The sequence below is a fragment of the Dioscorea cayenensis genome, chromosome 16, assembly GCF_009730915.1.
Source record: "Dioscorea cayenensis subsp. rotundata cultivar TDr96_F1 chromosome 16, TDr96_F1_v2_PseudoChromosome.rev07_lg8_w22 25.fasta, whole genome shotgun sequence".
NCBI classification, from domain to species: domain Eukaryota; kingdom Viridiplantae; phylum Streptophyta; class Magnoliopsida; order Dioscoreales; family Dioscoreaceae; genus Dioscorea; species Dioscorea cayenensis.
In genome coordinates, this window is record NC_052486.1 from 17,462,569 (window position 1) to 17,534,657 (window position 72,089).

General features: G+C 34.8%; 2 protein-coding genes across 2 annotated transcripts; one reads left to right on the top strand and one right to left on the bottom strand.

The window, feature by feature from the left end:
- Window positions 1-19,980: 19,980 nt before the first annotated feature.
- On the top strand, window positions 19,981-20,877 carry LOC120278572. The gene has a single exon (XM_039285322.1). It carries the CDS (start codon window positions 19,981-19,983, stop codon window positions 20,875-20,877), a length of 897 nt encoding a protein of 298 aa, XP_039141256.1.
- Window positions 20,878-45,222: 24,345 nt separating this feature from the next.
- On the bottom strand, window positions 45,223-47,976 carry LOC120279341 (auxin efflux carrier component 2-like). The gene is made up of 6 exons (XM_039286268.1): window positions 46,690-47,976; window positions 46,297-46,606; window positions 46,014-46,099; window positions 45,775-45,932; window positions 45,612-45,688; window positions 45,223-45,506 (listed from the first exon to the last, which is right to left on the bottom strand). Exons 1-6 carry the CDS (start codon window positions 47,831-47,833, stop codon window positions 45,440-45,442), a joined length of 1,842 nt encoding a protein of 613 aa, XP_039142202.1. The 5' UTR covers window positions 47,834-47,976; the 3' UTR covers window positions 45,223-45,439.
- Between the last annotated feature and the right edge of the window lie 24,113 nt (window positions 47,977-72,089).

Genomic DNA, 72,089 nt, shown 5'->3' on the forward strand with positions numbered 1-72,089 from the left:
GAATTGATGCGTCTCACATTTAAATCTTGATATTATATTTGATGGTACCAATCGGCATCAATTTGCGTTCATGTTAAATGATGATATTCTTTATGATTGAGTGACTTTGCAAGTCTGAACGCATTGCAAATTCTGCAAGTGTTACTTTTGGTTAGATAGCATTTGCTTTGTGCATGTTAGTAAGATTTTTAAAGGAAAATGTTAGTCAACCAAACTTAGTTTGATTGTCATATTTTTCTTGTACACTCATCATTTGATAGTTATATTAAAAGGAAAGAGAAAAAGCTAATGAACTGAGCCTGTGTAAGTCTTATATATGTCTTTAAAGAGAGTGTAAAACTTGGATGTAAGAAAATGTTGAACTCACACATTACTTGATTTGATTAAATCTATGTGGATCGCAAATTCATCAATCTTGTTTTGATGTCTTACTATTGTGGCAAGAACGATCTTTTACCCACTAATTATTAGCAACATTAAAATATTATAGCAAGATAGCTTATTTTTCTACAAATCTTAGTTGCTTGTAGCAATATCAATTTTATAGTTTAGACACTAGCAATAGTAATAAAATTGTGGCTAATATTAATATACAGCTACAAAAATTATATACAAAGAGAAAAGAATAATTTTAAAAATTTATTTTATTACAAATATAGTTTTTGTACCTATAATTGATAATATATCCGCTAGTTAAATGTATATAAATTACAAAGCTACAAGAAAAAGGTGAAATTGTGGGAAAATAATGAAATTGTCATAGCTATAACTTTTATTTTTAGTTTCTATTTTTTTTCATTAGATATGATGTATTTCAACAAAAAGAAAATTACAAATTTTCAACAATTAATTAGTATAAATAATTTTAAAGAACTAGCAAATAATAACAATAATTGAATAAATTAAATACACATGACAAATCAAATATAATAAGTACAGTAGTGCCAGAAGTTATATATTTACAATAAAAATTAAAAATTATAAAAAAATTAAATATTGATTATAAAAATTAATTTTTATATTATATTAAATTAATATAAAAAACACTAACATTGGGGAAGATTCTTTTAAAAATATAAGTCACATGGTATACTATATATAGTTTATATACACTATAATATATATAGTATAATATACATTATATATCGTATAATATAGATACCATATAAGCATACTATATATATTGTATACCATATATATATATATATAAAGCAAGTTATATGGTTCAATTTTACGTGCCAAATTGATTTAAAAAAAAGGTTAAAAAAACATTGAAATTAGAAGGTCAAATTTTAGTTTTTGCCTTAATTTTTAAATGCCTTGCATCGTTTCGGAGGGAAAATAAAATAAATTTCATTCCCACCATAATTTTCAAATGGCGCTAAAATAATTTTAATTTTCTTCTAATTTAACTCTAATTTATGTTTTTGTTATGTCATCTTTTTCCATGTTTGAGAATCCCTATCCATATTACTCATCATGATAATTTAATCATTCTCTCATTATGTCTCAAAATCCCTATCCACTTTGCTATGTTTGGATTGAGTGTCGATGAGTAAAAGTAAAAGAAAAGAAAGGTTTCGGAGGGTTATAGTGAGGCATCCTCTTGTTTGGATATATATTTTTAATTTAACTAAGGAAAAGAAAAGTTAACTCTGACCCTTCAAGCCCATCAGAAACCTCACTTTTTCTGACCCTCGATTTGTGGTGTTGGGGGAGAGAGAGCCTCCTAAAAATTTTATAATTATTAAAAAGGCCTTAATACTATCAAATTTCTTAATTAATTACATAATATAATTTCATAAATTTGTTCTTTTACTTTTTTAATCTAATTTTATTGTAATCAAGGGTTCACACGTCAGCAATCATTTTTTTTTCAACTCTTGATTCGGTCCTTGTTAATTCCATATATATTGCACCGATTTAATCTTATGTTTTTAATTATGTGTTTAAATGGATATAAGTAATTTTTTTTTATTCAATAATAAGGGTATAATTGGTAAATATTATTATTATATATCCTTTCTTTTCCCTTCCCTTCCTTAATCAAACAAAGTTTATCAAAAAACCCTCATTTCCTTTCTCTCCATAAATTTGACTATCCAAACAAGGGTTAAATCTTTTTTTCCTTTCCTTTCCCTCCTTAACCAAACATGGTTTATCACAAAACCTTCCTTTTTTTTCTCCCATAAAATTTGACTATCCAAACAAAGGTTCAACCCATCCTTTATTTTCCCTTCTTTCCTTAACCAAACAAAATTTATCAAAAAACTAAGAGTGAGCAAAAAAAACTTGATCCGATGATCCAATGATTCGATGATCCAATCCGGTATCCCTTTTTTTACCCGAATTTTTTGGGTATCAGATCCAAAAAAAAAAAATCGGATGCCCGATTCAAATTTTTAAGATGAAAACCAGATCAGATCCAGGTCAAGAGATCATAAAAACTGGGTATCCGAATCCGACCAATTTTCAATATATTCTTATATATATATATATATAAATTTAAATTTCACATTGTCTAAAAGTAAAAAAATTATAAATTCATAATCTACTCACTTTAAGAGTTATATGTATACATTAATAAATTAAATTTTATAAGGGCTAAACTAAAAATAAATCTAAATCCCTAATCTAATTAATTTAAGAATTATATATATATAATAAATTTAAATTTTATAGGGACTAAATATAAAAAAAAAATCCAATTCCTAATCCAATTCATTTAAACTATATTCTTTTTTCTTTTAAATCCTCTCTTCTTCTGCTCTCCATTGTTCCACGTGTTCTCTCTAGCTTCTTTATTGATGAGACATTTGATGCTTCTGAAAATATTTTTTTTTATTTTTTTTATTAGTTAGGATTGATAAAAAAAATTTATTATTTTTGTTGTGAAGAGAATAATATAAAATTTTAATCTTTTTGTAAATTATAAGTTTGTTATATTTATTTATTTTTTTATGTAATGTTATTATGTAAACAAAATTTCATAAACCAATAAAACTTAAATTGGATCGGATATCAGATATCTGATACGGTTTGAATCGAGTACCCGATTTTCGGTATCAAGTTTAAACATGGTTAGATATGGATCAAGTTTTTGCCAATCTGAAAAATCGGGTACTTGATCCTGTTTTGAAAACCGGATGAGATACCCAATTTTGCTAATCCCTAAAAAAAACTCTCTTTTCCTTTCTCTCTATAAAATTTAACTATTCAAACAAGGGTTCAATTATTCTTTTCCTTTCCCTTACTTTCCCTTTTTTTACTTTCCATTGTACTTTTGAATCCAAACACTATGTTAGGCTTTCAATAAAAATAATCACTTTTAGTTTAATCAAATAATTTCTTTTTAATAGGTTTGAGCAGTTCTGATTCCAAAAACTCAGTAAGTTTTACTTTTTTGTATAATAGTTTAAATTCTTTTTAGAAATTATGTTCTTGATATTATTCCAGTACTACATATTTTTATCTTTATACTAGTAGACACATGGATGGGAATAAAGTGGTTTAAGGTGTTGCAGATGCCTCCACATATGAAATCAAGTTTTCTTTGATTAAAATATACTGCACCCATGAATCACTTTAGAATTTTTTATTCCCAATTTTCTTTCAAGTTTAATTATTTCATGGTATATTAAAGTTTCGCTTTAATAATTATTCTTTTTAATATTCAATTTCGGATTTTGTTTACTCTGTGGCCTTCATATTTATGTTTTTTTATTCTTATTTTCCTAATTTTGCTTGCACATAATTTCATATAAATCAATTAGAGGGCATGCCTAAGCATGGAGAATTTTAATATATCGTTGGAATTATTTTAATTATAAAATACTTTTATAAAAAAAAAAGTCACTTTCTCATATTCAAATTTGAATTGCATCTCCAATCAGAAATACTTTTTCGTGATGAGCAAATATTTCAAAAAATACTTTGACCTAAAAAGAATAGTTATATACAAGCATATGCCCAGGTAAAAGTATATAACAAAATATTTTGTTTTAAAACCATCCAACAGTGAAATTATGAAATAAGTAGAAGTAGCTAAAAAAAGAAGTAAGCAAGTGGAAATTGCCAAAAGAAAAAAAAAAAAACTAGTAAAGGCAAAGGAAAAGCAAGTGAATGAAAAATAGCAAAGATGGATAGAGATTAGGAAAGTTATTTCATTTCCATTCTCCTCAAACCTAAGAGTAGGCATTTAGTTTGTACAACTTTATTTTTTTGGTTTTAATATTATCTGTATTAGTGATGGAGACCTTTTTTACAATATTTTGATCTATGTCTTATTTCATTAATATATGACTTTAAATTTTTTGTTATATTTTTATTTAAATTTTTTTATTTCATTATTTGTAGTTGATTATGTGATAACTAACCATTGATAGACTTTTCTTTATATTTAAAGCTTTAAAAAATAAATTTTATTATATTTTTTTTTTTTGAAAAAATGGATAAACCACATACAGTAATAAAAAGCAGGGAAACATAAGGGGCTAGATTCAACAAAATATCCACCATGAGTGGGGAAACAGAACCAATTGCCTAATATCAAAAGAAAGAAAAAAAGGACAAGCTAAAGGATCAAGAGATCCTTTAGGGAACAAAGGAAAAAGAGATCACTACTCCTCGCCCCGGGGAAGGAGGACGTGACAGAGGGGTACCCAGCGCCGAATCTCTGGTGACAAGGAAGTCCAAACTCCTCTTAATCTTAGCCATAGGATCATCAAGCTTCGTCTTCTTTGCCTCTAGAGCTGCATTGTACCAAGATATTATCATACGGTCAATCTTAATGATAATAGAGTCATTCGAAAGACAATTGGAATTGAATGCGTGCATTTCTTTCGAGCCAGATATTCCAATTAATTGCTCTCACGAGCATATCCCAAAAGGGGATAGAGGTTTAAGATAACTTATGCCTCCAGTCACCCCAAAGGTCCCTGAGAGACCTTGGGGGGACCATCCCCCAAAAAGCTGACCAAAGTGATGCTAGATGTGTGCAGCAAAGGGGCAAAGTAGAAGTAGGTGATCAGCAGTCTCAGTCTCCGCATGACACATAACACAAGTGGTGGTCTGAAGAAGGTTGCATCGATACAAAGCTTTCAAAATGATGGGTGCTCCTCTTCAGCGCAAATCCCCATCATTTAAGAAGTTGTAGAAGGTTCGCACTGAGAAAATACCATTGGCTGCAAGGACTCAGCGTTTGTCGTCCCTAACAAAGTGTGGACAAGAAATGATGGCATTGCGGAAGTTGTCCCAATATGGTAAATTAATCAGGGGATAATAGGCGTTCTACTTGCATAATCCCGAATTGAGTCTTCTTTATGTTGGGCAAGTAGAAAGTAATGAGGCTAGATGTTAGCCGGGGCCCATTCCTCAAGCCAATTATCCAACCAAAATAGAGTATTAGAACCTCTAAAAAGGTGAGAGGAAGTATTTTTCCTGAACGCGGGGAGTGATAGCAGGATGCCATTCCAGAAGAAGGATCGTCTTTTGTTTTGTCTTTGGAAAAGGTTCCACATAGGAATGTTCGTAAAATAGTTTTCCCGAATAATATTCTCACCGCACTAGTGAATACCGGAAGTGATTTTCCACCACTATTTTCCTAGCAGAGCACTGTTAAAGGTATGCAAATTGAGGATACACCATCCACCTTGTTCTCGAGAACGACACAATCTTACCCAATTAACTAATCTGATTTTACTATGATGGGTGTCCGAGCCCGACTAGAGAAAGACTCTACGGATCTTATCGATGATTTTGGCTACCCAAGCCGGCAGCTTGAAGATCGACATCCAGTATGTAGAGATGGCTGTCAGAACAAAATTCAGCAATGTGAGCCGTCCACCAAGCGAGAGTAACTTGGATTTCCAGGAAGCAAGTCTAGAACGAACTTTGCTCAGAAGAATGTCCCAGTCTTGCTTTCTAGGTCTCCCACCTGAGATAGGGATGCCAAGGTAGTTGATCGGGAGGAACCCGTATTGTAGTGAATCGTTCTAGTCAGCATGAGGTGTGGAGTGAGATTTCTTTGAGAGGCATACAAGTAGGTCTTATCTGAGTTAACCTTGAGGCCCGAGATACCCACGAACAAATAAAGGATTAACTTGATGATACGAAGATCCTCCCTACCTCCATTCGTGAGAATAAGGAGATCATCTGCGTATTGGAGGTGACACATCTTAACCCCCATGTTTCCAAGCATCACTCCTTGAAGGACCCCCGAGTTTAAGGCATAATTGAGCATCGTGCTAAGAACATCAACCACGAGGACGAAGAGAAGAGGGGAAAGCGGATCCCCTTGCCTTAATCCTTTGCGGTACCTGACATAGCCACATTGGCGACCGTTTATAAGGAATTTCGCTTTAGAAGATGAGAGGATAGCATTAATCCACCCAACCCACTTGTCACTAAAACCCCTAGCTCGTAAAAGCTCAAGGAGGAAGCTCCAATCCACCGTATCGTAAGCTTTTTCAAAATCTACTTTGAGAATCAGGCCAGGATAACGGTGCTTTTGCATGAAGAAGATAAGCTCATTAGCGGTGACAATGCTATCAGTAATGCATCTCCCTTTAATAAACGCCGACTGCGTTTCATCAACTAAGGAATCAATCCTAGTTCTCAATCTATTAGCCCAAACCTTAGTAATTATCTTGATCGATGAATTAATTAGGCTAATAGGATAGTACTGCGAGGGGTTTTCAGGGCATTGGGTTTTAGTGATAAGCGTAATATTTGCCCAGTTCATTCTTTCTAAGTTGGCTCTACCCCAATAGATGTCGTCACAAAAGTTGAAGACATCATCTTTAACAATATCCTAATATTTTTGAAAACAGAAGATCGGGAAGCCATCCGATCCCGTGGCTTTTTCAGCAGCCAAGTCAAAAACCACCCTTCTAATTTCCTCAGGAGAAAAGGGGGTATCGAGAGATGGAAGATCCTGGAGGTACTTAGGACTAAGGAGAAAGGACTAGTTGATCTTGAAGCGGAAATCTTGAGTGGACCCATAGAGATTTTGAAAAAAGGATGCAAAAGAGTCCCAAATGCTTTCAGTGTCAATAACTCTAGTGTTGTTGTGGGAGATCCAAGGAATAAAATTCCTATTCCATCTCCCATTAGCAACTGAGTGGAAAAATTTGGTATTTTCATCACCCTCCTGGAGCCAGGTCACTCGTGCTCTTTGTTTCTAGTAAATCTCTTCGTGTTTGAGGATCAGAGATAAATCTAATCTCAAGGAGGAGTCTTTAGCGGATTCCTCATCGGTGAGGGCGTGAGATTCTCTATAATTATCAAGGAGATCGATCTCATGCATTAAAGCCAGCTTTTTGAGTTTGATCGAGCCAAAGTCCCTCTTTGTCCATTGTCGGATATGGTTTCTAGTGTTGGTTATTTTTTTAGCAATGATGTAGGCCCCACCATCCATGGTAATGAGAGGAATTCCACCAATCCCTGATTAAGTCTGGAAATTGTTCCACCGAGCACCAAGACCGTTCAAAATGAAAAGGGCGCTAGATAAGGGGGTGGTTACCAGACTCTAATCTAATAGGGGCATGGTCCAAACCAAGCCTAGGAATGCAGTTTTGGATGGATTTAGGGAAGAGAGTGGTCCAATCAAGATTGACTAAGAAACGATTTAATTTAACCCAGATCGGATCACCTTGACCATTAGTCCACGTGAACTTTTTTCTAAAATAGGGGGGTTCAAATAAGTGCAGGTCCCTTATTAATAATTGTGCCTGCCTGATGTCATCAATGTTAGGGCAACCATTGGATTTGTCCATATGAGAGAAGATAGAGTTGAAATCTCCACAGATGACCCACGGCATACCCACCCCTGGGTGACAGGTTATAATTTTGTTCCAAAAGTCAGATTTTAAGTGTCTAGCATTTGGTCCATAGACCGAGGTGCAAACCCAGCTAACATCATTAGCTTTGAAATGAAATTTGATCGATAGGCAGTAGCTACCCTGAAAGAGTAAATGACCCTCTAACAAAATACTACTCCATCCAATGGTCATACCGCCTGCAGAACCTAGAGCAGGGGTGAAAAGAAACTGATCAAGTCTGGATCCGCCAACAGCTCTCCAGATTATTGGTTCAATCGAGCTAAGTTTGTTTCTTGAATGCAGCAGATATCTGCGTGGTGTAACTGAAGGAAGTTTTTAACTAGGAAGCATTTGGGGGGCCTTTCCAAACCCCTGACATTCCAACTAACAATGTTCATTGGGAAACTATCTAGTGCCTGAAGCGGAACCAATCTTCGAGGTTCCCACTTTTGAGTTTGAGGATCTAGTTGATTCAAGCATGTGTAATTGATCTAAACAATTTTGTCTATGATGCAGTGAATTGAAAGAAATAACACAAGCATTGCAATAATTAATAAGTTGCAAATCATTCCAATCATTAAAAAGAAGGGGGTTAGGGGTTGTACCTTCTGGAGTTGTACTGGTGTTCCCCTTCTTTTTGGAAGATCTGGGTGGCTGTAGCAAAAAGCTTGCTTCCTTATTCCATCTTGAAGATGGTTTCTTTCACCACTCACTTCTTCTAGTCCCCTGGGCGGGGTCCTCTGTTTGTCCAGTGTGCAGTAATCGCTTCACTTTTTCCACAAAGTTGGATTCCGAGTCCTCCATCTCCAAACTATCAAAGCTATCCCCATCCTGACCAGACCACTCAGACATCTGAGTGACAGTGTCCTGTAGAGAGACATATGTAAGGTTCCCATCATTCCAAATATCCAGGTTCTCCTGCTTAGGAGAGTCCTCCCTTTCCATGGAGCGGTTAGTGATTTCCTTAGAGAATTTAATGGGGACTAGTATCCAAAAACCATGGATAAAAGCCCAGCTGAAATTTGGCAAGAGGGACAGGTTCAAGGGAGGGTGAACAGGATTGCAGTAAGGATCAGTGTCTTGATCAATGTCTTCATGCATGGGTTGGCCTAGAACCTAACAATCTAAGCTAGTACGATCAATTTCCGTTTGGGCCTCCGAATTAAGTCCAAGAATTTTGGTTACAAAGACAAAGCCACCAGGTTTCTCCACATTCGAAGTTGGGCCAAGAGAGGAAGGCCCTGACTCCCCAAATTGGATACAAGTTGGGCCACCAGATGGGCCCTGAGCAATGGCCAGTGGGGAGAGATCATGGTGCGCCAGATTAGCCAAATCCGACTTGATTTAAAGCAGTCCACCTGGATCATCTCGCTGAGGAGAAGCCAAGGGAGATAGCACCTGATCCCCACGTGCTTCGCCACCTATTGCAATCTCGGTCATTCCCGTCAATATCTGGTACGATCGACCAACTGGGGTAATGGAAACCTCGACCAATGCATGGTCAACAACACTACCCCGTTCTTGGTTATCGTGTGAGGGATCATGCAACGTGTGGTGACTGGAAAACAAGGACTGGCGGGTAATATCGTGGTTCGAATGCTCCGGTCCAACAGTCTGAAGAGAAGCCAGATTGGGAGCATTCGATCAGGTCTGCCGGTCCCTGTCGACCTCAGGAACTGTGCTTACCGAACAGGTCTCGGATGAGACAGACTGAGCTTCAGGAGTCAAGCTCACCGGACGGGCGTACTTGGGGAATGCATAGAGACCCCGGGAGCGGAGCTCACCGGACGGGTTGAATTCAAATGAGGATGCGGTCTCCACGTCTGAGGGTGATGTAGGGAACCCCGACCATGCTCAGAGGCCTTCTTTCTCTCCTGGTCATTGTCTTCAGCCAGCACAACATCCTTACCTTTGGTTTCCCGATGTATAGCAGTGGTCGAAAAAAGTGGGACGACCGGGGAGTCCTCTAACCGAGAAAAATGAACAATGTACTTATCAAGATCTCGTCAGAAAGTCGGGAAAGAAAGATGTTTGTCGGTGATCAACACAATGAATTTGCGCATTCCAAAGCTCAGAATAAGTTCATGGGGGAGCACCACCCTTGGCCGGCAACGAACAAGGACAGAAACAAAGGATTTATGGGGTTTGCTGGGTTATGGAATTGCCACCAATTCCCTTATCGGCCTGAGAATATCCACAAGCATTGACCAAGTCCATGCATGGAGAAGGAGGTTCCAAATGAGTAGAACATGAGCTCTCCCCAACGCCGAGCCCATAGATCCAATTTCCGGCGACCAGGGTTTGATGGAGATGACGCACGGTCCCATCTTTGAAGGGAAGCTAAACTCACCAATCTTACTAGCCTTAATGGCTTCCTCTTCACTGCATAAGGAAGCAAGGAAGGAGTTCCCCTTGAATTCGTAAACTGCTTCCACTCTGGGGGTGTTCAGTGCTCCAGGGAGGAACTCTAACAGGATTTCTTCACTAGTCTGCCCAGAAATAATATCAAGAACAATGATCTTGGCCAAATCCTTCCGAAGTTTCGAAGTCTCCTGAGTTAGAGAAATGGAAATCTGGGAATGTTTCCATCTAGGTTTAGTTGAGAGATCCACATCAGTCTTCTGGCTCACTTTAACAGAGGCTGCCGAGTGAGAGGATCTCCTCTTGGCTTTAGGCCAGGCACACCGGTTTCTTGATAAAGACTAGAGTTCGACTCTGCAGTTGATCGCCAAGTGCCCAGCTGCACCACAACGTTTGCAAGTGATTTCATGTCGGCATTTTGAAGTTTTGTGAGTGGATCGAAGATAGTGACCACAGGTCGGAGGTGAATGGGGTCTCTTGGATACAATAAGTGGGAGGAAACCCTAAGAAGACGACAGATTGTTTCGTTGGCCATCCAAAGTCGGGCTATGACTAGCTTTACACGATCTGACCATTTCCCAGCCAGTGGTTTGGTCCTCAGATTCGCGCTCTGACGTCCGCTGAACCTCCTCAGTCGATACCTGCGAAGGTGGTGCCCTTCCTGACCATGTTGCGTTGGAGGGGATGACCTGAACCTGAGGAATAACTAGAATCCTGCTGTCGGTTCCAGCTGTAGTTATGACGAATCCACCCTCCCCTACCTCCACTAGCTCTCCCCTGCCGCCCGCCATCCAGGCCGTCGCGGAGAAGGTCGTCGTGGAGCGGGCCTCCCATGTCCAATGACATCCTCGTTATAAGATTTTATTATTATTATTATTATTATTATTATTATTATTATTATTATTAAAATTATCTAATTTGTAGCAAATAATTTTTTAATATTTAGATATGAATTTATTGAGTTATGTTTGAAAAGCCAAGATAATTACTACGAACTTTTTTATCCAAAAAAAATTAATTGCATGTTTTTGTTACAAATTTACCATTAATATTGCAAAATATTTTAGTATATAACCACAATTTTTTTGTTCCGAAGCAAAAATTCTACCATATTAGGTACATTATAATAGCTATAGCAAGTGAATAGGTAATTTAGCAACAAACTTATTGAATTTATAACTAAAACATAAAATATTTGCTACAATATTTTCATTGTGACAAATAAATTAAACTTTTAGCCACAAAATTCTTATGTCACAACTAAACTTAATTTTTGCTATATATGTTAATATAATGTAGGTAGAACTATCAATTATTTGCTACAATATCATTATTTTCATGGCAAAATGTTCTAACCTTTTAGATATGAGAAATAAAAAATGTAGCAAAATATATTGACTCTTAGCTATTGTGGGGTATTATGAAAGAAGCTATGGAAGAAATTGTGGGATATTATGAGAGAAGCTGTAAGAAAGATGAACTTAATTATATTTTTAGTTGATATGATTCTTGTATTTAGGGTCGTTTGTCATTATTGTCAGTTCTTTGTATTTATTGTCAATTTCAAACTTTAGAAACAAAACAAGAAAAAAAAATACATTTTACAAGTTGCTTTTGTTTCCAAAAATTTTGGAAACAACACTTGTGTTTTTTTTTAAAAAAATGGATGTAAATTTGTATTGTTTTCAAGTTTTTTGAAAATATTTTCAAAATACTGGTTCTCTAATTTTAGCCTAACACATTAGAGATTTTTTTTAATCACTATCTCTCTCTGCAAGCTAACCATCGGTGCCTGGTGGCTAAATAAGCACCAGTTGCAAGGGACAAGCCAACGGATGATGGTCAGTGATGGCGAGCCATACACCGATGGCGGTGGTGGCATGTGGCAGGCAGCTGGAGACCGATCGATGGTGGCAGGCATGGTAGGTCACACATAGCAGATGATAGGTGGCGGCATGTCGCCGGCTATCGGAGACAAGACAACCATCGGTGGTTGGTGGTAGTGGGCTGCAAGTTGCCAATGGCCCCACAGCCTTGCGCCAGCTCGTCATTGGTGGGCAAGGTTAACAGGCCATCAGTGCCTAGGCAAGGTGAATTGGGAATAATTGGTGGTCTGGCGGTAATGGGTCACTAGATGCCAAATTTTTTTATATCTCTATATTTTTATAAAAATACATACAATTTTTTTTACTAAAATATAAAAACACTTTATAAAAATATAAAAATACAAATTTGAAAAAAATAATAAAAACATACATTTTTGTACTTATGTATCCATATATATTAAAAAAATTAACAATAAAACAAAAAAATGAAAAGTGAAACAAAAACTAAAGAACTAAAAACTAAAAACAAAAATAAAAACAATCCCGAACGACCCTTAGTTTTTAATAGATTCTCTTGCTACCTTGTGTTTCTTTTTATTATGGTTTTAACCTAAATTTTGTTATCATTGTGATGTTTGCATATTTGATTTTGCTTTGTTTTTTTTATTGAGAGTACCTGATTACTAAATTCTACTTGAAATTTCCTAAATATGAGAAAGATTATAAAGGATTTTATCTATACAAATACTTCATCTCCTCCCCAAAAGAGTAACTTACAAATTAATAAAATGAAAAAGGAAGCCAACCAAACCAACAAAAAAAGAGCTCATACATGCCTCTAGGTCTCTTCTAACCTAAACTTTTTCCAACTATGTATCTTGTGAAGTATTTCTTTAGTCTTTCAAGTGTTTCTAAACACTTAATGAGATAAATACCCAAGCCCTTTGAAAATAGATAGAAAAACTAATAATCTATGGACCCCACTCTATGTATAGCTTTTTGTGGGAAATTAAATACAAGAGAGTGGATCCTTAACCTTATAAGCTATCTAAGTTATTTTGGCAGTAAAATTTACTGTGAGGAGATGCCTCTGAAATCTTTCATCTTTCAGTCAACATCTCGTTTGAAGACCACTGTTGTCTCCATGCTTTTATATAATACCCTTGAGAATCTGGATCCTATGCACTTGTCTAGATTATCTCTTCTTCCTTGCTGAGATTACCCCTTGATTTCTCCCCACTTTTCTCATATAGAGAGCTGAGAATCTTCAAGCTTTGATGAAGTTCCTTGACAATGTGCGTGATGAGGCAAAGCACAGTTTTTGTCATCAGTTCATCACAAGTTAAAGGTTGGAAGTCTTGCTCTCTTCTTGCCGCCATAGCCGAATGTTAGAACCTTGCTTTAAGTTTATAGTTGAAGCTTTGCTTGAAATGCTCTTCTTGCCTAGTAGTGTAGTTAAACAATCAAAAGCATGTTAAATTTTTGGAATAAGGTTTGGAATGCTTAAATCTGTGCTAGAAATCTTTGTTCTTTGTAACTCATTTAATCATCTTGTTTCGTTGTAGTGTTGGCTTACTTGTTGAGATGGTTTTAGTATGATAAATATCGGTCATCCTGTTAAATCTTTTTGAGTTGTGTAAGAACTTGAGTGACTAAATTTGTACATTCATGTGTTCTTATGTGTGAGTTTTTTTTTAAAACCAATGTGTTTTGTATGTGGTTTTCATCTTTCGAACCCTGTAAAAGCATTTTTTTTCTTAATAATGGTTAGGTGTTTGTAATTGTACCCACACATTGGTAAAATCTTTAGACTTTATTGTTTTTCTCATTTGAATATATATATATATGCGGATATATATTGAACTTCATGATTAGCTGAAGCTTTGTATTTAGTTATATATATATATATATATATGCATGTTGTAGTTTTATCTTATGCAGATATATTTAGGTTGAGTGCTTATGCTAAGCTAAACTTTTGTTTATTTATTTATTGATTGATTTGTTTATATATATATATATCATAGTTACATATTAAAGTTTGTGTTTATATGTGTATACTCTCATGAGGACCTACAACCATCCGCATATATCATACATATGTATGTGCTTCTTCCAACCACCTAAGTGTGTATGTATTTGTGTAAATGCACACAGTAATGCATATATGACTTGCAACTTTATTTATCTAGCTGTATATCCACATATGCATATTTTTTTTAAAGCTATTTGAATTGTTCTGTAGCTCTTTGATTTATTAATTAGATTCTTCCGGTGCATTCTTAGGTGTTGATACTAACATCATCTTTAGTTAATGCATGTATTATTTAATGCATGAGTATTCATTCTTTGCATGTTTTTTTATTGTTGCAAATCCTTGGGATTTAGAGCTATTTTAAGGAGTGATCTTGGAATTTAAATTTGATTTGGGCTTTTATCAGGTAAGTAATCCATCTTTAAACTCTTGCCTTTTTGAATTTATAAAATTTCAGAAAATATTTATGCATGTTTTATTTGGATAGTGTAATTGTTTCAGGGGCAAAGTGATAAGGTAGATGTTTGGCTCTCTAATGTATGGCCCATGAAACCCCGTGAACAGTAACCGGCGATGAGATTCCTCGGCAGATCTCGCGATGGCTTCGTCGGATCTAACGACGATTTCCGGCAGTCTCGTGGCGGTGCTCGAGGAGGTTATTTCGGAAAAGCTCGTAGGAACTCTAGACCTTTCGTCCATCCTTCTAGCTCTTCACGGAGTGCCGTTTCCCCTCCTCTTAACCAGACCACCCAAAATCCCTCTGTTTAAAAAGACTCTCTAGTGAGAGATGGCATCTCCTTTGCCGAAGTAGTCCCTTCCCCTCCCTCTTCTGAACCTCTGCCTCCGTCCTCACAAGCATCTCTGAAACGTCGTCGTTCTCCGGATTCTAGTGACAAATGCTCGAAATGCTTGCGCTCTGGGCATAAAGCCGAGGAATGCCCACATCAACTCACTTGTAAACGTTGCTCCAGAGTGAGATCCAAACACCCTTTTCATGAAGCCTCTTCCGATCACATATCGCAGGGGAACTCCTCAAAACTCAAGCCTCTCCTTTGAATCCCCGTGCACTCATACCCTGCCTCTCTCCGTGTGTCTCTACCTATCACCGAAGCCATCTTGAAATCGAAGGAAGACTTGAAAAAAATGGTGGTTATCAAAGTCCTTTCCGGCAATACCAGCACTCGCTTGCTTCACACCTCCCTCTCTCACTGCTTGGACACAAACCTCTGTGAACATATAACTCCCTTCAAAGATGACTTCATCCTCTCAATGGCCACTGCTAGAGACGCAACAATGGTGGTGAAGAGAAGCCCGATTTCTCTTAGCTCTCCTCACGGACCCTGCTGCATTTCCTTCTCTCACTGGACTGCTGAATTTGGATCCCACGCCGTAGCTGCTGGTAACTACAACTAGATTAGAATCACTAACCTTCTTCTCCATTGTTGGAACTGGAACTCGATCTTCGAGATCCTCCGGCCGATCGGAGATCTGATCTATGTGCAAAAGAAGGAACATGTTACTCTGGAGCACCTACGAACTTTGGTGAGACTCAAACCCTCGATTCACTTCCCGCTGGAAGTTACGGTGGATATTGACGTCAGAAGCTTCCTCGTCAAACTGGAGGACGACGGGAGTCCACATCCTCCGGTCTAAGGTCATCCAAGGGCCAGTGTCTCACCATCGCACTCAATCCAAGCCAGCAACCTCCTGTCACAATACCATTTATGTTCCTAAAATCGATAAGGGTAAGGAACCTCTCATCTCACCTCCGGTGAGGCCGTCGAGCGCTGCTCCGGCTTGTATTCTCCCTACCACCAGTATCTCCTCCGGCAAGACCGTTGACCGCTGCTCTGGTCTTGACCATTCTTTGAGGATCTCCAATGGATCTTAGGGAGACGATCTCATTCCTGTTTCCAGTCAGCAGCTCGCCGGAAACTCGGAGAACACACTAACTTCTCGTGAGAATCCTAAAGAAGTCGACATATTGTTGCCTAATAGCGTCGACGTAACGGCTGGATCTTCACAGGCCGTCCCTCTGCCTCGTGATGAGATCTCAAAAATCGGCCTTGTCTCCATGCAAACGTCCCTTTTGCCTCGGGATAGCAACTCCAAGGATTCCTGCAAATCAAAAGATTATTTAACTAAGCCTCGAGATGAGATCTCAATTGATCGCTCTAACCCTCGAGATCAGCTTCCTGATCATATCTCCACTATACCTCTGGATCAGCTGCCTCGAGATGATCATTCTTCTGATCCTATTCCATCCGCTTCTCTCAGGATGATCTTGCATCGAGATAAGCATCCCCATGATCCTCCATTAGATGCTGATTTAATTCATAAGGATCATCAACAATCTGTTATTTCTGATTCTTCACCTGGGAAAGTCCCGTTGCCAGTGATACACATGAAACTCCCTCTAACTCTGTATCCGACCAGATAGCACCACTTGATCCATCATTAAAGGAAAATCTCTCGACACATCTTCAATCCCTTCCCTCGACAATTCCAATCCCTGAGGACTACAGATGGATCTTCATTCTTGGTGGTTGGACTTTAGTGCCATGTATCACCTCTGGGAAATTTTACTCTCAAGATCCTTTACCCCAAAATTCTCCATTAGATATTCCCTCTGATGAAGAACTTCTAGACTGGGGTGAAGATGATAATATTCTAGAGAATGACATGGAAGATGAGGACACTTTTCTTAATGAAGACAAACTCAATCACCTTGACTGTGAACCACGTCCAGATGATCCTATCCCTGATGACTCCTGGTTTTTGGAAAATCCTCCAAAAAAACTGCTCCCTGATCCTATGTAACTTAGAAGGAGTGACAGGCCCAAGAAGCCTTCTGGACGCTGGAATGAAGAAGCGGGATTTGTTCCTATTCCTCCATGTTCTTCCAAGAAAAAATTACCTGATGATCCTCGTGAAGGTACGCCCACTCCTTTTAATTCAGTTTTTTCTTCTTGGACTGATGCTCAATTGCTTAAATAGTAATTCTTGTGGCATTAATTTCTTAGGATCCCCTACTCATAAATTTAAATACCTAGAGAAAATCCGATCACTTGAAGCTGAAAGAGCTTCCAATTTCTTTCATATCCCTGGATCTTCTTCAAGATCCAAATCCAAGACTTTTCCTGTTTCTCATGAAAATTTTAAGCTGGAATGTTAGAGGTCTGGGCAGACCTTCTAAATGCCACTTAGTTAAAGAAGTTATTAATAATTCCCAAGCAGACATTGTTTGTATCCAAGAATCTAAAATTCAAGACCTTCATAAATCCTTCTAGAGGTTAATTGGAGGCAAGCGACTCAATTGTTTTGATTTTCTTCCCGCTCAAGGATCTGCTGGAGGAATCATCCTTGCTTGGGACAACACTCATATCCTTGGTAATTTATTTCATAAGGGTTCCTACACCATCTCCATTAGATTCTCTAATCGAACTAATAACACTATTTGGATTTGCACTAGTGTTTATGGGCCAAATTCCCGATCTTTGAAACCTGATTTTTTGTTAATGGACTACGTTCATTAAAAAATCTCATAACCATTCCCTGGGTTATTTGTGGTGATTTCAACATGATGTTCTCCTTAGAAGAAAAAAATACTGGTATAACTAATCCTTGAGATATCACTATTTCCCAAAATCTTCTAAGTGAACTGGACTTGATCGATCCTCCAATTAATGGCAGAAAATTCACTTGGACCAATGGTCAAGCTAATCCTATCTGGGTCCGTCTTGATAGATTCCTCTACTCCCACAATTGGACTTCATTATATCCCAGATCTTCCCAATTTGACCTCCCCAGATTTGGTTCGGATCATACTCCTATTGGCCTTGACTTTGGAAACCATTTCAAGCATCAGCGACTTTTTAAACTTGAAAAATTCTGGTATACTAATCCCCAACTTATCAATCTCATTCAAGACTAGTGGAGGGATTTTAACCCCAATGGTTGGGGTGCTTTCATCATTTCCAAAAAACTTATCCACTTGAAATACAAACTCTGTACTTGGTCCTCTTCCACTTTTGGTGCTTCCAAACTGCTCAAAACTAGTCTACTCGCTGATCTTCACTCCATCGATGTTGCTGGTGAAAGTAGACCCCTCTCTGAAGATGAATCCACCCGCCTTTCCCAAATCCGCTCTGATCTCTGCTCCATCTTGAATCAGGAGGAAATTTATTGGAAGCAATGTTCCAGAATCACTTGGCTTAGAGAAGGGGACTCTAACACTAAATTCTTTCACCAAGTGGCGAACAGTAGAAGAAACAAAAATCACATTCCCCGCATTATCCATAATGGACTCTGGATTGAAGGAAATGAACATATTGGTAGGATTTTTACTGATCATTTTCGCTCTCCTTTTGGCACTTCCCTGTCAAATCGTTTCCTTCTTGACTGGCACTCCCTCTTTGACTTTAAGGAAAGAGTTGATATATCCCATCTTGATTCACCCTTCACCATGGAGGAAATTAAGCGCGCGGTCTTTAATCTTAACCCTGATAAAGCCCCTGGCCCCGATGGCTTTCCTATGTTCTTCTTCCAAAAGCATTGGGACCTCCTCCAAGACTCAATTATTAAACTTTGTAATGACTTTTTTGAGGGCACAATCAACCTTGAGCGTATTAACTGGATTAATATAGCTCTAATTGCAAAATCTAATACACCTGGAGAGGTTGTAGATTTTAGACCCATAAGCCTTATCAACTCCACCTACAAAATTATCTCTAAGATTCTTGCTAATAGGCTTAGTGCGGTTATCAATTTGCTGGTGGATGACACTCAGACTGGTTTTATCAAAGGCAGATGCATTGCGAATAATATTGTTGGAGCTCAAGAAGTCATCTTTAATTTGCAAAAACAGAAATGCATCGGATATATTTTCAAAGTGGGTTTCGCAAAAGCCATTGACACCCTTGACTGGAATTTTCTCCTTGAAGTCCTTGCTGCCAGAGGATTTGGACCTAAATGGCTTTCTTGGGTTTATACCATACTTTGCATTGCCAAGACTCAGTTCATCATTAATGGTACCACACAAGGATATATCCAATGCAAAAGAGGTTTGAGGCAAGGTGATCCACTCTCTCCCTTGCTATTTTCCCTCGCCTCTGATGTCCTTAGCACAATGTTTTATCATGTTCTAAAGTCCAAAGTGCTTGTGGGTGTCCCCTTAAACCAAATTGATAACATTTGTCATCTCCAATATGCTGACGATTTTCTAATTTTTTCTGCTGGTGGACAAGAAGATCTTCAAATCATCAAACTGATTCTTTACCTTTATAAGGGATCTTCTGGTTTAGCAATCAACTTCTCGAAGAGCTGCTTGTATTCCTCTAACTACGGCTTCCAACCCCATCATTCTTCTGCCAAAATCCTTAATTGTTTCAGAAATTGTCTCCCGATCACTTACCTAGGGGTCCCCCTCTTTGGTCGAAGATCTAGACGTATGGATTCGGCAAAACTTATTGGGATGGTTCGCATTCGACTCTCTTCTTGGAAGACAAATTATTTATCCCTTGGAGGTCGCCTAACTCTTATCAACTCTGTCCTATCTACCATCCCAGTCTATTGGATGTCGGTCTTCAAACTTCCGGTCTGGGTGATCCAGAAAATTGATAAAATTCGGCGCGACTTTCTTTGGAAAAGACCCGAACTGAGTTCTAAAGGTTTTAGACTCATCGCCGAGAACAGAATGACTAGACCTCGTGACATGGGAGGCTGGGGTATCCTCAACCTTCAACAGTTCAATAACGCTCTCCTTGGAAAGTGGTGGTGGAAACTATCTCGTAATCGAAACTGTGGTTAGGCTAAAATCATCCAAGCTAACTACTCTATTAGAGACCCACATGGAACTCTGTTTCATTCCCCACCTAGAAATAAATCCCTCTTTTGGGCGGGAGTGACTACCATTCTACTATCCTTTAGATCCTGCATCATGAAAACCATTCATAACGGGGTTAACACCTTTCTCTGGTTTGAACGCTGGCATAATGGGATATTACTTAAGGATTACTGGCCTACTCTATTCTCTGATTGTGCTGATCCTTGGATTACCATCAGACATTTCCATCAGCTTCTTAATAATCCAGAATCCTTATTTCTCTCTATCCCTGCCGAATCTCTCTCTGCTCTCATTGATATTAACCCTGAGTGCTCCCATAATCAAGATGATATCCTCAGTTGGGCTCTTGAAAAAAGTGGCAATTTCTCTGTCAAATCTTTTTATAAATTTCTCATTGATGGTGGGCTCCGTAGCCCACTTTACTCAAACTTCTGGAAAATTCGATGCCCCAGCAAAGTCACTCTTTTTTGCTGGTTAGCTGGAGAGGAAAAAATTCTCACTCTCACAAATCTTTTCAAAAAAGGCTTCAACTTTCAAAATTCCACTAATACTTGTGTCCTCTGTCATAATGCCTCTGAAAATCTTCAACATCTCTTCCTCGACTGTGCTTTTACTAATCGAATTTGGGCATTCTTTCTTCAAGTTCTAGATTCAAACTCTCTCCCCCAATCTATCCCTTCTCTGTGGTCCAAATGGATTACCAATTTAAACCCTCAACTTCGAATCCTCTTGGATCTTATTTCCCGTGCTGTCACTTGGAATATCTGGATCCAAAGAAACACTCGTATTTTCCAATTTAATGCTCTGCCACACTTTAGTATTATTTTTAAAGTTGCTAATGTGCTTCTCTCCTGGTTTTCAACAGCTGCTGATAGGCATCAACATTCACTCAATGAAGCTTCGCAGAAAATTAAGCGCTCCCTCAATTTTCTTAGCGCTAGAGAATCTGATCCTGCTTGCGACCCAGCTCATGATTTAGCTCAGGAGTAGTTGCTCCTCCTCTCGTTTAGTCAGGCCTGAGATGCCTGTTGGTGTCTTCCGCCTTTCTAGACCTCCTATCATTTCTAGCTTTTTCTTGTATTTTCCTATTATGTATGTAGTTCCCCTCACTTCTGGTGAGATGATTTTACCTTTGTACTGTTGCTCCTTTTCTTTTCAATAAATATGTGGTTTATCCACATTTACCTCAATTGTTTCTCAACAGTATGTTCACTTGCTCAATCACCCAAGTGAAATGATTATCTTCTATATATAAGTTTAGTTAAAAAGCCATTCTAGTTAATTATGTACTCTTTTATTTATATAAATTTTGCCAATTATTGATACCTATATTTTTCTCCTTCTTCTGCGTTCAAAAGCCAAAATTTCTTCCTTCCTTTATTTATTATTTCATTATTCTTACTGTTTTTAATATTTGCTTAGATATTCATTAGTTACACCTTTACTTTTTATATGTTATTTTGTTTTTGAAAATAGTGGCTAATTTTGCTGCATTCATTTATTTTGAAATCAATTACTTATTTATTTTTCATTAAAGTGGGAACATGAATTTCTGTATTTGGCTTGTTGGATATTTAAGGGAGGTTTGAATATTTCTGAATCTCAAAATTGAAATTTTTTTTATATTTATTTTTTCTCCAAATGAGTTATGCTCAACCTTGTATATGGGGATTAATCACTGACCTTGTTGACAAGAATTTATGAAAAAAAGAGACTACAGTTCTGCATCTGCCCGTTATTGAAATAATAATGGTCTCTGATATTCAATCTCGAGTCACCGATTGTAAATAAATGGCCTCTAACATCTATAGTAAATTTAGAGACATATTCTGTTACTTGAGAATCTGTTACTTTTTTGTTTTGTGTTTCTAGCTTGGATATTCCCCGATTGCTTTTTCTTGTGGGTTAATGATTACACTTGACCTAATTATGTTACCTGCTTGTTTTTTTAAAATGTTGGCAAACTCTTGTTTAGTACCTGCATTTATGGTATTAATGATAGTTTGCTATTTTCCTTTAAGCTGAGACACTTTCGAAGGCCTTGCAGGCTTACTGGGCTCACGCCTTGTGGGACTGCGTTAGTTTGTTCACGTGTTGGGTTCGGCTTTGGTGGGTCGGGGGTATGACAATTCTTAGCGGTATTAGAGCTCTAGATAAATCTCAAGTCTGATGATCTTAGTAGTTCATATAGAATTTTCAATTTGTAAATCCTTAAAATTGTTTGATGATCTCTGGTAGTTGTCAAGTCCGTCCTAAAATTGTTTGATGATCTTTGGTAGATTGAGCCCCAACCAGTTGGTGGACCCCCAACACAACAACCTCGGAGGTTCCCACCTACTTCATCTCCCTGTGCTAATTAACGGAGTTGTGCCACTTGTGGAGGTGCTCATATGAAAGCAGATTATAGATGAGCTTCCAAACCTTGTTTCAAGTATGGCAACAAAAGGCATCATAACACAAAGTGTCCACAACAACCTAGTAGGCCTAAGTAGACTTTTAGTAGATAGAGTTTTAGGGTCATACCAAAGCAGAAGTCTCAAGCACCTCAGGAGAAGTGTACATGTAAAGCTATTAGTGAGCAATTATTCTCCTCAACCCAATAGAATGCAGGAAGACCAAAGACTCAGGGGTAAGTCTATGCACTGACTCAGGAGGATGTACATGCCTCTATGTTGTGGTGTCAGCTACCTTACTAGCATATTTTTCATTTATACCTGTGTTTGTTTGATTCTGGAGCTATGCATTCCTTTATTTCTTCTGTATCTGTTCGGAAGCATGCTTTTCCTACTATTAGTATGGACCATGATTTAAGTGTTTCTACTCCTATTAGTAATGTTTTACTAGTCGACAGAGGGTATGTAAATTGTCTGGTGGCAATTGATGATCATCAGTTGCTAGCTGATCTTCATGTCATGAGTATAAAAGATTTCGATGTCATTTTGGGGATGGATTGGTTGTCCTCTACCCATGCAGTGGTAGATTGCCATGGGAAAAGAGTTGATTTTAGAATCCCTAGAGAAACATAATTCTTCTTTCTTGGGGGTAGTTCTGTATCACCAGCTCGAGTAATTTTTTCCTTGCAAGCTAAGAAATTACCTTTCAATGTGTACTTTGGAGTTTTTGCAACTATGGTTGAAGTCAAAACTAGATGTTAAGTGTAGGAAGATCATAGTAGGTTACCTTAGGATAGGGCGATAGAGTTCTTTATTGAAATAGTCCTAGGTACCAACCACATCTCTAAGGCTCCTTATGGGATATAACTCTTGCTGAGTTGAAAGAGTTGAAGAAGTAGATTGAAAAACTTCTCAAGAAGGGTTTCATTCATACAAGAGTTTCTCCATAGGGAGCTCTTGTACTTTATGTGAAAAAGAAAGATGCCATCATGAGCTTATGCAGTGACTACCGGGAACTAAATAAAGTGACTGTAAAGAATAGATATCTATTACCACTTATTGATGACCTCTTCGATCAACTGTAAGTTTTGCATGTATTCTCGAAGATTGACCTTAGAATAGGATGCCACCAGCTGAAGATCAAGTAAGAAGATGTATTAAAGACTGCATTTTAGACTCACTATGGTCATTACGAATTTCTAGTAATGCCTTTTGGGTTGACCAATACACCAGCTGCTTTCATGGATTTGATGAATATGACAAGGCCTTCCTGGACAAATTATTATTGTGTTTTTTATGACATCTTGGTATATTCCCAAAATCATGGGGAACATGAAGAGCATTTAAGAACTGTACTAGGGACTTTGAGAGAGAGGAAGCTATTAACCAAATTCTCCAAATGTCAATTTTGGTTGGATCGAGTCACTTTCTTTGGGCATGTCATAACTAAAGATAGCATCTCTATGGAATCCTTGAAAATTGAAGCATTTGTGCAGTGGAAATGGCCGACTTGTGTGACAGAAGTTCCTAGCTTTCTAGGACTAGCTGGTTACTATAGAAGGTTTGTAGAAGGGTTCTCAGTGTTGGTAGCATCTTTGATGAGACTTACCATAAAAGGAGTGGATTTTCAATTGTCCGATAAGTGTGAGCATATCTTCCAAGAATTGAAGTTTCAATTAGTGTCAGTACTTATCCTCACACTTCCTTTTCCTCGAGGTCATTTCACTATTTACAGATGCTGGTAAGATTGGGTTGGGTTGTATCATGATACAAAATGGCAAGTAGTTGTCAACGCCTATAAACAGTTAAAATCTTTTGAGGAGAACTATCCCACCCATGACTTTGAGTTCACCGAGTCATTTTCACTTTGCAAATCTGGAGACACTACCTGTATGGAGAAACTTGTGAAAGTTTATTGACTATAAGAGCCTCAAGTATCTTTTCATCTAGAATTAGCTGAATCTGAGAAAAGAAGATGGTTAGATTTGATGAACGACTATGATCTGACTGTCAGCTACCATCTTGGCAAGGCTGATGTTGTGGCCAATGTGCTTAGTAGGAAGTATTTCGGTAGTATGCTTGCAATGATCACTTTTCATAAATCTATCGTGGAGGAGATAAGAAGAATGGACTTCAATTAGTTATGCATAGTACCAACGTTTCTATAGAAAACTTGGTGGTACGACCCACTCTCAAAAGAAGCAAAGTGGCTCATAAAGAAGGCAATTATGTCCAAAAAAATTCGACAAGAAGTGGAAGTTGGTACTTAAGTGCAGTTCAGAGGTCATGAGGATGGTTTTGTAAGATTTGGAGATTTAATTTGTGTGTCTAATTCTTCAAACTTAAAGAAGGAGATTATGGAAGAAGGACACTTTTCTAGTTAATCAGTGCATCTTGGTAGCACCAAAATGTACAAAGACCTAAAGTACAACTTTTGGTTGGACAACATGAAATGAGGGATTACATAGTTCATGGCGTAATGCCTAATTTGTCAAGTAAAGGTTTAACATCAGAGACTCATACGACTTCTCCAACCTCTTTTAATTCCTTAGTGGAAGTGGGAGAACATAGCTATAGATTTTGTGTCCGACTGTCCTAATACCAATAAGGGTTGATAGTGTGTGGATTATGGTTGACAAATTAAGTAAATCTGCTCACTTTTTAGCTGAAACTAGCATGTTTGTAGAAAGCTCGTTGAGTTGTATATTGATCAGATTGTTAGGCTTCTTGCCGTTCAAGTCACCACTATCTCTGATCAGGATTTTTGGTTCTTAGCTCATTTTTGGAGGAGGTTGTACAAATCCTTGGAAACGAAACTTACGTTCAGTATATCTTTTCATCCTCAAACTGATGGGCAATCAAAAAGAATAATCCAAATTCTGGAGGATATGTTGCGAGCATGTATGCTTGATTTTGGAGGTTCGTGGGGTCGACATCTACCTTTGATTTAATTTGCCTATAACAACTACCAGACAAGTATTTAAATGGCTCGGTATGAGGCTTTGTATAGGAGGCGATCCAGATCACCTATCTGTTGAGTTAGTATAGGAGAAAGAAAACTTCTAGAACCAAAGATTGTGCAATTAACAGGTGGGAAGGTTATTCAAATATGAGATCAACTACAAACAGCTAAGATCCAAAAAAGAGTTATGCATACAACCGAAGAAGAAGCTTGGAAATCCATGTAGGAGAATGTATGCTCTTAAAAGTTGCTCCTACTAAAGGAATTTTCCGCTTTAGTGTTAAAGGTAAGCATAGTCCTCGTTTCATTGGCCCTGCTGAAATATTGGAGAGCATAGTTGAGGTGGCATATTGACTTGCCATTAAACTTACTCTCTCTCGAGTACACGATATGCTCCCACTACTACATAACTGCACTTATGCAGCGGTTACCTTGCAGCGGTTATAAAACTGCTAGAATAGGATATTTATTGCAGCGGTTTTGTAGCGCTTTCATACCGTTACAAGTAATTTTCTAAGTATTACATTTGGCTCAATCCATTGCAAACACCGCTGCATATTAGGATATATATGCAGTGGTTCTACAATCGCTGCAAATGTTAAAAACAACAGCGGTTTATAACCGTTGCATATTCATTGAATTGCAACGGTTTTTAAAACCGCTGCTTATGGGTTATGATATGCAGCGGTTCTCTTGTAACCGATGCGTATGTGCTATAATAGGCATGAATGTGTTGTGATATGCAGCGGTTTTGAACCGCTGCTTTTTGGGAGAAGCACACTCATCCACATTCGAATAACCAATCTCAAAGCACATTTATCATTTCTTTTTTTATGGATGTATATATAAATTATTTGTGGGATAATATTATCAGTGATTCCAAAGAACTTTCCACTACATATTTCTTAATCACATAGCAAGAATTTTTCCTATAAAATTGAGGTTGCTTAAGCAAAATAAAGACCTAAAGTCAAATCTGAAAATTGCCGCTCTAATTTATTTAATAATTTTTTTATTTATATTTGTTTTAGCAAATTCTTGTAGTTCATTAACAGTTGTTTGCAAGCAAAAACTCAAAAACAAAGATAAAAAAGTATCAATATAAATAGATTTAAAATTTTTTATTTATAATTAAAAAAATGAATGATAGATTAATCTTAACCAAAGTGCACTATTTTTGAAATAGGTTATTGGATATGATAAAAACAAGATTTAAAAAAAATTAGTAGAAAGAAGATATGTCATTATCTAATACTTTAATTTCTTATTTTAAATTTAAAAAATTAATTAATTATTGGGAGGCCTCCAATAAAGCGAAGGCTTACAGGTCCCCTTGTGACTAAATAAATCATTAATTTTTTTTAATATCTTTACTTTGGAATAACAAAATTTAACATAATTTAAATCTAAATTATGTTATGAAAAAGCCCCAATAAATTCCTAATAAAAAACATCTCCACAATTTGAAATATTTTAACAATATTTTTTGACAAATCTCATAACTCATTGGCTAATAATAATAATAATAATAATAATAATAATAATAATAATAATAGTTATTATATTTCCAAGAGGCAAGATTGGTGATATAATGACAATTGAGAAAATTGAGACATGCTGTTGCGGAAACACAGGGGATCACCATCGCTAGCTTATCATATTGCCCACTCTTTATAACAATTCAACTAAATAATTAAAAATGTATTTGACTTTGCTTGATATTTAAATAATAACTAACACTATGCACCCCTACACATCATGCTGAAACTATTCCAATATAGCAAACACATCCTTTTGCATCAATTCACAAATCACAGTTTTATCAATGATTTTTAGTAGTCCATTTGATTTAAATTTTCTTTTCAGAGGGATTTTTTTTATGCTCTAAAAAAACTAAAAAATAAATAACAAACAACATTTTGGTTTCAAAGCTTCAGAGAATTTTCCTTATGCTAAGTTAATTTCTTTTTCCTTTTTTTTAAATTCAAAATTTTTTTTTATTCAATTTTACACTAATATATATATATATATAATTATAAACTTGGTAAAAATAACAAGATAAAAACAAAGAAATAAGATTTCCTATGCCTTCCCTTTCCTCGATCATCTCGCAGTAGCTGAGGAGAAACCAAGGCTCAGAGACCAGCCCATCGCCTTCTCAAATCTCCGATCAACGATCTCCTCTAATCGCTGGTTCCTCTCTCTTTCTCTTGGCGCTTTTCTTCTCTCTCACTCGACCTCGCGTTGGTTCATGCCCTCTTCTCACCCTCGCAAGTAAAGGATCTATCGGTTGTTTTTTTTTCTAGATTTGCCATTGAATCGATAGTTTTGTGAGAAACACTAAGTTTTGTCCTTGATTTGCTTTATTTGATTGGGGATCTTTGGGAATTGATGTAATGTGTGCAGGTTCTTATTGTTGATTATGCCTTTGTATTCCGCTTGTTGAGGTTGTGGCCATCAAGATAGTTGATTCTCAGAGGAATAATAGTGATTTGGTGAGTGTGTTTTCGGATCTGATATCTTTGTTGCTTCTCTTGCTCTTTTGATCTGCTGCTTTTTGATCTAAAAAATTGAGAAGCTTAGTATCAAGCTTTTATGTTCTTCTTAAACATTGATTCACTCTGACTCTTGTTCTGTGCATCATGGTTTATATTCACAAGCTTTAAATTTGAGAAGCTTAGTATTTGATGCTTCTTTGTTGTTTTAACTTTGAATACAGTTGGCATAACTTTCCTTCCTTATTTTCTTTGTCCTTTTCTGATAGTTTTCATTTTAAGAATCGTTTTCAGGTATTTGGCAACAGACATAATTGAGTTGTTTTGTAAAAATGTCATGATTTCACATTATCAATACTTTTCCATTAATTTGTTTCTTTGCCTATGAAATGTTGTGAACCTCGCATGGTTGAATTCCTTGTTTTGCTGTTTGTTCCGCAATTATTCTTGACCTTCAATTGTCTTAAGAAGAAAATGATGCATAGGTACTACAGCATCCAGGGAATAGTAGAGAAATTATTTCTTAAGTATGGGGCCATTTAGGACTTTCTTTGGTGTTACTCTATTTCTATAATCATGAATTTGACCAGTATCATTGATGACTGAAGATAGGTAGGTTGGCAACTTTATTGATGTATTCTTGGCATTCTTATTATAATGCTATCCACTAGGTTGTCACTAAGGCTTACTGTAATTCTCTTATTAGGCTTAGTAACTAAAGACATGTGAATTGTTGTTATCGAGTGTATTGCCAAAGATTTGAGTAGTTGCCATTTGTGGTTATTCTTAAGTTCTATAATTATGGAAGCAACTTTTTTTTGTCAGCGGTGATGCCTTTGAATTAGTAACATAGTTGTAGTTTAAATTCTGCACAGTTATACCACCCCTCACAATAGCTTAGTTCATACTTTATTCCTCTCTGGTCAAAGGTTGAGGGGTAGAATCCTAATCATGGCTTATTTACAATTCTCAAAAGTTTTACAAAGTCATCAACTCATACACAAAAGGGAAATCTTTTAATCTACTTTTGATGTGCTAGGTTAGATGTCAGTGGCTTTTTGTAGGTGACTGAAAGAGGGCCCTACAATTATGTCATGTATTTTAATAAAAAGAGTGGAAGGTAATGTTTGGTTGCCAATTGTAGATCAGTATGCATTTGATGTCTGACATATAGTTAAATGACTTTATCTTCTCTCCTTTTCTTTTATATTTGTTGAACAAAATTGGCCATGTTCATTGTTCTCTCAACCATGAAGGAGTTGGCACATTACCACGGAAAATAAAAAATAAAAAATTTACCCATTATTTTTTAATATTACTTGCACCATAGTATAGTTGGTAGTGAAATTGAAACATTAGAAACTGGGGATGTGTGTTTCAATACATCCGAAGCATGAAACTGAAAAATAAAGCACTTATTTTTCACACTAGTCCATAACTTGTCTAATATTATTTGCAGCACCGTATGGGTGACCCATAGGTGAAGGTAAAACCTTACAGGGACTTCCTTATAATTTTCATACATAAACCAAAGAAGGATTTAACCAATAAACTCTTTAATCAAATATTATTGGAGCTTATAGATCTGCCAGAAACACTCACATGATGCATCATCAACCAAAGATAATCGCCATCCAGGTACATGTAACGATCGTTAACTTGTTAGTACTCCAATATATAGCGGTTTTGAGCAGCCGATGAACCGCAACACTTCTGCTACCATACATTAATATTACATGATGAACTAAGTCAGAAAAATTAAAAATGAAATGTACAACAAACGCTATTCACAGTTTCCTCAGCAAACAAAACTCCAAATACATTTTTTTGAACTTTTCACTGTGCAATAAGGACTTCCTTGATCTCGGATCACTAATTCACCTCTGATATTGGTCACTACATATTCATACAATGGAACAAGTCAAGGAGAAAGCCATTTGAATCCTTCTAATTAAGTTGGTTTGAAATGCACGCATGCTTTTACTATGATTTTACATATCAACAAGCTTTATGTATTTGCTTATCTTAAATTAACCCAGACAATGTTAATATCTTGATCTAATCCTTTTTGTGACTTTGAAAGAGTTTGGTTTTCTTGAATTAATGTCAATCTATATATATGAATTTTATGTCAAGATATATATTTGAATCAATTTCTTGAATTAATCCTTTTTATTTAGTTTCATAATACCTTTTGATTATAATGAAAAATTTAAATTTCTATAATATGAGTGAAATGACAAAAATATACAAGTTAATTGGGATATATGTTGAGTTTCATTAGAAGGCATGTTAAATTTTAATGGTGCAAATGAGTTATATCCTAATTAAAATTTACAATCCTCATTTAGCTACCTAATTAATGGATTTGATTGTAAATATTCTTTTTGCAGTAATATAATTAGTTAAATAAGGATTAGGCTAGTCAATGCAAATGAAGAGATTATCCTTTAAAATAAAGGCATTAGATACTCAATAGGGATAATATATTGGGATGAGTTTTTATATGTTTTTGTTTTCTTTCAACTTTTTTTTTCCCTTTCTAGTTTAAATGGTCATGAAAGAGATAGCGAACCACCTTCACCATAGGAATTTATTTATTTATTTAGTTTGAGAACAAGAATGAAAGATGGAAAATCACTAACTCATTGAAAATGAAAGTTTAATTAAATGATTTGTAGCGCTGTTTTTTATACTCGAAACCTGATTTCATTTCAGTAATAACAGGCTTTTTCTTTCAGAATCTTAATTAGTATTCTCTATTAATTATATATATATATATATATTATTATATATATACTAAATGGCTACAAAAGAGTCATTATCGGAATATGTTCAGGTTTATAAGAATCTTACTTGTTTTTTTTATCTAATTATTTCTTTACATATTAAACATTTGCCATGTTGTTTTATAATTTGATTGAATGTAATTGTTTGTGCAGAAAAAATACATAGTCCCTCAAGAAGGTAAAAAGTGGGTTCTGGCTACTATTGGAGATGATTGGAGAGTATATAAGTGTAGGGTGAAAAAGAACATTACTATAAGTACAAGACTGATAAGCTTAGAATATTGAATCGCCCGCAACATATTGGAGTAGATAAATTTAAAGAACTTTTGAACTATTGGAATTCAACAAATGCAAAGGTATAACAATTTTTAGTTTTTAAATGCTCTATAATGTCAAAACTACTTTCTCCAAGCTATGCTAATAGTAATGGAAATCTTTATGTAGAGAATCACCGAAATAAATGCAAATAATCGAAAGAGGCAAATTAACATGTATACGGCAGGCAAAAAGAGTTTTGCTAGGATAAGAAAACAAATGGTAAGCGTACGTATGTTTTTTTTTATTTTAAATTTGATATTTTATGAATTTTTGGATAAGCTTGACTACACTTATTATGATTAGTATTGTTTTGGTTACCTTCACTATACCTATTATGATTAGTATCAATGAAAACAAGTGGTAAGTGTACGTATGTTTTTTTTTTTCGAATTTTAAAATTGATATTGTAGGAATGTTTTTATTATCTTGACTACATTTATTATGATTAGTATTGTTTTGGTTACGTTCATTGTACCTATTATAATTATTATCATCAATGAATTTACCTTGACTATAATAAAATAAAAAAAAATTTGTTATTGTTTTGTCTTTGGTAATATAATTATTATGTGTGGTGCTACATTTGTTTGTTTGTTTTTTTTTTTTTTGGATCATATACAAGTCCTTGCTAATGAAAATTATGTTTATATTTTAAATTGATATTTTAAGAATGTTTTGGTTAACTTGATTACACTAATTATGATTACTATTATTTTGGTTACCTTCACTGTACTTATTATGATTAGTATGATCGATGAATTTAATTTTGTATTCTTTTGAAATTATTTCTATTTGTATTGTCTCTATTATTGGTATGATAATTGCTATGTGTGGTGCTACATTTGATTCTTTTTGGATCATGTACAAGTCCTTACTAATGAAAGTTATGCTTTGTTTTGTGGGGTTAAAATAGCAAGATGCAAATAAAAACAATTAGGTACCAACTAATACTACTCTTTTTATTGAAACTAGAAAAAGACAACCGAACAAGACCTACAAGGAGTCCTTTGATGATACTAGCGACAAGATTGTAAGAATTTCCTTTTATTTATATGCTTTTATAGTATGATTTTAGAATGTGATATTTTGTCTTACACATGATCAATATAACATCAAAAATAAATTTTTACTAAAGTTTTTATTCTATTATAGTCTCAAATGCAAGTTGTGCAGTCACAACAAAGTAGTGAAAACCAATCTGTTGATGCATTTTCTGTGGTGATGGGAGGGACACGACCTGGTCGTGCTATGTTGTATGGGAGGAGTGTTACACCAACAGACTTAAAAGGAAAAGGAGTTTGTGGTGAATCTTCTGTAAAAGTTTCTCAAAATTTTATTGAAGGCATGAAGGAACAGATGAGAGAAGAAATGAGAAAAGACATGAGAAAAGAAATGGAAGAACAAATGGCAGATTATAAATCAGCTTTACAATCATCTGTGCAACAACAATTTATTTCTATGATGTCACAGCTCCAAGGGTTGGTTCCAGGAATGAACATCAACCAAGTTCCTTCATTTAATTTGAATTTTGGTTCTCCAGGAGATGCTAATAGTGCACCAACTCAAGGAATACATGCGCGTAATATATCCTCTGCTAGTAGCTATGAACCTCAGGTATTCATTTATAATAATTATCATTTTAGTTGATGTCATTATGTTCGAATATAGTTTATAGTATCATTTTCTTTTACCAAATATTATTATTATGTTAAGTAATATAAATTGTATGTATCGTACAAGTTTCTTCTTATTATTTTTACTAACTAATTTTTTATAATTACAGGGACAATGATGTTATACTTTCAGTTGGTTTCATCCCAAAATATTGAAGATGACTTGTTTTGTATTAACTTCAAAATTATTTTGTATTAACTAATTTTCTCATTGAATTCTTATGTTCTTCAATATTTTTGTCAATTTTAATGTGATGTTGTTGGTTCTAAGTGTTTATTATATTTTAGGATGATGTTTGATAATGTTATCATTTTATTGAATTGGATTATTAAAATTATTATTTGTAAAATGGTACAGATTACAAAACCACTACAATTGATTTTATTAACTGTTATAGGAGATATTGTAAACCGCTGCAATAGATCAAATAAAACCATTGCAGTAATTTGTACACAACCGCTGCTATAGCTAGTCCCAAACCGCTGCAATAGATCAGATAAAACCATTACAGTAATTTTTACACAACCGCTGCTATAGCTAGTTCGAAACCGCTGCAACATATACTACCAAACCGCTACAATAGATATTACAAAACCGCTACAATATAAATCATGAAACCGATATAATAGGTATTAACAAACCGCTGCAATAGGTATTACAAACCCGCTGCAATAGATATTACAAAACCGATACAATAGGTATTACCAAACCGCTGCAATAGCTATTGTGAAACCGTTGCATTATATAAAATAACCATTGCAAAATAAGCCGCTGCAGTATATGAAGCAACCACTGCATAATTAAAAACCGCTATAAAATCCAATGCCAATTGCAACTGTTTAGGCAACAGTGTAAAACCGCTGCAATATGATGCATAAAACCGCTGCAATAACCTATTGCAACGGAAGCAGATGCAACGGCTGCCAATTCACTGCAATAGATCTTATGCAGCAGTTTTAAGACCTTATGCAGTTATGTAGTAGTGTCCATATCTCAATTTGAAAATGTATGTTGCAAATCCTAATCACGTGATTCAATTCTCGAACTTTGAACTCAATAGTGACCAGTAAAAATTATAGACTTCAAGGAGCAAGAATTGAGGAAGCGAGTCATTCCTTATCTTAAAGTCTAGTGGGGCAATCATTCTGAACGCGAGGTAACTTAGGTGCTAGAGTCCGAAATGAGGGAGAGATACCCATTTCTCTTTAACACAGCAGACGTGAGTTTAGGGACTAAAATCTTTGAAAGGGGATAAGAGTAATTACCACGCCGTTTGTATAGCTTTTGGTGGTAAATTAAATATATGAGAGTGGATCATTATCCTTATAAGCTATCTAAGCTATTTTAATAGTAAAATTTACTGTGAGGAGATGCCTCTCAAACCTTTCATCTTTCAATGAACGTCTCAGCTGTAGACCACCGTTGTCTCCATGTTTTTGTACAATACCCTTGAGAATCTGAATCTCAAGCACTTTTTAGATTATCTTTTCCTCCTTGCCAGGATTTACGACTTGATATCTCCCCACTTTGCTCATATAGAGAGCTGAGAATCTTCAAGCTATGACGAAGTTCCTTGATGGGGTGGGTGACGAGGCAAAGAGGAGTTTTTGTCATCAATTCATCACAAGTTAGAAGTAGATTGCCTTGCTCTCTTCTTATCGCCATAGCCGAATGTTAGAACCTTGCTTTAACCTCATAGTTGAAGCTTTGCTTGAAATGTTCTTCTTGCCTAGTAGTGCAGTTAAAGCATTGAGAACATGTTAAATTTCTAGTATAAGCTTTGGAATGACTTAAATTTGTGTTTAAAATCTTTGCTCTTTGTAGCTCATTTAATCATCTTGTTTCGTTGTAGTGTCAGCCTGCCCGTTGAGATGTTTTTAGCATGATAATTCTTGGCCATCCTGTTAAACCTTTTTAAGTTGTGTGAGAACTTGAGTAACTACATTTGTAAATTCGTGTGTTCATATGTGTGAGTTTTTTTCATAAGCACCAATGTGATTTGTATGTGGTTTTTTTCTTTCAAACCCTTTAAAAGCATTTTTCTTCATCATGGTGAGGTGTTTGTAATTATACTCACACGTCGGCCAAATTTTCAGTTTTGATTGTTTTTCTCTCTTGAACATATATATATATATATATTTGTATAGATTTGCGTGTTGTAATTATATCTTTTGCAAATATTTTTAGGTTGAGTTTTATGCTAAGATGAACTTCTGTTTGTTTATTTATTGATTGATTTTTTAATATTTATCGTATTTACATATTAAAGTTTGTGTTTATATATATATATATATACTCTCATGATGACCTACAACCATCCCTAAATATCATACATATGTATGTGCTTCTTCCAACCACCTAATTGTATGCATATGTGTAAATGTATATAGTCATGCATGTATGACTTGCAGCTTTGTTTATCTAGCTGTATATCTATATACACATATTCTTTTTTAAAAGCTATTTGAATTGATTTTGCAGCCCTTTGATTTATTAATTAGTTCTTTTAGTTCATTCTTAGGTGTTGAGACCAAATTCATCTTTAGTTAATGCATGTACTCATTCATGCATGAGTATTTATTCTTTGGTTGTTTTTTTTATTGTTGTAAATCCTTGGGATTTATGGCCTTTTTAAGGAGTGATCTTGGAATTTGATTTTGATTTGAGTTTTTTTTTTTTTGAAAAAATGTATAAAATAAGATAAATTAAATGGAAGAGAACCAAAAGTACAAGCTGACAACAACCAAAATGGCCGCCCGCCTTTATATGGTTCCCTAGAAACTCAAGGCTTTTATCAGGTAAGTAATCCATCTTTAAACTTTTATATTTTTGAATTTATAAAATTTCAGAAAATTTTTATGCATGTTTTATTTGGGTATTGTAATTGTTTCTCAACTGTCTATGTTCACTTGCTTAATCACTCAAGTGAAATGATTATCTTCTATCTATAGGTTTAGTTACAAAGCCATTTTATTTAATTATGTACTTTTTTATTTATATAAATTCTGCCAATTATTGGTACCCATATCTTCTCCTTTTTTTGCATTCAAAAGACACAATTTCAATTTATTTATTATTTTGTTATTCTTACAGTTTTATTATTTGTTTAGATATTCATTAATTAGCTTTACTTTTAAATGTTATTTTGTTGTTGAAAATATAGGCTAATTTTGTTGCATTCATTTATTTTGAAAACGGTTAGTTCCGGTGATGTGGTTTGTGGTTTAGTGAACACTCAAAACACTCAAAGAACAATCACACAAACCAAGCAAGAAGGAGACACACAAGATTGGTAACCCAGTTCAGCATCCACTTGCCTACGTCCGGGGGGCCAAGCCCGGAGATAAACAATCCACTAATAGAGGTGAAAATACATGAGTACAAACACTTGTCACTCACTCTCTCAACAATAAAGAACACTACCCTCTCTAGATTGTCTAGTGCTCACACACTCTCCTCCACGAGTCACCCTTACAATCTACGATCAAGCTGGCTTATATAGACACCTCAACGTCCCAAATATAGCACATACCTCTTTTAGAATCTCCGCGACTACTAATTTAAAACCTTCCGAAATTAGCTATTGCAACTCCTGCTGTAACATAAGTTGCAACATGGCCCTGACCGCTGACTTGACTGAGTTCTGGTTACGTAGCGGATGACCTGAAGACCCATCAACCTCCCGGTCATGCTTAGTCCTAGTCGATGCAACCAAATCTCCCGATCTCAACTGCCAGCAACTAGCCTAACCAAACTTGATCTTCAATTCACCCAAGTTTGGTCCTCAAATCTTCCCTTTAATAGACTTCAATCAATCTTCATCAAGGATTCTTCAAATCATATCTTCAATTAGCCTTCATTCCATATTTAGTCTTCAATCACATCTCCTAAATATGGTCTTGAATAACTCCACCAAGATCTTCAAGATGTTTTGCCTTGCAAGCCAAGACTCCTTGCCATGTCACCATACTCTCCATGTCATCAATTTTGCCATGTCACGTAAATTGCCACGTCATCTTGCAAATGTGTCAAATTATGCCAATGATAGTGCGGTTGCACTAACAATCTCCCCCTTTGGCATAATTTGACACAACTGCTTTTGCACCCAGATTGACTCCTATTACAACATGCTGTTACAACTCGACTGGGACATAGAATTTACAAACTAAAGAAAATCATCTAGTTGCTTACAAAATACATGATTATACTGCAACTAGTGATGTACAAATTAAGCACAAACAAATACACCCAAGTAGAGCAGTTGGTTTGGAACTCTTGCACTAGTCAACTTCTCCCCCTTTGTGTCTGAATTGATGCCAAAGTCTTCACTGGTTGTTGCAAGACTTGTTACAACTTCTTCAACAACTCCCCTATCTTCAGAAATCTGGGTCATCAGCTCCCCCTGTCTTCAGAACTCCTTCTTCCTGCTGCAAGCGACATTAATAAACTGTAGCAGATGTAGGTCGTTTGTAGTCCCAAATTGAGATTAAAGTTGGCAAAGGCCAATTTCACCCCTCAACTTTTTGAATCTTGTAGCATCAAGGGGTTTGGTAAAGATGTTTTCCAATTGCTTTTCTGTTGCAACATAATCAATAACAACTGTCTTGTTTTCTACCAAATCTCGTATAAAGTGGTGTCGAAGATCAATGTGTTTGGTACGACAATGTTGGACTGGATTCTTGGATATATCAATTGCACTTTTGTTGTCACAAAATATAGTCAATAGCCCTTGTTGTAAGCCATAGTCCTCAAGCATTTGCTTCATCCACAACAATTGTGTACAACAACTTCCTGCTGCTATGTATTCAGCCTCGGCAGTGGAGAAGGAAATAGAACTTTGCTTCTTGCTATACCATGTTACAAAGTTGTTACCAAGGTAAAAACATCCTCCTGAGGTGCTTTTTCTATCATCAATATTTTCTGCCCAATCTGCATCACTATAACCCGCAAGATGTGAGTTGGAGTCTTTTGAATACCAAATTCCATATTCTGCAGTACCATGAACATATCTGATGATACGTTTAACAGCTTTCAAATGAGACTCCTTCGGTGTTGCTTGATATCTTGCACAAACTCCAACACTGAAAAAGATGTCTGGCCTGCTGGTTGTGAGATAGAGTAAGCTTCCAATCATGCTTCTATAGAGACTTGGGTCTACATCTTTTCCATGCTCATCTTTTGTCAACTTCCGATTCACACTCATGGGTGTTCTCATATGGCTAGCCTTTTCCAAGCCAAATCTTTTCACCAAGTTCTGTGCATACCTGGTTTGAGAAATAAAAATTCCTTCTTTGCATTGTTTGATTTGGAAACCCAAAAAGTAGTTTAGTTCACCTACCATGCTCATTTCAAACTCTTCTTGCATTAGATGAACAAACTCATCCACTTGCTTTTGTGATGTTGAATCAAATATGATATCATCAACATATATTTGTGCCACCATAAGATCTGAATTAGACTTCTTTATGAATAAAGTGTTATCTACTCCCCTCTTTGGTAGCCCTTTTCAAGTAAGAATTTTGTAAGCCTTTCATACCAAGCCCGAGGAGCTTGCTTCAAGCCATAGAGAGCCTTTTTTAATTTGAACACATGATCTGAATGTTGAAGATCTTCAAAACCTTTTGGTTGCTCCACAAAAACTTCTTCACTTAGAACTCCATTTAGAAAAGCACTCTTGACATCCATTTGATGTAGCTTGAACCACATACAACATGCTACTGCTAACAATAATCTGATGGATTCCAAGCTTGCAACTGGTGCAAATGTTTCATCAAAGTCAACTCCTTCAACTTGAGTATATCCTTAAGCCACTAATCTTGCTTTATTTCTGGTGATGTTGCATTTGTCATCAGTCTTGTTCTTGAAAATCCACTTGGTTCCAATAGCATTCACATCCTTTGGCCTTGGGACCAATGTCCACACATCATTTCAAACAAACTGATTTAATTCTTCTTGCATTGCAGCCATCCAGTATTCATCAACTAAAGCTTCTTTGACATTCTTTGGTTCAATAAGAGAGATGTAACATGTGTAGCCAGCCAATTCTCGATAATCAATTCTTTGAGTGCTTCTGGTTCTCCTTCCTTTAGTCACATTACCAATCACATTCTGAATAGGATGATTCTTCTTCATTCTTGAGGATGGTTCAAGACTGTTGTCTTCATTATCTTCTTCGTTGTCAATTTCTTCTTTATCTGATTCTGAGATCATTTCGCCTGTTGTAACTTCAGTTGCAACATCAGTTATAACTTGCTGTCTGTCTGAATCCTGAGCAGTTTCTATTGTTGTAGTTGGTGTTGTAACTTGTGTTGCAACTTCTTGTTCTGCCTGTAACTCTTCATCTGTTGATTCATGATTCTGAGTGATAGGCTTGTTTGGCTCACTTGATGCACCTTGAGTCTCCATATCAGAGAAATCATCAACAATAACATTAATAGTTTCCATCATCTTTTTGGTTCTTGAATTGAACACCCGATAGGCTTTACTAGTAGTTGAATATCCCATGAATAATTCTTCATCACTTTTCTTGTCAAACTTTCCCAGCTGATCTCTATCATTCAGAATGTAACATTTGCTTCCAAAGATGTGAAAGTATTTAAAATTTGGCCTTTTACCTCTCCAAATTTCATACGGTATCATGTTGGTTGAAGGCCGAATGTACACTCTATTAATGATGTAGCATGCTGTATTGATTGCTTCTGCCCAAAACCTTGTAGAGAGTTTCTTGGAATTCAACATAACGCGAGCCATCTCTTGGAGAGTGCTATTCTTCCTTTCGACCACACTGTTTTGTTGAGGAGTTTTTGGAACTGAAAATTTATGACGAATCCCATGTTCTCTGCTAAATTCTACAGACTGAGCATTTTCAAATTCTCTTCTATGATCACTTCTGATTCAGGCAATCTTCCCGATTTGACACTCTTTCTCATTTTGAAGTTGCATACATAACTTCTTGAAGGCTCCAAAAGTATCTGATTTCTCCTTGAGGAAGTCCACCCAGGTGTACCTGGAATAGTCATCAACACACACGAATACATATATTTTACCTGACAAGCTTTATTTTTGTGTAGGTCCAATGAGATCAATATGCAAGAGTTCTAGCACTCTCGTTGTACCAATGTCTTGCACCACTTTGTGAGAAGCACGACTTTGCTTTCCCAGTTGACAAGGTCCGCATACACCATCTTCCTTTTTCATGAGCTTGGTCACTCCCTTAATAGCTTTCATTTCTGTAATCTTTATCAGGTTCTGGAAGTTCAGATGTCCAAGCTTTTGATGCCAAATTTCAGTTATGTTGCAAGATGTGTTATAACAGACTTCCAACTTCTCTAACAAATAGCAATTGTCTGAAGATCTTGAACCAGTTAAAACACACTTAGCAGCTTCATCATAGACCACACATCTGTCATGAGTAAATTTTACCACCAGATTTCGATCACATAATTGACTTATACTCAGAAGATTTGCCTTCAGTCTACATGCAGAATGTTTTTCAGTCTTGGATACCCAGGAACCATCAATGTTCCTTTTCCAACTACTTGACCTTTCTGACCATCATCAAAAGTTATATGCCCAATTGGATATTCTTTGTAATTCATCAAAAAACCTTTGTCACCTGTCATGTGTCTTGAACAACCACTGTCAAAATATCAGTTATCTTTTGAGGATTTTTTCATTGAAGAGTATCCCACTAGATCTTCTTTTCTGACCCATATCTTCTTGCTTTATTTATTCTTTTCTCTGGTATATGGTGTCTGCTTCTTATGTTTGCCTTCTTTTATATCTTTCTTCATCTTCCAACATCTTGGATGAATGTGCCCTTTGACACCACAGTAATGACATGTAGGAATCCATTTGTTTGCTTTTCCAAATACTCTACCATTCTTCATATCTTCCTTTAGTTGGTAGCACTCGGGTCTTATATGGCCTCTTTTTCCACAATGAAAGCATATTGGGACTTGTCTTCTTTGTCGTCTCTTCTTCTTATTATACTTCTCTTTTTTATTTTCTTGAGCATTTGATAGAATGCAACCTGCTTCAACTTTGCTTTTCTTGTCTCCTGATGTGCCTTTTATATGGTGTTGCGTCACACCTGTTTGAAAAGGTACCTTCTCAATCTTGGCTTTTCCTTTGGTAATGGGCTTTTCAGCATTGTTCAGCTTTTCTTGACATTCTTTCAATTCTTTTGCAAGTTTTTTGTTTTGTAATAACATTTTGTCAAGTTTATTTATCATGAGTTCATACCCATGCAGAAGATCGGTTTCAGTAATCTCTTCACACACAGTTTCTCCAGATGTTGCAATTGATGTTGTAACTGGACTTGCAAAAGCACTGAAATTTCTAAAACCTTTGACCTTTTTTAGCACAGCAGGTAAAGAAGTATGATTGTTGATTGTGTCATCAGCTTTGTCTTCTTTCAGGATTTTTCTGAAATATCTACACAATTCCCTACTTAAAAGAGTAATTTCTTTTTCTTCTTCTTCTTCTTCTTCTTCTTCTTCTTCTTTGTCTTCAGTCTGTTGTAACTCTTTTGGGCTTGTTGCTTCAGCTTTTAGAGATATATCTTCTTCTCTTCTACCTGAATTCAGATTCATCTCATAGGCTTGTAGAGATCCCATCAACTCATCAAGTCTCATAGTTGTGATATCTTTTGCTTCTTCTATTGCAGCAACTTTAGCATCGAACCTCCTTGGAAGCGATTTAAGAGTCTTCCGGACTAGCTCTTTATCTGTATACTCCTTACCGAGCTAGTAGGCTTGATTTGCTATGTCCATCAATTTGGCATTGAACACGGCTATCGTCTCATCTTCTCCCATCCTGAGATTCTCGAACATGGTTGTCAACATTTGGAGTTAGATTCTCTTACCAAGTTAGTGCCTTCATGAATAGTTTGAAGAATCTTCCAAGCTTTCTTAGCGCACTCGCATGTGGCAATATACTTGAACTGGTTCTCATCAACACCTCAAAAATTTGCATTGAGAGCCTTCCCATTAGCATTAGCTCTTTGCATATCTTCTGTACTCCAGTTGTTTTTCTTCTTTAAGATCTTCTTCTCATTTTCATCAAGTAGAGTAGGAGGAGACCTACCTTTTTCTACAGCAATCCATGTACTCTCATCAATTGATTTGATAAAAGCCTTCATGCGTGCCTTCCAGTATGGATAGTTGGATCCATTAAGCAACGGTGGTCGTGTGACGGAAGCTCCTTCTTTTCCGGCCATCAATGAAACTTGATAGGACCTCGCCGACTTTGAAACCAAAGCGAATACGACGACCAAGGCTCTGATACCACTTGTTAGTTCCGGTGATATGGTTTGTGGTTTAGTGAACACTCAAAACACTCAAAGAACAATCACACAAACCAAGCAAGAAGGAGACAGACAAGATTGGTAACCCAGTTCAGCATCCACTTGTCTACGTCCGGGGGGCCAAGCCCGGAGATAAACAATCCACTAATACAGGTGAAAATGCATGAGTACAAACACTTGTCACTTACTCTCTCAACAATAAAGAACACTACCCTCTCTAGATTGTCTAGTGCTCACACACTCTCCTCCACGAGTCACCCTTACAATCTACGAGCAAAGTAGCTTATATAGACGCCTCAACGTCCCAAATATAGCATATACCTCTTTTAGAATCTCCGTGGCTACTAATTTAAAACCTTCCGAAATTAGCTGTTGCAACATGGCCCTGACTGCTGACTTGACTGAGTTCTTGTTACGTTGCGGATGACCTGAAGACCCATCAACCTCCCGGTCATACTTAGTCCGAGTCGATGCAACCAAATCTTCCGATCTCAACTGCCAGCAACTAGCCTACCTCCTCAGTTCCTCATCACTCAATCCCCTCGCAAGGGGCGCACATCCTTGTGCGTCTTCCATGAAACTTGCCAAACTTAATTAGTCTTCAATCTTCCAAGTTTGGTCTTCAAAGATTCTCCAAACTTGATCTTCAATTCACCCAAGTTTGGTCCTCAAATCTTCCCTTTAATAGACTTCAATCAATCTTCATCAAGGATTCTTCAAATCATATCTTCAATTAGCCTTCATTCCATATTTAGTCTTCAATAACATCTCCTAAATATGGTTTTGAATAACTCCACCAAGATCTTCAAGATGTTTTGCCTTGCAAGCCAAGACTCCTTGCCATGTCACCATACTCTCCATGTCATCAATTTTGCCATGTCACGTAGATTGCCAAGTCATCTTGACTATGTGTCAAATTATGCCAATAATAGTGCGTTGCACTAACAAAAACATTAATTATTTATTTACTTTTCCTCAAAGTGGGAAGATGAATTATTGTATTTGGCTTGTTGAATATTTAAGGAAGCTGTGAATATTTCTAATTAAATCTCGACTCTAAAAAATTTTTGATATTTTTTTTGTCTCCAATTGAGCTATGCTCAATCTTGTTTGTGGAGGTTAAACACTGACCTTGTCGACAAGAATTTATGGAAAAATGAGACTGCAATTTCGCACTGGTCCTTCAATGAAATATTAACTGTCTCTGATATTCAATCTCGGGTCACTGAGGGTAAATAAGTGACCTTTGTTATTCTAGCTCGCGTAACCAAGGGTAAGCAATTAACCTCTGACATCTATAGTGAATTTGGAGACATATTTCATTACTTGAGACACTGTTACTTTTCTGTTTTGCATTTCTAGTTTGAATATTCCCCGATAGTAATATTTGTGAGTTAATGATAACAATTGACTTGAGTATGCTACATGCATGCTTTCTTTTAAAATGTTGCCAAACTCTTATTTTGGTCCTGATTATTATGTATATTTCACATTCGAGTTTTTGTTATTAAAATTCTGGATTATTTACTAGGCTAGTGAGCTCATAAAGTTGTTTTAAATCATTTTCAAATTAGAAGCAACAGACCCAAGGAATGCTTAGCAAGCTACTAGTAGTTCTGTTTTTCCTTTAGTATCTTGAGTTGTTGTATTTGTTATTTGAACATCAAATCCTGTACTTTGGACATTCCGATATTTCAATCATTCCTGTATTTGAACCTCTATTGTATCCTTAAGTTGTAAATGCATTTCTGGCATTTCTGTTAACTTATTATTTTCCTCAAGACTGAGACAAGTTCTGAGGCCTTGCAGGCTAATTGGGCTCATGCACTATGGGATTGTGTCCATTTATTTGCTCGTTGGGTTCGGCTTGGTTGGGTTTGAGCGTGACATAATCTCTTCCTTCTATCAATATATATTGTGGGGTATATATTCACATATGACTGTAAGTCTCCAGAAGAATACGAAGTATGATTCTATTTTATCAACATTGCATCTCTCCGAACACAAATTATACAGCAACAAGCATTCATTTTAGATACTAAACCGATTCACAATCACGTGAATGGATGCCTCCCTGACAACATACCATGAAAAATGGCAAATCAAAGTGTAAAATTTTTGGACTGCAACATGTGGTCTGGATGTACACATGCATGCATGTGTTCCCTCAATCTCAAACATAAATGATCCCACTAAACTTGAAGGATTATAACCACATATCAAGTAGAGTTTCTTATGAAGCTGCTCTTCTCCCTTAATTACAATGGATGCATGTATTAGCACCTAGAATTCATAAATGTTGGAATTCGAGAACTGATTTTTATGTCATAGTATATCCAGGAAAGCAGTGAAATATAGCAAATCAAGGTGAGCATTCATTTATTTCACTGGAGAAATCTCTGAGAGATGATTGAGACATGTCTATAAATAACAAACAACAAACAGCTTGTCCTAAGTTAATTATTTCTCTAGTTTTCCTCTTTACTTCTTTTTGTCCTTGCTGTTTACTCTCAGCTACACAGTTTTTCTTCAATTACTGACATGCAACTTAAACTTTTTATGAACGGCCAAGTAATGCTATTTTGTATTTGGTTTCATGCATCCAAGTCTCTTGGTTTTGTCTTATATGGACCATCATATCTCTATATATCTTAATATCTATTTATGATTTGTTCTCTGTTCTTTTTAGTTTTCCATATTTCATAAATATTTCAGAATACATAATATAAAACGACGGCTAAGACATCACTTATAATGTTGAGATTTAGATCACAGATTCCCACTTGCACGCCTCTAGATTGGGATAGTCATTAATCAAGCCATTAATTCATACTTAAGAAAAAAAAAACAAATTAAATTGAAATCTCATGATCATCAATGTTAATTGAAAATCATGTGCATTCAATTTGCCTCGAATAGAACAAAGACCTTGGATTCTTCAATTAGAGATGAAAAAGTACTCTTCAAGGGCAAGTTCCAACTCACATGCACATCAGAGAAAAGGAAAAATAAAATAAAATAAAACATATGGCAACATAAGTCCAGCTCTTATGTCTGTCTTGAGTTAGAAAGTCCATAACAAGGACACTGTGTTCCTTTCAAACCTGAAACTCTTATCAATCCAACAAAGCCACATGCAAAACAATTATATTAACTAAACTTCAAGGAACTTATTCGTAAGTGGATCTACATATCTAGATTGGAACAGTCACATGTGTATAACTATATATTTTTTCGGTCAAAATCCAAATAATCAGTACATAAAAATTCAACTATTATATGTTATAATACAAACAAGATACAGAACGGATCTGTATTCGATTTTTTTAATTAATTTGAATAATGGAGGACGAAACACAAGAAGACATATCTTCACTAGAGTAATGAGTTGCACAGAATTAACTAAGAGAAACTGATTAAGATGCTTTGCTATTAAGGATGAGGATAGAAAGTCCTACATGGGGTGGACAATAGCACATCCCAATAAATAAACAAATGCAAACAAAATAAAAATAAAAATTTTTAGCTTCAAATCCCAACATTCACATGCTTCATCACATGTTAGATCCTAGCTTCTACACCAACTTCTCCCTTCAATTCATGTTCATGCTTCTTTAGACACCAAGAAGGATATAGTAGAGGATGGTTATTGGCAATGCTATTAGCATCCCAAAGATGACTCTGCAAACATAAAAAGATTATTATGAATGGTTAATTAGCTTTATATAATGTTTCTCACCAATAAAAATCAAATTGAGATATATATATATGTATATAAATACGTACGCTGTGCTAAGAATATCAGGGTGGCAATTGTATTCTTTGGCAAAAACAAAAGGAACAATTCCTTGAGGAAGAGCTGCCTGTAAAAAATCAAAGGAATTTAAGCATGTTTTTCTGGTTATTTATTAGTTATGATAAATGACTCATGAGCTGGTGTTTAACTAACTTGCACAATTGCGATATGTAAAAGAACTCCTCGAATGCCGATGGCAATGGAAGTAGCAGCGATCACAGCCGGACCAGTCAGAAATCGAACGGCCATGGAGAATGCCGCTACCGACTTGCCACATGCAATAATTTTTGGTTGCAAAGCCATGAAGAGACCTGAAGTTCATAACTTATGATGTTAATCCGGATGTTGTTAAAATTTTATTTATAGTTTTTAAATAAATCTAATTAATTTACCTAAGCTGAACATGGCCATGCCTAATCCTGCATCCGAGAGTATTGATATTGAACCTCGAACAATTTTAGGCATCTCAATGTTCCACCTGAAAAAGTTTATCCAAAAATGATGAATGGTTATGAATTAAGGATTCATGCAACCAACCACATGGTGCTGCTGACAAGTCAAGCTACATGCATGTTATGTTGTAATTGAAACTTCAAACAATTAGAAGACAAAAACAATAAATAAGGAAAATTTATGAATAAATTGAAAGATTAAATTGAGTCAATAAATGAATACCTGAAAGATACCAGTGACCAAATGAGGCCAATTAGACTGGAATAAGTGTTAGGATTTCGGATGAGTTTTCTCCAAACCATGATAAGAATGAGCCTTGTCATGACACTTGCCGGAGGCATCTGGTGATTCCTCTCAACAAGGCCGGTTCCTACAGCTTCTCCTCCCTCGACATCGTCAGCGGCTTTTTTATTAGCTAAGAACGGCGAACCCATCACCGGAAACTTTTTCCCTTTCGGACTTTTTCTTGCTTCTTCTATCTCAAGATTATTCCAAGGAATTCCTGTTTTCTTGATTGGACTAGCAGCATGCTCTGTAGATTAATTCATGCATGCATAAATCAAATGAAAATTTTCAAGCTGAAAATGAAAGTAAAATGGAGTTACAATTAGTTACCTTTTGGTGCAGCTGTATTTGGATCATGGGCACCAAAATCATTAGAAACAGCTCTATTCACTGCATTCTTTAGATTACTTTCTGAACCCGGTGACGCACTAGAGCTCCAAACATACATATGAAGCTCTTTATTAGTAGCTGCAGCACCGATTTCTTTCTTTTTCACCGGAGTTACAATGCCGGATAATGAAGGATTTGGAGCCGGATATGGAGGAGGATACACTCCTCCATTCATGAACTCAGTGCTCTTGCTTCCAGCTCCTTTGTGCTTACCAAACTTGTTAGCCATCTCTTCTTCAAAGGAAACATTTCTAGGACTTGTCGCCTTGCTTGAAAACATCGCATAGAAATCAGTTTGGTTAAAGCTCGAGGCTCTTGGTGTCGGCTCTCTCGAAGATTGCAGTGAATAGATCTCAACACCGGTGAGATTCGATGCTCTTGGCGTCATTGAAGTCATCGAATGCAGTCCATGAGACTTGTTATAAGACGATATCATCGACTTTGCTGACGCCGAAGACTTCCTCACTACAACATGAAGCTTTCCATCCTGCCCAATCTCCGCATCGGCTTGCAAAGGTTCACGTCCATTGAGAGAAATCACATCTGAATCAACCCGGAAAGAAGTGATGGAACCGGCGATATCGGCCGGAAACTGCTCACTGATCAGTGCTCTTGCTCCTCTATACTCAAACAAGAAAAGCATAAGAGTATACCAAATCACACTCTGAAGAACAACTATTTGGACCATTAGATTCCCTGAGAAGTCCCCATACATTGCCCTCAACAAAGGAATCCCCATCACAAGAGTGTTAGGTAAAGTGGACAAAGAGAAGAGAGTGATCATCCAATCAAGATTGGCACGTTTGCTAAGATTGAGCCAAAGAGTTAGAGCACCAAGAATGACAAGCTTCTGCAAAGAGTCAGCAGCAATGAAATGGTAGTTCATTTTGTAAGGGTTGTTAGAAGAGATGAAGTGGAAGGAGAGGAGAGGGACTGCAAAGACGGCCACAAAACGGTTAATGCCGGAGCACTGGTCGGGAGTGAAGATGCGCCACCACCGGACTGAGCCATAGGCCAGGATCATCGCCACATAAAGTGGCACAATGGCAGCAAGAACCTCATAGATATCTTTGCCTGTAATCATCGTAAGTGAAGTTAATGGAGAGGTAGAAGAAATACTCTTATTAGTAGTATTGTTATCATGAATATATAGCAATATATGAAGAAAGAGTGGATGCACATGTGTGTGTGTGTATATATATATATATTAATTTGGGAGTTAAAAAGGGTGGAGACTAAGGAAGAAGGAAGGGCAGAAGCATGCAGAAGGTTGTCGAGTGATTGTCGTTGGTCTTTTGAGCAGGTGTGAGATGTGGAGTTCAATATGTGTTGTTGTTGTTGTTGTTGTTGTTGTCGGGATGTGAAGCTCTGTCATGGTTGACTCGGTGGAAGGGTTTTTTTTGGTATGTGGTGAAGTTGTGGGGGTGTATCAGGACATGTCAAGGTAAGTTGGTTTTGTGGTGGATTGAATTTTGTAGATTACATTGATTATAGGATTGATGTCTTCTTGTGGAGAAACATTAGCTTTTAATTAGGTAGACTTGCTTTTAATTAGGCAGAAAAATTTTCTTGGGTAAATTTTTAATGTATTTGTACTAGTTTAGTTTATAGAAATAAAATGAAATAAAATAATAAATATGTATGTTTTTAAAAATTTAATGTTTTAGTGCTTTGAGGAGTTTAAAAAGAGTGTTAAAATTGATTAGTTTAGAAGATATTTGTAGTTAAGATTTGACCTTAACGTAGGATTTATTAGTCATCTCAAGGACTTGTGGAGCTAAATAAATTTAATAGAGTTACTCATTTATTTTATATTACATATTAGGATTTGTGGGACTAAATAAATTTAATAGAGTTGTTCATTTATTTTATCTTACATATTAATTAAATTAAAAAAACACGAGACATATACATATATATATATATATATATATTTTGATCAAAATGCTTTTTAAACTTTTGGATGCAAAAAAATTTCCTTTCCAATATTTGATTTAGTGGGATAAGCACAGAAATTTTTAAAAAAAAATTAAAAGACTTATTCTAAAAGCCAATACAAACTAGTTAGAAATGAATTTTGTCTATTTGGATTAGTTTCATGTCATTTTTATTTAAAAGCACATCATGTAGTCAGTATCTTGACAATTCTATGAACTTTTTGGAGTGAAAAATACTTGTCTCTAAATTTTTAAACCAAATCAATTTTTTCTTAATGATGTAGAAAAATCCACCCACACCCTATTTATATCTCAACTATGCATTTGAAGGGACTTGAACCCTCAATCTCTAGCAGGGACAAATCATTTTTTGATTTTACAAAAATATTTCTTCCAATACTTGTTTAAATATATACTTGTTCAATTGTTTTGTCAAGTGCTAAAACAAAAAGCATTAGCCCAACATAGAGGTATACTATTACATTTCATATTTGCCAAACTGTGATATATTTAAAATTTACATTTCATTTATCGAATAATTTCGGATAAACTAAAACAAAAGATTGATTTTTTAATTTTTCTAATAAAAATTATTTTAATTTATTCTCAGGTTGTGATGGATGTGATTTAATATTATATTATCGATATTCATTCAGGATTATATATGCATACTTAATGATATGAGATAATTTATTAGGGTTTTATCCCAATTCTAATTTGTTCAAGTTGGACGTATATTCCTAGCAACTAGGAATAATTTGAAATAACATGAACTATTGCAAGTTATCCCAAAAGCTGGCCTAGCTAGCTACCTAATAACCAAGCAAGCTAAAAATTTTGATGTTTTTGTTCTAAGGTATGCGAAAAGTGTAAATTGAATAGTTTTCATTGAATAGATAATAAAAAAATATTTTATGTATTATTTAGTGGTTAAAATGATATTAGAACATCATTAATAATGACCCTAGTTGTTCAGTAACCATAAATATTTAACATATTTGAATTTGTTCTTTAATTATGGGGTTTTTAAGTGATTGTTTTAATTGATTCACAAGTAAAGCAATTTTGTTTTTGTTTTTGTCATTGTATGGAACCTTAGGCATGAACATTATATAAAATTTTCATATTAAACCAATTTTCTATGGTGGGAATGTTGTATAAGATTTTAATATTAAACCATTTTTTTCTTTTGTTTCCATAAAACCCATGTACCCAAACACCTGAAGTTGGTTGAGAATAAATCACTGTTTAGCTTGGTCCTACTTTCTCGATTCGGCGAATATTCTGCATCTCCCAAATGATAAAATCAAGTAGAAATTTTTTGAAATAATTAAGTTTTGTTTTATTTTTTATTTTATAGGCCTTATGGTCTTTATTTTGGTGTGCTCAACGTTATTTGATTAATGGATATAATTTATCTATTTATTATATTAAAATGAAACCAATCATATAAACCTCATTTTACATCTATACCATGAATATTATACACAAGTGCATCAATAATTCAATATCAATTTAAAATAATAATAAATTTGGCGTTATATTTCCATTGAAAAACCTCACAAACCATAAAAAAAAAATAAATAAATAAAATAAAAACCTCACAAACTTTTCTTTACCTCAATAGAAAACGAAATTTAACCACCAAAGTTGCCATGCATTGTTTATATATAGAGGAAATTAATGAGCATGGTGTGAACACTATGATCATGCTAGGATGATGTTCAAATCAATTATTAAGCTAGTCAACATTAATACTCGAGGTCAAAGAACCATACTTTAATTTAGATGTACGGAAGAGTACGAATATGAACATGAGATGGCATCCTATGTGAACACTACTGTCACTGAGAGGGAGGATCATTCAAAATGCGATCAAGAAAGTACCAAGAAAGAGATCATGCATGAGGTGGTTTAATTAGGTTCTTATATATATATATATATATATGTATGTATGTATGTATGTACACGTACATATATTAATGAAGTGGAACCCTGTTTAATAGAAGGAACAAAGCAATTAATTAATCAAGACATACTAACAATATCATTAATTAATTGTTGTTGATACCATATAAATATATTTAAAAAAACTTAAGATTACAATACTTTTATCTTCTTTTATTTTTTTGACAAAAGAGCACTAAGGCGAATAAAAAGAGACAAAAATAAAAAAAAGGACATTAAAAACTAAGATTGTGGAGCACACAAATCTCCTCAATCTAAAACGGGCGGTCCATGCCCCTGAAGAAAAGTGAAAACTGGAGATTAGATTTCCCAAAGTTTGCAAGAGCATCAATAAAGTTGTTGAGGTCTCGAGAGATGGTCCCTATGCTTGCGTTCGGAAACTTTGCCAGGTTCTCTTTCATATTCTGGAAATCCGCAGTGATATGCCTAGCAATGCTGACATTGTAATGCTTCAGAAGTTGAGCCACCCCCGAGCAGTCACAGAACACTTGATCCGGCGTCCATCCGTTATCAATGCAGGTATGGAAAGCAAGATTGATTGCATCAATTTTAGCTTGAATGGGAAAAGAAGAATTAGTGCCCATCAAACCTGTAGCTAGAATACAATTGGTATTAGTAAGAATTAAGAAACCTAAACATGCAACTAAAGAGTTTGCAGACCAAGAGGCATCAAAAAAATAATAATGGTGTTTGATTTTGTTCTAAGTAGAGCACACTCCCTAATAGAATGCCTTTTGCGATCATAACATAAAGACCAATCCCGGGGGAGGATCACACAAGTATTAACTGGTTCATTTCTAAAAACACGATTGCAACGCTGCTTCTAGATAAACCAGGTGATAGTTGCAATAAGGGCTTTAGACCAAGGATCATTAATATCCAAAAGCCAAGTACCTGTTCTAAGAGAATCAATTAGATATGAAGGTAATCCAAGTTTAGCAAAAAGATCATGCCAGCAATGCAAGATTTTAGAACAAGTCTAGAATAAATGTTCAACAGTTTCATTCTCCAGCCCGCAAAAAGGACATAGATTCTTTGGACCAATATTCAAATTATATAGATGTGCATAAGTAGGAAGTTTCACATGAGCTAGTTTCTAGACATGGACTTTGATGCGGGGAATAACAGGAAGTCTCCAAATTTCATGCCAACCATTCCACTAATCATTTGAGTATGAATCGCTATTGAGGTAATTATACACCGAGGAGGCAACATAAGCATTATAGGAAAGCCGATTCCATTTCCAAACCAGAGTATCATCATTGTTAATATTAATATCACTGATGCAATTCATATCAAAAGAGCTGCCAAACAGATTGCTCAAAGTATTTAAGTGGAAACCATTAGGGGTAAGTAGATTTGAAAATTTAAAAGCAGATTTGAAAATTTAAAATCATCAAGCTTCAAAGAGGTATTAAGGAAGGTAGGTTAATGAGAGATTGGAAGATCAAAAAATACAAGCATCCTTCCAGATATCCACAAACTCAGGATCACAATAAAGAAGTTTTAAATTTGGTCTCACAGCTTTAGCAGAATTACAAATGGATTTATAAAACCAGGAAGAGTTAGAGAGTTTGTCATGATTTCAAAGATGCCAGCCTCTATATTTGAGTTTAAAAATGTTTACCCAAATTTTATCATCTGAGTTTAAAATAGCAAAACATTCTTCTCCATGAGAGAGTGATTCACAATCCTAAGGTTACGAATGCCAAGCCCCCCCCTCAGGCTTGCTAAGTGTAGTAACTGATTAATTAATTGAGTGGAAACTCTGACTATTGCTAGTCCTACCCCAGAGGAAGTTCCGAGCAAACTTGGAGATACAATCCAAAATTGATACAGGTAAATTCATCACTGAAAGAATGTAATTTGGAATAATATTGTCTCGTTGTTGACAAGTTTGGAATATATATACAACCTTGCCTTTTGTAAGTTAAACTAGTTCATATTTGATCTTATATATCTCAAATTTCATGTTATTGGAGCTGGTATCATGGTGCATCTTCAAAATTTTTTGAATCATACGTACACTTCATATGCACTATGTTATATATATATATATATGTGTGTGTGTGTGTGTGTCTATATTTCCTTATCTCCCTATGTTTTCACATTTTTGGTTTTTAAAAGAAAAAAATTGAAATTATTTGTATCAAGTCAAGCTTTAGTATGTTGAGTATTAGCTCCATATTTTGCCACTAGATTTTTGAACTCGAAGATTAAAAAGTGAAAGTTAACCAATAATTAAACCATATATCATTTTTTCATTAAAAGTTTTCCTTAAATTTTAAATTTATGAAGTAAGCATTTTTGGATTAAAATTAGCATGTTTGAGTTCACAGAAAAACATAAATAAATTTTTTGGTGTTTTTTTTTTATAGAAGTTAAGAAATTGGTACTTCTTGTAGAAGCAATTCAATGAGACAAAAATAAAATAAAATAATTAACTAAATTCGTTTCATCAACTATATTTAATAAAACCACATTGTTATCCTTGTGTCCATGTATTCAAATACGAAACTTTTAACTTTTCCCAATTTATGCTTTCTTTCATTCTTTCAATGAATGGAGTCAACTAGCTAGTACATGTTGGAGAAAAGAAAATTGCATTTACCAGTGAAGTTTGTTTGCATGTATCTTGATTATACTTAGGTATATTGGTTAGGAAATGAGTGGCCGAAGTGATGAAAGTCTGGAAGTGCCACTTTGATCGAAGTGGGAGATTTAGTAAATGATCTTCACTTTCATGTGTTTGGTTGAAGGGAAAAATGCCACATTAATAACCATTTCAGGTGTTTGGATGGTGGAAGTAAAATATAAAAAATGTGACTTATGTTGTTCCAAACGTTTGCTAGCACCGAAGAGGAGTTATGGTCACCATTTCTGGTAGGGGTTGAGATTACCCCTACTATTGGTGAGAGAGGTTATGAATGCTTTTAAAATGTTAATATTGTTTATTAACATATTCATTATGTTATGTCATACTTATGTAATATTTTATTAAATCATTTTTTTTTATTTATAGTGTGTGTATAGAAATTAATAATAGGCTCTTAAATTTTAAACTATTTTTAATAAATTACGAGAAAATTAAAGTATAACTCAAAATTATGATATGAATAAAATAAATTGTAAAAAAAAATGTTCTTTAACATGCCATCAAATAAATTTCATGAAACCAAAGTCAAATATTCAGAGTAAATTTTTTAGGAGGTTACTAAACTATTAGCTCTTTTCATTTTGGTATTGCAACTTTGATTTGAATCAAAAAGGTTATCGAACTTTATTTATTTCACCGGCAGGTCACACATAACATTTCGGCGTAACTAAGCTGATGTGGAGCCCGGAATTTCATAGTTAGTATTTGGTTTTTTATGTGTTTTCCCATGTAGGTCTTCCATGTCATCAAATTGTGCCACATCACCACCAAACTTTCCACATCATCACACACATCACACGCCCAAAATTTTGGCCCCACTGGTCACCAACATCTTCTTGAACACTTTCATAGGAGTAGAGATAGGAAAAGGAATGGGCAAAAGAGGAGCAAACATAACTGAGTTAAATTTATATTTAAATGAAACTCCATCATTATTGAACTATAGAACTACATTCTTGGGATGTTTCCCAAATTTAAATGAAATTGCAACACCACACATGAAGATGAGATGATTTTCCCGATATGGAAAAAACTACAGATCGGGAAATGTTAAAAATTGCAGCTGCAAGCTACAACTTTGTCGAGAAGATTCTGGGGATCTGGAAATGATTGCTTTGCTGAGATGATTGCATATCTGAAAAAAAAAACTACAGATCTAGAAAAAAAACTGCAACTCTGCAAATCTGGAATTCATCCCCGTGACTCTTTCATCAGCAAGCCCTCGCTTGTGATGCGACACAGCAGGCTAAGCCTTGCTCTTCCATTAGATGGAATGAACAAGGCCAACTCATGCCCTCTTCTTGATTGAGGTTGTGCTCCTGTTTAGCCCACTCCTTTTCCTATCTCTACTCCTATGAAAGTGTTCAAGAAGATGTTGGTGACCAGTAGGACAAGGGCCAAAATTTTGGGCGTGTGATGTGTGTGATGATGTCGAAAGTTGGGTGGTGATGTGGCACAATTTGATGAGGTGGAAGACCTACCTGGAAAAACACATAAAACCACATGCTGACTGTGCAATTCCGGGCTCTACATCAACTTATTTATACCAGAATATTATGGATGACCTGCCGGTAAAAATAAATCAAAGTTTGGTAACCTTTTGATTCAAATCAAAGTTAGGATACCAAAATGAAAAAAAAGTTTATAGTTTGGTAACCTCTTGAAAATTTACTCCACATATTCAATTGAGGTAAGTTTGTCTTTTTTTCTTCCTAATTATTAATTTTGTAAATTTCAATTGAGGTAAACATATTCACCTGTATATTGACTAAACACACTAATATATTTATTTGTATATTAACCAAACACACAAGCATGTCCATGAAAGCAAAGCATGTCATCTAGACATTAAACAAACACACTAGCAGTCATGTTCCTTTAAACATTTCTTGACAACCACTCCTTTCAAGTTTTACTCTCTTCTTGCTTTGTTCTCAAACATTGGCTCACATGGTTAGTTGAGGTCTGCATTACATCCAAGCTAAGTCCATGCCACGTTCTTCAATAACTTCCTCCTAATTCTCCGAGATGCCTTTTGGGATATCTTCTCCCAAGTAATAGAGATTAGAGCATAGGGACATTGGCACCCACAAATGAGCAAAGGATTGTCTTTAATAATCAACAAATCAGTAGTAGATATAAATAAAAATAAAAAATAAGAGATAATTCAAAAGCTTCAGAAGATATACAAGGTTCATTTTTATCACATCTCAAACAAGAATTAATACATACATTTTATAGTGCTTCATTAATGTACAAAATGAAAAATAAAACAGGCAGAACTTCTACTACCAGCTTACACGTTGTGCAAATTACAACTCATTAAAAAATAAAAATTAAAAAAAAAAGATCAACTTCAGCCTTGACATCCCCTGAATGGTAGCGATTGAATTTAACATCTAAAATAATCCAATAACATAGGCCAACCACACAACTCTGCAAGAGCTACAAAAAATAAAATAAATAAAAACAACAATAAGAAAATAGTATACAAGAAAATAGAAATAAGACAAGATATATCAGTGGTTCATATCAAGGTATATGAAATTGCAAAACACAGTTAAAAATAGACTAAAACAACATGCCAAAGATGGTTAAAAATGAAATAAATAAACCTTCAAAATCTACAAAACAACTAAATGAACTCTTAAATGTCTCTTTGAGGTGGCAACAGAAACTCAATTTTATTGATGTGGCTCAAATCACAAGGGTGACAATATAGCACATTCATCGACATTTTCAAGTACTCTCACATATTTGCTTTAATGGGCAAAGTTCAGCAAACAATGAAATAGATAAAGAACACAAAACAATTGGTTGCAATGGTGACATATATGCCTCCTAATTGCCTTGCCTCACTTGTCAAGAAAGAAAAAATAGAGATATTACGATGGAAAGAATATATCAACAAGCAAATAAAAAATGTGCAACCAATTATACATAACTTACTAAATTGCCTAGCAGTGTTGCCAAATATAAACTACTAGCTAGTAGAAAATTTAAAACATTCAAGCAACAAACAAAGTGACAAAAGTCATCAACAACAACTCAACAAAGTATGAAAAGCAGTAGAAATGGCATAATGTAAAAACATCAAAAATAGGAATGGAAAAATCCATTCCATTGTAATCTCAGCCTCCTCAAGCCACATAGGGCATCGTATGGCTGCAAAAGAAAGGTATCAACAACTCTTCATTCTGCCACGTAGTGCACCCCATTTGCTTCTGGACTTTATTAAGCGCACTTGCCTCTGTGCATTATGACAATTCTTATACTCATCATCACCATACCACCCTCACTTGAAAAAATCCACAAAAAAGAATGAAAAGCAAGTCAGAAGAAATGCATAAACATCCACAACAACAAACATATATAAAAGTAGGTAGGCCCACATATAGATAGCATTCCAATAGCTATATGAATGAAACTTTGCAGGAAATAGATGCATGAAATATGATGACAATCAAGATGTAAAGATGCTAATGCAGATAACATGCCAGGTTATGTTCATAGAGTAATCAACATGATAACATACGATAGGATGTATGAAGTGCAGAGATGTAGTAAGCAAAAAAGAGAGGTCATTAGGTTCAATTAAATGTCCAACAAGGCTGACAGTTGAGCAATAGTGGCAGAGGATGGTTCACTCCATCCGAGAAAGGTACTTTTCAATCAAATCCACACACAAGGTCATTTTCTTTGCCATAAATCTCATAGCTTTATCCTCACGAAGTTGAAGATAGTTAATCACATCGACAAGCACATGCTCATCAAACCCCTCAACCTCCATAGCCTTTGCATATAAGGTCTCGATCTAGTGGGTTAGGTTCTTGATTGTATCAGCAATCTCACCCATAACAACGAAGACCTCACTCATCATTGAAGGATTTTTTTTTAAACCCTATTTGAATGATGGGATCTTGGAGTGGATGAAGTGGTTGGGGTATTAACAACTAGTGGGGCAGAAATGGCATCGTATGCCTCATCATTGGCTTGGTCTTAGAGGGGGGTTGAGTCAACATTATCAGCGGTGTTGTATTTGTTTTTGAGTTATCCCCAAATTCAAAAAACATAGATGTTGCGTAAGAGCCCATTACATAGTTCTCACCATAAATTATCCTTAAGGCTTCATAATTTTGAATTAGTTTATTGATGAAGAGCCTCGTAGCTGGGTGGGCCTGCAATATGATATAAATTGAAAAGAAAACTTACATGTTTGACCTATGGAAATGTACTCACACTAATAACCAAATTATAACATATTACCTCCATGTATGTGAACGCTACAATGGGTTCAAGGATGATCATCTTGGTGGGATTATCCCACCTTGCACCACTAAACTCTTTTGCTTTTTTTATCTCAATATATCACACTTTTAATGTCCTATAATGTTCTCCATGTCCTCAGTAGTGAACTCCGTGTTGAACCTAGCATTAACAGCTATAGCAGCATAGGAAAATGCTACGCATTTGAAGGACTTGTCACACTTGAGTCTTTTTCTAGCTTGCTCCACAAGTAGTGGAATTAAATAATTGTCATACTCAGCCTTCCATCTTTTGTTAGGGTTACCACCATTGCTCATAGAGGTCATTAAAGAGACCTTGTCACTCGCATGGTCAGGACCCTTCATGACGCTTGGAATTCTAATGAAAACGCAAATCATACCATGTTAAATAAGATACACAAGCTAAGGAAAAAACATAGCAAAGCAATTCAACCATCCGAAATGGCGTGGCAATTACAATGTGAAAACATACAGTCCACGAGTACGAGTCAAAAAGCTAACATGATCTTGACAAACAACATAACCAATCTAAGGTAACAAAAAATGAAATAAATAAATAAAATAAAAGAAGAAGAAGCCACTAGTGTGGTTTAGGAAAATACAATCATATGACATTTGCAATATGAAACATACAACTCATGGGTAAATGGCAAGCATGCTCTAAACAATGAAGAAAGTATGGCTGAGGAAAGAAAATCACAAGCATAACAAGGCGAACAAATACAATGGCATGTCATTTACAATCTAAACAACACACAAGCCTTGGGAATGTGACTAACAAGCAATTAACAATAACATACACACATCTAATAGGGGAAAAGTTAGTGGCATAGTTCAAGGCAAGTAAAATGGCATATCATTTACAATGTGAAAACATAGCTGCAATTGAGAAGTACTAACAAATATGTTCTCAACAATAGAGAAAACAAAGCCAAGAGAGAAAACCCAGCAAATGCTTTGGTAAAATAAAATGGCATTTCATTTACAAACTGAAAACACACCAGTCATGGAAACATGAACAACATGCTCATAACACTAAAGAAAACATAACTAAAGAAAAAAATCCATCAAACTATTTTAGTGAAATAAAATTTTATGTCATTTACAACAAAGAAAGCACAAAAGACATGGTGAAATGACTAACATGCTCTTAACAATGAATGAATCAAGGCTTCAGAAGAGGGAAAAAATTCAGCATCTAATTCCTACAAATGAAAAGAATATCATTTACATTAAAGGAAACACACAAGTAATAGAGAATTAATAACTAACATGCTCTTAATACTAATGATAACAAATCTATGGGAAAACTGAGTAGGTCAATCAAATAAACTGGAATGTCATTTACAATGTCAAAAATGCACATGCAATTGGAGATTGACTTACATGGGAAAAGGCTAACATGCTCTCAATAATAAAGAAGACAAATTTAAAGGGGAAGAAACAACAACTTAGATCAGCCAAGTAAAATGCCATGACGTTTAATGTGAAAAACACAAAACTGATGGGAAATCACTAACATCAAATCAACAACAAAGAAAACAACCAATGGTAGAAAAAAATACCAAGGAAAAACATCAAAGTATTTTTGTCAGAGAACACAATAAGGCATTTACAATAAAGAAAACAAACAGACATGGAAAATTTCAAACATGTTCTCAACTATAAAGAAAACAAAGTTAAGGGGAAAAACTCAGTAATACAACTTTATAAAATAAAATGACTTCACAAGAAGCCACTATATTAGTTCCACATATCATTTGCGATCTTGCCCCTCAATTCAACCTATTGCCTATTTTCCTCCTGTTGTTCTAGCTGTGTTTTGGTCTACAATGTAACAAAATGTTCCTCTTGCTATGTACTTCCTTCATGCAAGATCTTGGCACTTTGGTCAATACATGCAATATAGTTGTAAACAATGAAACATGTGAGAACCGGCCTAACTTACAAAAGATAGAAGAAAGATGCAATAAAGGTCATACATCCATCCTAAGATAGCTTACATAATAATCTCGGCTACCCTTGAGAATGTGTTCCATGTGCCTTTATCTAGTTAGGTCACAAAATATTGATGGTTCCTTACTTCTTCTTGGCTAATAACATGCATCCTCTACTGGGTATATAATAACAACAATAACAATGGTAGTGAACATAGCAGGCAATGGCCTTATTCGCTCATTAAGGGCCCAACTATCCATCTACATAATCGAGCAATAGATTAAGGAATGAATTAATCACTTGTGCTAATAGCGTTCAATACATTCTAACTATGTACACTTGCTGGTCTATTTAAGCACTACTGTCACACTCTAACACATGGCCTGGCGCGCAACAACCGCCGAAGAACTTTCAAACAAGGGACACAAGTCTTCCCAAACCCAAAGTCCTACAATGCTGCTTAGTAACCTAATCTCAAACAATTTCTAAACCACTCGAAAATCAACTTTAAATAAGATAACAAAGTGAAAACATATAAGTATTTACAATTTAATATTGTACAACAATACAAAAGGAATAAATAGTTTTCAGAAATATAGAATTCACAAAACAACAGCCCTAGTGGATCCATCATATAACTGGTCATACACCACTAGTCTTAAGCTCAACAATCTTAGGGTCCTGCACCTGAAAAAGATGAAAGAAGAGAGGTTAAGTAACTTTATTACTCAATGAGTGGGGTGAGGGCAACTGAAAATCTCACAAATACTAGAGAATATGGAAAAGGGGTTATTTATACTTTTCCAAAATGGAAATGTAAATCACAATACCATTGAATGAACACAGTAAAATAAAAGTAGGTAGAATAGAATATAAATGTATGAATATACACATAAGATTTCAATGTAAAACTTTGCAAAAAGACTTTGCAATTACTTCTCAATAAAATCTTGGAAAAACACAACTCAATATGTGTTTGTAAATGCCATTCCAATAATGAAACATAATATGATCTCCCAATAAGAATGACCAAAAAGAGCAATATGCACAAATCATAACATTATCATAAAATAGGCTGAAAGTAAAATTTTTTGTCAAGCAAACATCATTAATCCAATAAGTTCTTGGAAACAGAGTTTCATGAAAAATATGCCAAAAACTATCAATTTAATGGATAGCCTCAAAAAGCCTCCATCTCTAACCATGGTCATGGCTAGATCTGGAGCCGCCAAAATACGCGTCTCTTGGCGTTGGCCATTGGGGAGCCCATGTGGTGACTCCAGACAACCCAACTATACATTCCTTTCAAGTCCTATTCGCGCCTCCTGAAAGGGTGGTATCTCAACTGAGTTCTCCATGCCACCCCAACTAGGTCGGTCCGTGGATACTCTCTTACTACAGTAAGTACCGGAGGTCGGCTCTATGCCATCATCAAGACCACCCTGTCGAGAACATCAAGACCGTAGTCCACCACTTTTGTGGATATGTTCAAGACCCGTAGGTGCTCAAATAATACAATCCATGTATATTACATAAAAGAGTCCTTTTCCAGAACAAATATTCACACATCGGGAAAGAAACCATATCACAAGAGCGTTTGCCAAAAGCAAGATATTTGTACAAAGTTTCATAATTCTTTTCAATCTTGATAACAACATAGTCATAAACATTTGCATTTCAGAAATGAAATCCATTCCTACATTCCAACACATATTCAAGGAAACAAGGTTTTGTAAATCTAAGTAATGCACTCTCGCAAGCATTGCATCGAATTCATTTAAGATCAAAATAACAATTTCATCAGCGATAAATGATTTTCAAATTACATAACAATGATAGAAGTTAAAATGATAAATTTTGAAAGCATGAAACTATCAACATCTTACACGGGATATGAATAATAATTCAAATGCTTGAATAAAACAAAACGTGCTATATATTATAGCATTTCATATAGACATCAACAAGGAAATATAAAAATAGTTTCAAGCAACATGATAAAATACATTGGGTAAAACAAAGTGGTAAATGGGAGTAGCTCAATCCTTCCTCAACAACATAAGTTCACTCAAGTTAAATCATCAAAGTCCCTCTATCAGACTCCAATTATAATGAAATAGCCCATAACTATTCTCACAAACTTGAAAAGATTAAACCATAGGATTATAAGCAAGCTTCAACTTAACATTTTCTTATAAACTTCCATTCTCATCTTCTAATTCTATTAATCCCTACAAGATGCTCCATCTCTATTATATTGCCAAATCAACTTCATTACGCAAATTATTAAATACACATCATGACTCATTAATCCTAACATCCCTTGTAATTAAAATCATTCGAAATCATTTATATAAATTCACCATAAGTATTGTCTCACCAAGATCTATAACTTCTTATATCAAAATCAAATAAACTTCTTGAGACCAAAGTAATTTCACATTCACATATAGATAATACATCGTCTCATATAAAATTTAACATTTAACATTTTCAAGGTTTAAATCAGTAGATTCGTATAATAAACCTCAATATTAAATCACTTAACATTATAGAATTCATACCAATCCAAGATTTAACTCCGGAACAAAAATTGATGAAAATGAGTCGGTGCTATAATGACGCTACATTGTTTTACGAGATTCATGCGGCCTTCTAGTTTGCCTGCATACACCCCAATTAATCCCCTATTTCACTATTTACTCCTCCAAATGATCTCAAAAGCCTTTATGCAGTGTGTAACCCAATCATATGCATAAAGTTCTATGAAATTCCTCTTACTCAAATAATTAAAACTTGACCAACTTTCTTTACTCAAACTACTAAATTTGTAATGAATTCTTTTGCATTTATTTCTCTTAATAACTCATCAATTATCCTAAATCATACTTCCTCCAATGCAATCGTACACATTTCCATCTTCCATCATTATAAATCCATTCACAAAGTCACCAATAAGTTCCTCTATTCCCTTCACACATACATCCCAATAAACATAAGTCCCACAACTTCCCTACAACTCAAGTTTGAAAACATAAGCAAAGTATACATGCTCAAAAACCCAAAATTTAGGCTTAAACCCCTTAGTATCACCTCATCATCATTAACCTTTTCAATGACTTAATCCTCTCCAACTTACACATCTCCATCACTTTCTTCTTTAATTTATACTATCATACATAATAACAATTCCTCTAGCCTTCCTCTACTTCACTAACATTTTCTTTTATCATCATTTCTCACACTTAATTGATCATTGTTCACATTAAATACTCAAGAGAATTTCATCAAACATCTTACATGCAATGACTAAATTTCTACACATCACTTCTAGCATAATATATGGATGCAACACATTTACATAAGCCATTATTCAAGTATTTTTGTTCTACCCAAAATGGGAAAATTACCTTATTTAATACATGATATCCATATAATCATCTTGACATAAATAACAACCAATCTAACTACCAAAAGCTTTAAATTAAAAAAAAAAAAATAAAGTTGACAACAAGTATAGAGTGTATTATACAAACAAAGTGAACTTATGACCAATAAATTAACAATAAGGTAAAAATATACATAACAAAACTTTTGATGTCAAATAAATCATCAATTAAATTCAATCTTTCAATTAAACATGATATGGATTCCAACAAGACAAAACCCAAGCTTGGACCATGATCATTCCAATTCCACAACAATTCAAGCAAATGAAGCATATAAAAGCTTAAAGAGATAAATAAAGGTCCGGTTAGCCCACTCACCTTTCTTCCTTACCTCCTTTTCACTTCAATAGGTCTAGAAAACAAAAGAGAGAAGATGAAGACCAACCTAGGGTTAAGATCAACAAAATAAACAAAGAAATTATTAAAACCTAAAGAAAATTAAAGGATTTATTTACTTTTAATAGTTCGAATGACGGGAAAGGATGAATGGAGGAGAAGCTAGGGTTCTCAGCTAAAGGATGGAGGTGAAATGGAAAGAAAAATCTGATATTTTAAACAAGTTCTCGGATTACTACAGCAACATTGCTACAGTACCACTAAGCTCTATAGTAACAGACTGAAAATGCTATCGTAACTGACCAATTAAAACTACAGTGTCGAACTGGTTATAATAACTACAATGTACATACTTATGCTTTATTGCTCAATGCAAGCAATATATAATAGTGTGCCAAATATTGGCATGCACACATGGTAGATAGCTATATCCTTGAGATTCAAATGCAAATCAAAAGCATGTGTAAGAAACAATAGCAAGATAGCTAGTAAACTACACTACACACCAAAATAATGAGGTAAATTATAAAATGTAAAGATAAACAATATAAGAGCCTGCATCCCACAACCCAGGATGAATATTGGGAATATGTTACATAAAAGAAGATTTGTAAAAAGAATTAGGTAAATGATAAAATATAAAGATAAACAATATAAGAGCCTGCATCCCACAGCCCAGGATGAATACTGGGAATATGTTGCATAAAAGAAGATATGTAAATAAAATTAGGTAAATGATAAAATATAAAGATAAACAATATAAGAGCCTACATCACACAACCCAGCTGAAAATTGGGAATGGTTCATATAAAAGAAGGTATGCAAATGCACACCATGCTATAGCAAACAACAACCAAACGCTATAGGTAAAGTTCAAGAATGTAACTTCATCAAAGAGAAAACAAGTAACTAAGAAAATACATGATAAAAACCTATTGATTCGTCATAATAAGGGAATGCAAACAACTTGGAACAATTTGCACAAAATATTTTGTGAAAGAAATTGCATAGGATAACATTATAAGCAACAAATAGACATGTTAAGGAAAGAAATAAAGTATAGCTAAAGAAAAACAAATAAAGCATACACCATGCAAGCCATAAATAGCCGACATGCTTTCAGGATTAAAGAGTGACAATAGATGCAGAGTGTCTTTAAGATGGAAAATAAGGAATAACCAAGCATGCAGTTGATCAAAGAAACATGTTAAGAAAATGAACCTATTAGGCATGTTAAGCAAATGAACATGTTAAGTATATTACACATGCAATTGCATAGGAAAACATCAACAAATGGACATGTTAAGGAAATAAATGAAGTATACAGCTAAAGTAAAAAAAAAAATACAACATACACCATGCAAACCATAAAATATATAAAAAAAAATGTTTTGAGGAGTTCAAGGGAATAATTGGTGCAAAGTGTCATCGAGAGGAAAAACAAGGGATAAATTAGACGTCTGATACAAGCTCATTTATCTAACAGTTACTTATCCTGATATATCTTACATAGTTGACTCCTAAGATAGTTTATGCATGAGCCATAAGAAGTTCACTAGCAGGGTGTTTTAAGGGTTCTTGCATTTGTTAAAGGAGCTCCCAGTAAAGGTTTTCTCTACAAAAATCATGGTCACCTGGACATTGTAGCCTATTCTGACTGGGGTTATGCTGCCGATAGAGAAGACAGAAAGTCTACGTCGGGTTTCTGTACATATGTTAATGGAAACTTGGTTACTTGGAAAAGCAAAAAGCAGAATGTGATTTCAAGATCGAGTGGCAAAGCAGAGTACAGATCAATGGCACAGACAGCTTGTGAGATGGTTTGGGTGCAGTCTCTTCTATCTGAGTTAGGATTCCCCATCACGATACCTATGCAGATGTTGTGTGATAATTAGGCCACCATCTTCATTGTAAACAATCCAACATTCCATGAGCATACCAAGCATGTGGAGGTTGATTGTCACTATGTTCATGATATTGTATTGAGGTGAGTCATCTCTACGCTATACACCTAGTCGTCTTAGCAAATGGCAGATATCTTCACAAAGGGTTTAAATGTTAAAGTCTTTAGTAATCTATGTAACAAGCTGGGCTTGTTTAATATATATGCTCCAGCTTGAGGGAGGAGTGTTACAGTTTAGATTGGTTAATGGGCCATATTGGGCCTATACCATTAAACCCCAATATTTCTCTATATATACCCTTGTTCTCTATTTCTAATTGATATATAGACTATTTTTTCTATTCTTATAGTTATCTTTTTTTATCATGTATAAATTTTGTATATCACCAAAGCCACTTGGTTCAAATGATTAGAGACACTAACATGGGCTCCTCATGTGACATGCGGAGTAGTGAGAGTTCGAATTCTCGTTAGAGGAATTAACTCACAGGTGATGTTGCACCCCCCACGTGTATGAGGTGAGGGTGCATTTAAGGCATTAACTTATGTGCGCACGTCTCTTAACAGACATGTTCGAGGCATTAACTCACGCGCAATAGAGATACTAGCAGGTGCTTGTCACCTTTGTCAAAAAAAAATTATGTATACCCATGGGAACGAAGATAATGGGGAGATTAATATATATATATATATATAAGCTTTTAATTGTTTTCTTTTAACAAATATCATCTTTGTCTTAGGGATACATGTTCATAATTTTCTTTATGAAACTTGACTTAGACATAATTATGGATTCTTTTGTATTATTTTCTACATGTGCAACCAATTTTATAGCCAACAACTAGGCCCAATTTTTAAGAATTTTGCCATCATCATAAATGCGGTCATAACAATATTAAGGTCTAACCCAGTGTTTTAACAACCCTACTATGCTGGATGGTTCAACCTATTAGATTAAATAGGAAAAGTAATGGGAATGAGGGGGAATGAGGTAACGAAGAAGTGGGAAATAAATGGGTAAGGGATGGTAATGAAAAGGTGTTTGGTTGGAAAGGTTATTTATTGGAATGGAAAAAATATAAAGTGGAGTTGTGCTAAGATTGCACTTTTACCCCTCTCATAAAAAAATGATATTTATCTCAAATAATTATTATTTATAAAATAATTAAAACATAAATATTTATTTTATTATTATTGATTAATGTTTAACTAAAATTAATTTCAAATAACTATTAATTTCATTCCGTACTTAAATCTTTTTAAATTAATTATATTAATTTTTATATTATGATTACTAGTTGAACTAAATAAAATATTTTGGTCCCATACATACAAATTTTATTTAACATTTTAATTTTTAATTATTTATTAATTTTATGTTATGATTACTAATTTTTATATTTTGGGACCCAAAAATTGATCCAATTTTGTTCCGAATTTCAAAAGTTGAAGACCCTCCAAAATGTACTTGTGGCAACCTCAACCAAAATGTGAAAACTCAAAATTAATATTATGCTATGTGCTCGATGCTATTCTTCTCATTCATTTTAGCATCAATCAACTATGAATATCCATTGCAATTTCCAACATGCATGCACAATATTAGCTCATTGTTCTTCAATGTCAATCATAAAGCAATGAGTAGTAGAAACCATTAAATAAAAAACGCCAACCATCAAAGTTGCACAAACAATTCACCAACTCACAAAAAGAAAAAACATCACAAATGAAAGACCTCCATGGGTCTAAAACTTTCTTGTCCTTCCATAAAGTTCTATTCAAAATGATAAGATGCGCCATGATACTAGTAACAACATCGAACAAAAAGCAACTCCTTCCCATACTCATCTCCTCATGCTAACACTTTCCTATCAAATGGATAAACCTGCAAAGAAAGGACATCGGAATGGGAAAAAAGTTAGTTGATTTTTTTATTGGAAAAAACAAAATCCAAAATCCAAAATACATATCAACCACAAGCAAATCTCAAAGAAAATAAACCAATGCCAAATTCTCTCAAGACATGAACATATAAATGCTATGTAAACTAACTCATGCTACCAAAATTTACATGTAATGAATACTAAGTAATCATCCAAGTTACACACCTACAATATTAAATTGTTACCAAGATGAGTCAAGCATTAGGTTGCCAATATGAAATCCTAAACAAGAAAACCCAGCAAAAGCGCAGATATTTAGATGGAAGGTCCCAAAAATACTGTCAGTTGTTTGTTGGGTCCTTAGCAACACTCTCCCTTTTTTGATGCCTAGATGTTGCTGAGGTTATTTTTATCAGATGGCATAGGTGATGGAGCCTACATTAGCTCTTGCATGGGCATGGATAGGTCCTCAAAAGGCATTTCGGATAAACCTGCACCTTTGTCGGGTGAGATGTTACCATCTTGTTCATATTGGGCTATATCATCCCCAATATCACCCCTATTGTTGCCAAAGGCTTTATCTTTGGTGAAGACCGGTGCAAGATCATTGAAAAATGGAAAGGATTTGCCATACAATCTGGCTGCCTCTTTATGAGTTTGCATTGTATAAAAACCCCACAATTAATAAAATCTTTATGATAGTGCTATTTTCACACATGTAAATATGAGTCTTGTTTTTTTTTTTACCTTGACATACTCATCATGTGTGTTTTTGTCACACATGATAGTTTTGCTTTCAAAGTTCCAATTAAAATCATTAAGTTGTAAGATATTGGAGATAGCATTCGTCTCAATGTTCAGTACAGCCTTCAGCTTGGTTTGTGGAATCTTTTGTTGTATCATCCTTTCTAACTACATGAGATATCCACTCCGGAAGCCATTTTCAGCCCGCCATATAGCGCTTGTTGAAAGTTCAACCAAAGCATCAATGTTGTTCTATCTTCATACTAAAAAACCAAACAAGGAATGATTCACATTAAACAACATGAACATGACTGAATTGAATAAGTACATAATTCACAACATGAACAAGTTTGTATTAAACATGACATTTCAACATAATTCAACACCAAAGAATTATGCAGGATCTTCTGTCATCTTCCTCCAAATGAAATTGTGGAGTAAGCAACACACACTAATAATACAGTGTCAGGTGGTCATGCTATAGAAACTTGGATTGGCTAGAATTTTCCAATGGATTTTCAAAAGGCCAAACATTCTCTCAATAACGTTCCTAGCGCTAGCATGTTTCATGCTGAAAAACTCTTTAGGTGTTCTAGCTAACAGCCATCGGCCCATGAACTTAAGTGATACCGTTGACCTCGAATAGATGCAAGGAATCCAAGGCAATTTTCATATCCAGCATCAACTAAGTAATCGAAACCTAAGATACAAATTTGTTGTTAGACGCACAAGTAGTAAGAATGACAACATTAAAAACAACACGATATATATAATTCACCATTTGGAACTTTTAAACCATTTCATTTTGTAATGGCATCCCTTAGCACTCGAGCATCATGAACCCTCCCAACTTGATAGGACGTATATAAGCTACATATCTTGTCCGCAAACGGCAAGTACATTGCTGGTAATTTCATATTTTTGTGATCTAAATCTTGGACGATCGGTGTTGGGTACATTCACCCGTATATGTGTCCCATCCAATGCTCCAAGGCAAATCTATGTCGGATACAAGAAAACATTATTGTTTATTTGTTCATGTAATACCCCCACTAAAAAAATTTAAAAAATTAACCTACGAAATTTTATCCATTACCTTAAACCATTTCCACTTATGATTGTTTGAGTTTTCTAGGATCAGTTATGGTTTATTTAGGAGAACATAATGGCAAAGAATAATTGACAGCAACACAGCATGAAAATACCGACTAACTATTTTGGCTGGTCCTACAAAATCAAACTTGATTATTCTATTTTTTACATGGTGGGCTACAATTTTCAAAAACATTGTGGTCATCTCCTCAACCATAACATTTCTTATGGCTCATAGTCTATTGGTGGTGGTTAGTAGTTCACACAAATTATGGAAACAATGTCGATCCATCGCCTCAAATATTCATGTTGTTTCCACCATCTACTCGATGTTGACTCAATCTCGTATTGAATTAATTGACTTCCATCACAACGTTGTCTTTTCGCACATACAGCTATCATGAGGTTTTAAACACAAAAGTAACACATGTACATCAGGAAATATAGTTTCGCCTTATCAACATTGTCCATATCTGGAATTATGTGTCCATGTGTCCAATTGTCGAAAACATAAATTCATAAGTTAATAAAAAAGGAATAACCTCATTCTAAAGCATATGATTGAGTTAACCTCATTCTAAAGCCTATGGTGGAGTTAATAAACTCAAAAGGCACCTCTTTATGTTCATTCCCTTTCACGAATCATAAGTTTGTGGAGTTTTTGAAAAATATTTAATTTTCTTAACTGATTGTAAAAAAATGCAGCCTAAGTTTTAATGTAGCCATACATTTATGTCTTATTGAACACCTGCCGAACCAAATCAATAAGCATACAAACAAATGAAACCGAATTAAACAGATCTATAACAATGGACATTCATTGATATCTTCTATATAAATACTAAAAATTAAAAAGTTTTCTTGATGAACAATAAAATATAGACAAAAAAACATGTAATTATATAATAATGCACATTCATTTTATGGAGTTTTTTTTTTCTAGTTGTTTACCTCTCCAGTGAATTGAACCATAGTATACTTGTTGTCAGTTCTAGAAGTTCCTTCAAATACCTAAATGTAAAAGTAATACATCAACTTATACTGATAAAAATAAAAAAGAAATCAGTATAATTTCATAATAAGAACTTTCCAACAAACAAATAAAGAATTTGATGTAAAATGAGTCAGATTATGGGGGGGAAATTTCAAACCAAAGTAATTGAGAGCTAAGGTTTCATTATAATTTTTTATATGAGTCTTTTTGTCTTTTACACAAGAAAAATGGTCATTTCTATGGGAAAAATAGATATTTCCCAAATATGAGGGGAATTAACCATTACCGTAGGGGTTAATGGTAACCCCCAGAGTAATGATTACCTCCCAAAAAACCCATCCAAACATGGGTATGGTAATGTGTAATCAATGATTCCTCAAGAGGAGGAACCATTACTATCATCCAAACGCCCTATGGTGTTACTTATATAGAATATCAATTTAATAAAACATTATAAATAGATTTAATCATGTTTGAAATATTTTTCTGTAATTTATTTTTAAATAAAAAATAACTTTTTATTTTTTTCCCAAAATTTGAAATTAATGAGTAAAGAATTTTGAATAGTCATTGGTTTTGGAGGATCACTAGTTGCATCTGTACATGATCCCAAGAAATTGAGGCTTCATTTAACAATATTGGCCAAGCCCTTATGCTTAATTCATTTTGGTTCAGGAGTTGTACACTACAAGCTGCTCAATTAGAAATAGTAATTTAGCAATGGACTTGTTTTGTTGCTAATTAGCAGCTGATTAGAAACGGATTACCCATCCGCGCTTTCGAGTTTTAGACGATGTAATTTACATTTGTTTCAAATTTTTGAAAGCAGTGAAATTTCTTTACATCGCTATAATCCGTGCTCGATGCCGAAAGGAGCGTAGCTCCGTCTGTAGAAATCGAAACGCGAGTTTGTAATCCGTTGTAAAATTGGTAAAGGATTACAAAATCACAGCTCTAATATTAGAAAGCGATCAAGTTAATCAAATCAAAAATGGACGCAAGCTTCCACTCCTAAATTTATATTTTATTATATATACTTTTAAAGATGCTTTGGACAGGCTGATAAATAAGCTTTTATGTATATGTATATGTACCATCTTTTTATATTATAGAGATAATTACTTATAGGATTAGGATTTAATGAATATTAGATCATAAATTTGATTATTTTTTTGTAAAAGAAAATTATTGTTTGAAATCAATTTAAGTAACTATAAATTTTTTAACTGTACTCTTAAAATATTAATTTATAATTATTAATTAAAAATAAAACATATAATTTTATAAATATACTAACTCCTTTAGATATAATAGATTATTAACACTTTTTATAAGTATAGTGGCGATAAAAGTTATTTGAATTCTTAAATGACTTAGAGACATAAAGGAAACCCATAATCTCAGAATTATATATATATTATATATATATATATATATATATAATAAAATTACAAATGGATACGAGAATGTGTTTCTAATTTTACAAACAAACTAGGACGCGCACACACATGTAAATTTACAACAAATATAGGGATCCCTTTATGTAATATGGGTCGAAAAATATGAGAGGATCGTTTATAATACGGCTACCAACGAGATAGAGTATCTCTGCTTGTAATTTTACGAAATGTAGATTCTTGTCTTACGGCCATTAAACAAATCCTTTGTTTGTTTGTAATTTAACAAACCGATCCTCATATCCGTTTATAAATTCAGTTTGTAAATTTAGTTTGTAAATTCCGTTTGTAAATTTACAAACAGATGAAGAATCGGTTTGTAATATTACATACAGATCCCCATATCCGTTTGTAAAATATGGGATAAAAAATTTTGGATTTTGATTATATTTTTTTTGGAAAAAATATTTTTTGGAATAAATTTTGGTAACTATAAATTCTCTTAAATATATTCATGAAATATTAATTCATAATTATTAATAATAAATTTAAAATATACAAAAATTACACAATATATTTACTCTTTTTTATAGAATGAATTTTTAAAATAAAATATTTTTATAAAAAAGTATGTAGAAAATTTATTAAAGAACTTAAAATTATATTTAGTGGTGTATGATATAATTTTATAAATATATCTTTTATATGAAAATTATTTAGAAATTTTTTAAATGACTTACATATAATAATATGTATA

Bases quoted from the DNA above. Each gene is read 5' to 3' on its own strand.
- LOC120278572 (XM_039285322.1), top strand. From the start codon at position 19,981: ATGAAAACCATTCATAACGGGGTTAACACCTTTCTCTGGTTTGAACGC.
- LOC120279341 (XM_039286268.1), bottom strand. From the start codon at position 47,833: ATGATTACAGGCAAAGATATCTATGAGGTTCTTGCTGCCATTGTGCCA. The intron at 46,607-46,689 runs GTAACTAATTGT...ATTAATCTACAG, and splicing joins AAATACAGCTGCACCAAAAG to AGCATGCTGCTAGTCCAATC. The intron at 45,507-45,611 runs GTACGTATTTAT...TTATGTTTGCAG, and splicing joins CCTGATATTCTTAGCACAGC to AGTCATCTTTGGGATGCTAA.